Source organism: Dryas octopetala, chromosome 6 (genome assembly GCF_963921425.1).
Source record: "Dryas octopetala chromosome 6, drDryOcto1.1, whole genome shotgun sequence".
Taxonomy (NCBI): Eukaryota; Viridiplantae; Streptophyta; class Magnoliopsida; order Rosales; family Rosaceae; genus Dryas; species Dryas octopetala.
In genome coordinates, this window is record NC_141371.1 from 20,437,642 (window position 1) to 20,498,589 (window position 60,948).

Consider the following 60,948-nt stretch of genomic DNA (forward strand, 5'->3'; position numbering starts at 1 on the left):
TCTGAGAGGAACTTAGATATGAGAATTATCATGAATCAAAGGAATTTGTTGAATGTATTAAAACCTAAACTGGATTGCTTGTGGTTGATTTCGAATCCCTAGTTTTCTTCCAATTGATTGTTAAACCATAATCTTCTATTTTCATTAGTTTACTTATTGTTTTTTATCCTTGTTTTTAAATGTTGCGTTTTCATTTTTAAATTACTCTCATCACAATAATCTTCTCAAAGTCGTTTTTAATTTTCAAGTTGTGCTTATTGTTTATTTTTATTTTAGTTAGAACTAGATAGGGAATTTAAGTTCTTGAGTTAAATTAAAAATAAACAAAATGTTAGACTTTTGAAGAGCTTGAGCAACCACTTCATTACTGGGATGTCCAAGCCTTTGATGCCAAATATCACAATTGACTGTATGACCTAACAGTGCAGAAAAATGCTAGACTGAGAAGGAAGATCGACGAGATGGAAGAGAATAAGGAATGGGATATAAACCATGATTACTCAGACCTTTGAACAGTATCCTTCCTATGAGCTTGTCCTGCACATAAAAGAAATTCTCATCAAACACAAAACGACAATGATTATCTTTGCAAATTAAGTTGGTAAAAAGATAGCAAATTGGAAGACAAATTTGGAACATGAAAGACATGAGATAAATGAATGGTGTGATTATGAGGTGTGAGAGATGTATAACCAATATTCTGAACATTAAAAGCTTCACCACTGCCCGTTGTTACTGTCTCAGAACCTTGAAAAGGGGCAGCAGCTTGAAGATGACTGAGATATGAAGTCATGTGATTGGTAGCTCCAGTATCAGTGAGCCAAAATTCAGGAGCAGAGAGTTGAACTCAAGCAGTCATTGCAGCAAGAGAAGGAGATGGAGGTTGACCCTGATATGCAAATTTGGTTCGATGATAACAATCCAAAGCAACATGCCCTTTCCTGCCACATATTTGACATTGCTTAACAGAACCAGAAGAAGGTTGAGACACAGAAGGCTACCATTGCTCAGTATAAGGCTGCCGATGATAGCATGTGTGTGCTATATGACCTTTCTTACCACAAATATGACAAAAGGGAACACCATGAGAATGTGACACACAAGAAGATTAGGAGAATTGTATCATCCACCATTTCCATTAGCATTATAAAAACGACCATTACCATTACTATTCTCATTACCATGACTAGTAGAGTGAAAGCCATTAAAATTGCCTTTATAATTCCTACCACCATTCGCATGAAAATTTCTACCTCTCCCTTTAGGCCGAAAATTATATTGACCATTCCCAGAATTATATTTAGCACCAGAAGTATATTGACCACCTGAATTATATTGACCATCACTAGTAGACAAAAAACCAGTAGAACCAGAAGAAAAACCATGAGAAGTAACAAATCTAGGCAAGGAAAAAAAACCAGAGGGAGAATATCTTGGCAAACCACCCATAGAAGACACAAAAAAAGTAGGAGCAAATTGAGGAGAAATACCAGAGTTGGGAACAACACCATCAGATGGATTGGGAGCAGTAGAGCTAGAACCAATGTATGTACCAAAGAAACCACCAATGTTGGCAAAGTAGTCGACATTGATGAAGAACTGAACCAAAACCAGTAGGTTGTGAAATAGGCACAAAACCATGTGAAGAAGCCATACCAGGAGTCTGAACCATCATAGCAGTAGGAGAGGGATAAGCAAGATTATGAAAAGCCAAGATAAGATCTTCTTCCTTGGCAAGTAATTGAATACGAAACTCCTAAAGAGTAATTAAAGTCTCCCTAGCACGAACAACAGTCTTTAGAGTATTAAACTCTGGTGGTAGACCATTCAGAGTGTTAATCACGACATCTTCATCAGTAACATTCACTCCCACTGCAGCTAACTGATCTCGAGTAGTCTTGATACACCGAAGATACGCATCCAAAGAATCAAAACCTTTCTGAATCATCTGAAAATTGGTCTTCAATTGCATGATGTTGGAACGCGAAACAGTAGAGTATCGATCTTTGAGAGTAAGCCAAATTTCACGAGAAGACTTACTGCCAATAATAGCAGAAATAGCATCACTAGATAACGTTGCAGTAATCAAAGACATGAGAGCACAATCTTGCTTAATTGCGCCATTCTTTGTATTCATGAGTAACAATGGAGGTAAGACCTTCAAACTCAGTAATCAAAAACGGCGAAGGACACGAACAAGACCCATCAACAAAACCCAGTAAATCATGACCCTCTAACATCGATTCCAATTGAAAGAGCCAAGTAACGTAATTGGAATCATCCAAGCGCACAATGACCAAATTGCAAATATTGGATAAGAGAGAAATCGCAAGGGAAGACATGAAAGAAATCAAAGAACATGAAAGAAGAAGACGAAAAAATTGGTATAAGAATCAAGAAAGCAGAGAACAAGAAATAAGAAAAAGAACAGAGAACCTGAGCAAGCGAAGCGAAGACACAGAAGAATTCAAGATGTAGCCATGGATGGCTCTGATACCATGCTAGGATTTAGATTAGGGTTACAGTAACAGAAAAAGAAGAAGAAGTAGAGAGAATAAGAGAGAGAGAGAGAGAGTTTGATTAATTTTCACAATGTGTTCGTACAATAGAGATAACCAAAACTTGTGGTATTGTGAGCACCGTATTTTTTAAAGATTTATTTTAAATATTTTGAGAATTTATTTTGATCATTTTGGAAATTTATTTGGAAAATAAAAAGGTTTTGATTTAATTTCAATTTTTGTTTTAAAATTGGGCTTCACCCAAAAGTTGACTTTTAAAGTTAGTGGGCTTTCATCTTTGACTTTGGGCACACTGGATAAGTCTCGAGTCCACGAGTTCGTAGACATGAAGCACGCGTAAATCGGAGTTACTATTTGGGTTTTACGGACATTCAAAGTTGGGGGCATATTTGTAATTTTTACTTAAATGGTTTTAAAAACCCAAAATCAAGTCGATCTCTCTCTCCTCATTTATCTTTCTCCCCGCGTCTTTATCTCTCTCGCCTCTTACCCTCGCCGTGCCTATCACCGGCATGTCCAGCGGCGGCTGGACTCGGGTTTTGGCCTGCCGCCATTGCCTCCCTCTCCTCTCTCTCCCACTAGTCTAGATTTCTCTAGTCGATCACCCACGACAAAGAATCAACGCAGAACACCCGAGCCTCTCCACCGGTGTTCTCAAGTTTTCCAACCATGTCGCGACTCCAGACCACCTTGGTTGTCTTCCTCTCATCACGGAGTGTCTCCTCATGGCTACCCCATGCTCCGCTGACCTCAAACGGCGGCAGATAGATGAATTTCTGGCCGACGGCTTCTCCAGCCAGTTTCGGGTTTTTTCGGTAATAATTGGTCGTCGACTTAGGTAGAAGAGTTGATCCTCTCAATGTTTTCTTCGTACCTGTGTAATTCGTTTAGGTTGATTTTGAGTTTGAAAATCGTGCAGGTTGACCACCACGAACCACCGCGGGTCCCGCCGCGTTTGGCGTGTCGATGACTTGAATTGTTGGTTTTTGGCCTCTGGCTAGTCACCCGAAGCTTGTGGTGAGTTTTGTGGTGTTTTGTATGTTGTTTGGGGCGAGGCAGCCACCGTGTGTGGTGGCGGCCGCCCGTTTCAGTCGTTCAGCGGCCTTTGTGTTTCCGTTTGGTATTTAATTGGTTGTCTGGTATTAACAGGTACTCGGGCTCAGGAATTCTATTTCCAATGCCATTATGTTGCTTGATTGGGAATCCGAGCGTGTTGCCGTCCAAGGGAATTTCGGTCTCTGTGAGTGAAATTAGATAGTTTGATTTGTTGCTTTGCTTGCGTGTATGCATTTGTTTGCTAAGATTTGGTTTGGCTAGGACTTGGTAAAGTTTAGGCTTGAATCTTTGAGAATGGAAATAATGATGATTATGCTTTGGGGTTATTAATTAAGACGTGAATGATTTGAGATTAAGGTTAATAGTTGACGATTAGGCAATTGATTTGCCAGAATGATTATTATTATTATTGGTGAAATTTTATGTAAATTAAGGAATTATGATTATCTCGATGTTTTGATCATTGGTAGATGAAATTTTTATGTGATTGAGTAATATTGGATATTATTGTGGATTATTATTGAGTATGAAAATTGAAGAATTATTGAGGATAATTGTTTAAGTCATTTCACTCATACGAGCTCTAGTGAACTTACCGGGTTGTTTGTTTGAATGACCCGGTGTACCATGGATATGGTGCAGTGTGGTTGTTGTTGTTTTGCAGGTTAAGCAGACTGAAGAAGCAGTGGAGAGAAGACGAGGCAATGGGACCCACCAAAGATTTTATTAACTATTTTTACACAGTGTTGTGTTTAAATGTTTTTGGAAAAACTGTATTTACTTATGTTGTTGTGCATGGCTCAAAAGAAAGAGAAAAGAGGTTTAAAAGTTTGATGTTCAGTATTTTTATGGGCCCGAGATTCGGGGCGTTACAAGCTGTGAGTTGTGCTAACCATTTAACTGCATGACATCTAGACATATAACAAACCACAACAGACCTAACTAACTATGATGAACAATTGTGTAATAACTCACTGTTTCCCAAACAGTGATCCATTCGATCAATAACTATTTAAGAAACTATCAACGAAGAAGTATAGGCCTCATGGATAACAAACCTTTATCCATTTATACTCTCCTCTTAAATAGCTCTAAGGTGTCATTCGTCTTTATGGGTCTACTCGACAGACGACTACGCAAAATGTTGCCCTCAAAGTCAATTACGGTTGGCCTTAGGTGTCGAACTCCGAACCCAAGGCATGCCGCAGAGGCACCTTTCTTGAATTTCCCAAGAAATTAAAATCAATAATACAGTATTAATCCCCCAAGAAACTCAAGTCGGTTTAAGCCTTTTTAATTTAAATAGGCCAGGTTGGATCGAAGTACTCATTACACAACAGAATCTTTTAAGGAAATAATAAGATCAAAATAAAATAAATAAGTAGATAAAAATTAATCAACCCTCTATGGTGGAATAGTTAAATCCACACCCTAAAAAGGGAATTACCAAAATATAGTAAAACTAAAATAAGTTTACAAACTAATTAAAACATAAGTAAAATATTGTTTCGAACTCATCCTAAACGGAATAATGTATGAAAAGCCAATGGAAGGCATAACATCTTCAAGACAAAAGACATGAGCAATGAGACCTCAAGAAACTGGACAAGACTTCAATGTTGCACACCCCTCAATCGAGACCGTCTGCAAGAGGCAAATCTGCATAAGCAAGAGAAAAGAACACAAAACAAAGGAAGTAGGGAGTAAGCATCACATACGATCATTGTTTCCCCTCAGGGGATCCTACTAGGTTTGAAAACCTTTAAAACCTTTACTAGTGAAAGATGGTTTTCCAAAACATTAAAACATTTCCACAAAATCGTTTGAACACCTCAGTTGCAGCAGTATATAGTAATCATGCATAAAAACTCATAAATAACAATAACTCAGATGGTCAATACACAGTAGGTACAACTACGGTCAGTCGTAATCAACGAAACAACTACCACAGAGAGAGTGTCACGGTAAACAGAGTTAGGAACTCGCAATTGAATAACCGTACCACCTACCACCTGATCAGTTATGAGTATCTGCTTCGCATGAGCATACGTCGCAACGTAATTTCCTTGGCTAGGCCCTTCATAACTTTAATGATCATTTCTTCTAGAAGGTTTAGGCACTTGAACCCAAGGTCACAAGTTATGCTACCTTTACTCTCAAACCGATCATAATAATCATAGAAATAACATGTTATAACAGTTTAAAAACTATACATACACACAAAAGTCCGTAGTCAGGAATGTAGGATAAATCCCCCTATTTGGAATTCAATGCTCTTCAAGTATTCTCTTCCACAGCCTTCCACGTTCACGCACGGTCCTATCTTGACAATTCCTTGGTAACTAATCACAATGGCAACCTTAACCTCTTAATAACTCGACAACTAGGTAATTCAATAAGAGATAATTTCGACAAAAAGAAACAAATTCTAGGTTAGGGACGACAACTAACAATAAGGGAAGACGGTATGACTTTTCCTTTAGTCACACGTCGCTAGTCACTAGTTCTAGGTGAACTTTACTTTACTCTTTAGAAGTTACCTAAGGGTTTACAAGTTTCAAGTTTTATCTTAAAGTCAAACCACTTGACTATTTTCTTTAGCTTAAAGCAATTCCATAATTTTAATTTATTTTAATATAACTTAATCTTTAGAATATAAACTTGCTAATCCTAGCATGCTAATAACCTTTAATTAAACAATTAAATCTCCAAAATAAAGCTAGGTATGCATAATTAATAAATAAATCCTACTTAATTAACCTAAACATGCATCCTAAAATTAAAACCTAAAAATAATTAAATAAAGCATAAATATTAAAATATTTACCCAGTTGTAGACCTCCAAAGCTAGACTTCACTCCTAGGGACTCCTCCTCCTTGCTCTCTAAAACTTTTAAACTATGAGAATTTTCTTCCCTTTTAGTATATATGTCTCTTCTTAGAGAGACTCCCAAAGAACCAAAGAGTGAGTAACTCTAACTTCACTTGGTGTTGCAAGTGAAAATGAGGGACAAGGATCTCTATTTATAAGCACTAGAAGATTGGAAGAAGTTGTAAGTTTTTAATATGGGACAATTTGCATTAAAAATGCACAAACAAGGCTAAAAATCCGAACTAGGTCAAGAAAACCCGGTTGGATAACCCACTTACAGAGACTAAATGGGTGGGGCTGTCTCGTTTAGAAAACACGCAGGTCAAATTGACCCGGCTGGCTTGTGACTGGCCTCACACAGATCCTACGGCCTAGATTGGTTGGCTTTAATGAGCTTCAACATTCACGATTAAAACATCGGAGTAGGATCCGGTGCGGCACGCTCCATCGCGAGCTCATGAGCTCGCTCACCTCAGTGGCTGTGTGGCACCGCGTCAGCATACGTGACCAATGACAGCGCACCACGCGTCGCTATCAGTACTAGTCAACAACTCCAATTATTTGCCTATTTTCTAATTTCACCAAAAATAGCTCGGGACTCCAAATAACTCTCCGAAAAATCCTACGGACTCGTAATAATTAATCTTAATTTCCAATAGGCTAAAAACAATAATTTGTCTTCTTGAAAAATTAAGAAAAATTCAACTCCAATGAATTTAATTCTCAAAAATTAATTTCAACTTTATAATCACCAAATTTGTGTACAAGGGCACTAGAACTCAACTCTAAACCTCTAATGGTACAAGTTAGTAACACAAAAGACAATAGAAACTTCATTTTCTTTAAGAAACTTTAAGCTTCTAAGTACAAAAGAATTTTAAAAACACATATCAACACAAGATAGGATTGAGAAATCCAGAGTGTTAATTAGGGCACACATTTCCTACAAGACGACCCAAACAAATTCACTCTTTGTGATTATTGTTGTAGTTTGGACAATAACGTCTTGTCCCGCCACCCTAGTGCTCACCATTCTCAAAAAGACTACATGTCCTATACTGATAACAGAGTCATATGCACCTGCATCAAGGTAGGCCCTCCTAGTAAACATTTCTCAGATTGTGAAGTCAAAAAGCTGACCGAAGATTGGAGAAATGGTCTGTTGGCACCCAGTCGTCCAGGACATCCTAATTGAGCCTCACCTCATAAAAATCTATGATGAAGCTCATACGTGGATGGTTTTCACCAACAAAGTAAGATGTATATTTTTTTTCTTTGTTTATTGGTGTTGTTGTTGTTAATTTTATGTTGTTTTCATGGGGGTCTAGACGACCTAGCTATTGTACTTTATGTGTTGTCTAATATTATGAAATTTACCGTTTTAAGTCTTTCAAACATTGCAATATCATGAAACAAGTGCAAAGAAACATAATCAAATTAAAGACAAATAGAGAAAATTTAATATATATGGGTACTTAAAACAAATTTTAAATATATTTAATATTAGTCTTATATATATTTAAGATCTCATTAAAATATTAATAACGATATAATTTTCATAAAGATTAAAGTTTGTATATTATAAATTAACGATCACTTAATCAATTTTATGTATATTTTAAATGGGTATAAAAGTCTGATACTCAAATTTGGGGCTCACCATTGGTATTGCAAAAGCTGAAACCCAAAATTTGGACACTATTTAAGGCCTAAAACGAGTGTGGGTAGCTCTCACCAGAGTAGAAGGCATAAGAGTAATCATCCTAATCATTGTATGTATCTAATCGTGGTGATGCATCATGAGCATATCAATCATTATTATTGAAATTAAGTATATTCACATCATTTCATATTTTCATGATAATATCCATTCTCTCTCTCTCTCTCTCTCTCTCTCTCTCTCTCTCTCTCTCTCTCATTGGTTGTTCAACGATTATTGACTCATTGAAAATTGACATGGCTTTAATTAGATGGCCAACTCCTAACAAAACTCGAATTTGGCGAGAATAGCATGAAAGAGTTAATTCACGTCCAAAACATTTCTTGTGACAAAAGTAAATGGTGCATGAAGTATCTACTACTTGTTGACACATAATTTCTTTGTCAAACAGTCAAATATATAATATGTATATATATATATGTACGTATATATAATAAGTATATATATTGAGGAAAAAGATTGGATATATATAAGGTGATAGTGTTGGGTGCTTCAGAAAAGAAGCCGGCCGGTGAGAACCTTAAGAGGCTTCAGCCCTGAAACCATATATGCATTCATGGCTTCTCTACTGTTGTTACTGGGAGCAATTATGCAACCCCACCAAAATGATCTTCTGATCAACAATGAGGAAATGGAGGAGTCCAAGAACCCAAAACATGGGAATATTGTACTCTCAAGTGATCAGTGCTCGGCTACAGCTGACTATTCATGGAGTGCTTTTCTGAGCCATAAAGATTTCCAAACCTTCAGCAGCTGGAGATTAGCCGAGGATGGCATTTGGTCATGATTTCCAGGCCATGCATGATGCATCCAGTGATTAATTTGCAACTACAACTACACTAGTATTGTATAACAAGATACACATGCATACATATTTGTGCTTGATTCGGTACGACACAGTAAGTAGACGCGGAGAAAATAGCAAAAGAAAGAGATGCAAAATAACTCTCAATAATTAGTTGATGTTCATCTCCTTGATGTAACTACTGCATTAAGCAAGTAATTTAAATTATGTTACAGACACACTGACACACGATGAATGGGTTTCCATTGATTTTTAGTAAATTTTTGTTTGTTAAAAAGTATGTTCTTTTATTTTATTTAATTGTACCTTTATATTTTCATCTTAAAATCTTCATTTAATTCTTAGCTGCTATTTGAACACCCTTCCCCTTCTCACTTTATTTTTTAAACAACTTCTCATTACACACCCTAACATTCAAAACATACGTATTCTTGCCAAAAACAAAAAACAAAAACAAAAAAAAAAAAAAAAAAAAAAACCAGTTAAAATGAAAGAAAAAAAATACTGGAGCACCCAAGATGGAAAGAGAGAATGAAAGATAGAGAGGGGGAGGACAGGGCGCCGGCGGTGGGGTTCGATTGCCAGCGACAAGGGCTGTGGAATAGTGGCAGGGCTGTGATCGGGTCTGGGGTTTACTGCTTATGTGTTTTTTTCTTTTTAAAATTATGTGTGTAATTTTAAAATTACGGTAAGTTTGTCTTTTCACAAATTGACTAAACTGAATATGTAACGTGAGGGATGGGAGTGTTCTTTTTTGTAGAAATTGCTTTGATTTTTTTTATTAATGAGAGGAATCCTCATACAAAGCATGCTCGAGCCAAGAAGGTCCCGAGTTCACATCCAACCAAAAGGAACACCCTAGGTTAGACAAAGCAAAACGAGCTAATAAATGAGCGACATTATTAGATTCACGCCTACGAAATTGACACATGGAGTGATCAAAAGTCGCCAATAGAGTCTTGAGATCCTCGATAATAACCCCATCAGCTGCCATTGAGGGGAGTTGCCGGTTAACTCTTTGTACCACCTGTGAGGAATCCATCTCCAACATGACCTGAGAGAGCTGCAGATCTTGAGCCAGCTGTAGCCCGAAAATCCCAGCCATTATCTCTGTCTCCTCCGCCGAGTAGCCACCGAAAATAGATTTGGTGGCAGCAATCACAAGTTGCCCTGCACTATCCCTAATGACAGCACCAAGTCCACGCCCTCTGGTCTTTGGCTTCATCCCTCCGTCAGTGTTTATTTTGAACCAACCCTCCGTTGGCTTCTCCCATCGATTTTGAGGTGGTGCAGCCTGAGGGAATAGAACCTCAGTATTGTTTGCCACTGTGTAGTCCTCAACAAATTTCTGAATCCGATCATACTGCCCTACTGCATCTTCGTGGATTCCATTAATCACCCAGTCATTCCGTGCATTCCATGAGGCCCAGCATAAGAAAGCAAAAAGGTTCTTCTCATTGTCCGTCAACACCGTCATAGCATGCCGAAGGAATACGTCGAAGCGCCCCTCAAAGTCCAAGTCAATTAAATTGCCGAGAGCGGAGAGTTGCCAAAGTCTTTGAGCCAAAGGACACCTCCATATTGCATGTAATGTAGTCTCAATAGTCTCCCCGCACCGCATACACCTGGGATTAGGAATTAATGTGCGTCTGTAGAGGGCATAGTTGCATGGAATAGTTTCATGGCTGCATCTCCAGAGTAAATGTTGAATTTTTCCAGGCACTTTTAAAGCCCAAATGTCTTTCCAGATGTTTACATGAGCCGTCCTAGCCACTGTGTCGCTGCCCTGGCCCTCCTGCCTCATTGAAAGCGCCAGCCAGTATCCACTTTTAACACTATATAGCCCGTTCTTTGTGTAGTGCCATATTAGATGATCAGATCGTGCTGAGATACTTAGGGGGATGCTAGTGATCATATCGGCTTCCTCTAATCGAAAGTGATCATAAATGAGAGCAGCGTTCCATCGCCGTTCAGGGGTGATCAGCCGAGAAACCCGCATATTAGTGGGGAGGGAAGGGAGTGATTGTATCTGGAAGGTTGTGGGTTGTGGTAGCCATTTATCTTCGTAAATATTGACGGACATACCATCTCCAATTCTCCAACGAAGACCCCTCTCCAACAACTGTCTAGCCCAAATAAGAGACCTCCATATTAGTGAAGGGCGTGTACCAATAGTCGCCTCCATAAAGGATCCAGTCGGGTAGTATCTCCCTTTTAGTACCTGACTCATAAGTGAAGTTGGATTCTGAACTAGCCTCCATCCCTGCTTGGCAATCAAAGCTCTATTGAAGCATTCCAAATCACGAAAGCCTAACCCGCCCTCTTTCTTGGGCTTGCAGATCGCTTCCCACTTGAGCCAATAAATACCTTGTTTCATATGTCTCTTTCCCCACCAAAACCGCGATATGAGAGAAGTAATTTCCTTTCGGACTCCATTAGGCATGCGAAATAAACTCATATAATAAGTGGGCATTGCTTGTATTACGGACTTCACCATAATCTCTTTCCCAGCCTTGGAAAGTAATTTTTCCTTCCATCCCTGTAGCTTCTTCCAGATTCGGTCTTTTATAGGTTGGAACAATTTTTTCTTTTTTCGTCCAACCTTTGTTGGAAGTCCCAGGTATTTCTCATGACAGCCAGTGATCTTGATGCCAAGCACTTGGGAAGTAATAACTTTGATAAGGTGGTCAGTCCCAGGGCTATAACAGATAGCAGATTTTCGCAAGTTAACTTTTTGGCCCGAAACTTCTTCATAAACCCTTAGAATTTGTGAGACCGCCCAGCTGGCCTTAGGTGTCGCATGAAGGAAGATGATACAATCGTCCGCGTAAAAGAGGTGCGACACAGGAGGAGCTAGGGGAGCTGCACGAACGCCGATGATATCTCCACTACTCTCGGCATCGCATAAAAGGCTAGTGAGACCTTCTCCGCAAAAGAGAAACAAATAGGGTGACAGCGGGCAGCCTTGTCTGAGGCCACGCTTAGGGACAATGTGTCCCAGGGGCGCACCCCTCCACAATACAGAAAAGGATGCAGTCGTAACACAATCCATTACTTTGTTCACCCAGCTCGTGTGAAAACCCAGCCGGAGCATTATTGCCTCAAGGAAATTCCATTCGACCCGGTCATATGCTTTTTCCATATCCAATTTTATAGCCATCTTTGGAGGCTCCAGCTCCGAAGTGTGTTTAATGGTGTGGGTGGTTTCAAAAGCAACCATCACGTTATCCATAATATGTATGCCTGGAACAAAAGCGCTTTGCTTGTCTGAGATCACCTGTGGTAGAACTTGTTTCAGTCGATTTGCAAGGGATTTAGCGACAAGCTTGTATAGGGTGGTGCAGAGACTTATGGGCCGGAAATCGGTGACATATTGCGGCTGTTCTATCTTTGGAATAAGAGCAATAAGAGTGTGATTGACCCCTCTAACACTAGCAGTTCCGTTCAGAATATTCAGACAAAAATTACAGATATCATCTCCCACCACCGGCCAATATCGTTGATAAAAGAGAGCGGGCATACCATCATATCCAGGTGACTTTGTAGGGTACATTTGCGCTAGAGCCTCTTCTATATCCGCTCTTGTGAAAGGCACCATTAAACGGGCGTTCATAGCTGAAGTAACTCTCGGAGCAACAGTGTTCAAAATCCGTTGTATGTCTATACCACCAGTAATAGAGAAGAGGGAATTAAAATACTCACAGAACATCGAGCCAACCCTCTCTTCCTGTTCAATCCAATCATTGTGCTCATTAAAAAGCCCTTTTATGAAGTTTCGCCTTCCCCTTTCCTTTGCCTGTTCATGAAAAAATTATGTGTTTTTGTCTCCCTCCTTAAGCCAGGTAATTTTTGATCGCTGTCTCCAGTAATCCTCTTCTGTTGCAAGCAAATTGTGTAACTTTCGCTCCAAGTCTTTTTGTTGAGCAAAACTTGTAACGTTCTGGAGACCCATTTTAACTCTACCAAGTTCATCTTGCAGGGTCTTAATTTCCCGCTTCCGAGCACTATAAAAATCCCGACTCCAGGCCTGTAGTTTTTGTGCACAGAGTTGCACACCAGCCGGGGTTTGTTCCCCATTATTCACCCTCCCCTTCCAAGTATCAGTTATAAGTTGCTCACAGCTAGCTTCCCTGCACCACATTTTTTTGAAATAAAATCTTCGGCTTCGTCTGTTATTATATCTATTGGCCTCCTGTGTAAGAACTTCAGTAAGGATCGGTAAGTGATCAGAGCCAGGAACCTCCAAATGGTGCGTGAGGATGTGTGGGTAGTGTGCCCGAAGAGCATGATTTACTACGCATCGATCCAAACATTTGGGCAGGTTAATTAATCCATTACATTTGGGCCATTCTTTGTTTTTTGGTCCAACTCAGCTATTTCAATACACATGATTTGGGGTATGCAAAAATACGGAAAAATCGAGTTTTGAATCAAACCAAAGTCTGGTCTTATTTTTTTTTTTCAGATATCAAACCAAACCAATCTGAATTTTGTGGTTTGGTTTTGGTTTTCAATATGAAAATTTTCAGTTTTAACCACACCGAACCACCACTGATAATATATATTAATTTTTATATATTAATTGTTTTATATATGATTTTAATGCCTATTAATTCTAGAGTAAACCAAATTCCCCATTATACTTTATATATGTTTATAATTTTGTATATGTTTATCATATTTATTTAGTATATAGTTTATAGTTTATACTATATGATTTTAATACTTATTAATTATAGAGTAAACCAAATTATTCCCTATTATAGTTTATATATGTTTGTATATGTTTATTATAGTTATATAGTATAGTTAATTTATAGGTTTATAGTATATATATGTTTATAGGGTGCGGCTCTATTGCGGATGAAAAATATTAAGCATAGATGCGGACTCTATTTGTGGTCCGTTGGATGCAATAGATGGCTAAGATTAAAAATAGAATAGCAACCCACTTCTTAAAACAACCTATGTGCAACCCATATGGATCAGAAAAAGAACCCAAATGACGAACAACGAATGAGAGAAGAATGCATGATTTGAGGAAGGAACTGAATGATTCGAGAGAGGATCGAGTTGAACGATTTGAGAATCAACTAGGTTATCTCTCTCTCTCTCCCTCTCCCATTCCTTCTTCGTCTCTCTTTGTCTCTGTATAGGACTTGCGAAAAAACCCACTTACGGATTTAAGTTGTTCTATAGCTTTCTTGATTCCAAGCAAATGATTTAGGGTTAATATTATGTTCACACTCTTTTTTGCTTTTGAGATTGAATATGAATTAGTGAATTTGACTTTCATATATATAAATTTTTCTTCATGGTGGGTTCTTCATAGAAATTTTTTTTTTCCTCTGTAAATGAATGATAGAAACCTAAATTTATATAATTTTTCTTTATAAAATAATATGAATAGATTCCTTCACATAGCTGTGTGCGTGGGTTCCTTCACTGCTAATTAAAATTGAAAAAGATGGAAAGTCAATGAAAGAGATGTGTTGTAAATGTGGTGCTTCAAGATGGAAAGTCAATGAACGCACTGCTAATTAAAATTGAAAAATGGGTCCCAGCAAAATTATTGCGATACTTTCCAATAATACCAAGGTTGAAAAGGATGTTTACAATGGGTAAGACAACAGAACAATTAAGGTGGCATGAAAATAATAAAAGTCACGATCGTAAGATGAGACATCATGTTGATTAGGTGACATGGGATGTGATAAATAGAAAGTGGCCATCTTTTGGATCAGATCCTCGAAACATCATATTCAACCTTGCCACTGATGATTTTAATCCTTTTCATGATCTCAAGTGTCCATATAGTTGTTGGTCCGTGATTTTGACTACATACAACTTGCCTCCATGGTTATGCATGTCTAAGGAAAACTTAATGTTGACTTTACTGATCTCAGGTTCAAAGCAACCAAGTAATAACATAGATGTGTATTTGGCACAACTTATAGACGATTTAAAAGTGTTATGGACCTATGGAGTGGAGATGTATATGATGCATTTAGTAAGGAGAGTTTTTTCCCTCCATCCAAACACACCATAATGGTGTGTTTGGATGGAGGAAAAAAAACTTGGAATTTAAATGAAACTCAGCATTTAAGAAATTATATGCTCTAATTTTCTTGTTTAGGTTCATAAATACAAAATTTTGTAAATTCAATGTGGAAAAAAAACTTGGGATTTGAGAGCTGTAAATTCCAATTTTAAATTTCATCTAAATTGGTGTCATTTTCAAATTCCAATTTTACAAAGGCACCGATCACCTTGTCAATTAATCTCATGCCGCCGCTACCACAACCATCGCCACCGTGACCACTACTAACAACAACGCCACCACCGCCGCCACTATTCACTAGTTTTTAGCCAAGGTTGGCTAAAAATGAGTTTTGGTCCGTTTGGATGTGAGTGTGCGGGGCGTGCCACTATTGGGCCTCAAAGTAGGCAACAATAGAAATTGGGATGGTGATGTTAGGGTTTTGCGCCTAAATCTGAAATTTAATCTAAACGATTGCGCGGCCAAGTTAGGAACCACTCTTGGCCTAGATTCTTTTCTAGCCTCAGGGACAAGGCCTTTAGTCAGAATCGGAATCCGAGTCGCGTCTCAGCCTCCTTAGAATAGTGTTGTTAAACTCGTGAATGCAATGATGAAATTGACCAAAAAGATAAAAGTAGCTATGGGCGATGAAACTATGATGAAACTCAATGCTATCGTTGCCAACCAAATCAACCTCAATATTAAAAAGAATAATGAACAAAATAAACATCTATGTATTGAGCAAAGAACTTGAACAAGAATTGAAATAAAAACGATCCAATTGCATGAAACAAAAGTGCATAAAATAAATCGATACCACAATCCTTGTGAAGACAATGGTAGAGCTACAAACCTAATGATCTTGAGACTACAGTTATGAGAAATCTAAAAGCACCTCAAACGGTAGCAACTAAAAAGAAATTGAAAGCAAAAAAACTTTGAGAGATTCTTGAGACTTGAGAATTTGGGTGTGTGTTGGATGCTGAATGTGTGTCGATCTTTCTCTTCTCTTCGAATGCATCTATTTATAAGGGTGCTAGGATACAACCCTAGATAATGGGTCATTTCTTGGCCCAAAATCATCTTCATTCTCCTAGTAGGACTTAAACTTCTCAGATTTCTTCTTGGCGGCCAACTTTTGTCATTGATGAGGTTTGAAATTCTTTCCATAGTAGGAGTCCTTTCTTGATCGTATTGAGCCCTTGTCCATCTAGGTCACTTGTCAGCAAAACTTTCTGAATTCTTTCTCAAGGTCTAAGAGGATCTTGGATTGAATCTCATCATTAATGAGGATAGAATTCTTTTCCAAAGTTGAACTCATTGCTTGACTTAGCTTCCTTGTGATTTTGGACTCATTTTTTGGAGTTGGTTGCGTGAATGGGCCGCGGAAATTAATATCGGCCCCTTTATTGAGACAAGCTCATCCATTTTATAGTCCCGTTGTTCACCTTAAAAACTTTATTTGGGTTGTGGGCCATATTGGCTAGTAGTCCTAAACAATTATTGGCCCTTGAGCCACAATTTAAAGGGAAGTGGGTTAAAACACTCATTGGCCCCAAAGTGAGTTGGCCACCAAACAAGGGTATACGGGCCAAGAATATTTTCTCATATTCTTGGCCAAGCCAAGAATGAAGAAATGGCCAACATGAAAAATGGACAATATGAGAAATAGCCAATATAAGAAATGGCCAATATATAATATAAGAAATGGCCAACATAAGAAATGACCAATAACCTAAATGTTATTTAAGTGTTATTTTTTGGTACAAACAGCCACCACCACCACAACCACCATCGCCGCCACCACCGCTACCGTCACCACCACCACCACCAAACCTCACACTTTGTCCAAGAGAGAAAAGCAACTTTTTTGCAATAGGCTTGCAAATTTACAATTGCCTGATTGTTATGGGTTAAATCTTGGAAACTGTATATTCCTGGTGGTCTGCAAGGTATTTGGGCTGAAGTCCCATGATTGTCACCTTCTTATGCAACAACTATTATTAGTGGCATTGAGAGGTTTCTTCCCAAAGGGCCTAGAACTGCCATTTTCAGATTGTGTGCATTTTTTAATGAGTTGTGTCAGAAAGTTGTAGATAGAAATAAACTTGAAAAGTTGGAGGAAGATATCGTGGAGACTATGTGCATGCTAGAAAGGTTCTTCCCGCCTTCATTCTTTGGAGAAATTATTTTGTGTAACCGATATACCGTCACGGGTATAACCAATTCAACGTGTCATAATATAAGTGAATGTTATTAATATTATACCCTACTAATATAAATTTACCTTTTAATAATACCCTTACACGTTGGATTGGTTACACCACGTAGCGGTGTATAGGATACACCCAATAATTTTTTCATTATTTGATAGGTTTTTATCACAAATAGTCCTTCAACTTTTACCAAAACATCAATTTGGTCCCTAAAGTGCACTTTCACTCAATGTCATCCCTCATCTTTGCTACCGAACATCAATTTGGTCCTTAGACACACTTTGAAAATTCACCAAAAATAACTCGGGATACAAAAAACTTTTCCGAAAAAACTTCTTTGATATTATGGTCCATTTGACAATTCACTTAGGACGAGAAGCTCTGTTATTTGGACCAGTACAATACCATTAGATGTATCCATTTGAGAGGTAATTTTTTTTTATTACTTGTAAGTATAACTTGTTCTAAGCAATGTAAATTTTGATATAGAGATTTTAATATTATTTTAGGTATATGATCGAAAGTATTGAAAGGTTATGTTATGAATCATGCAGGGCCTGAAGGGTGTATTGTGCGTTGAATGTGTCTCACCTGAATTAATGACCATAAATCATCCTTCAACTTACTCCATTCATTCTTTGGTGTCATAGCATGCCAACATGTGCCTATTGTGATAACTTGGAAGGACCTTGAGAAGGAAGAATGGAGTAAGTTGAATGATGATTTATGATCTTTAATTTAGGTGAGACACATTCAGTTGATTATCATGTTTTCAGCAAAGTCTATTAAAAAAAAAAATTAATATCCAATACTTCTTTGTATTGCAGCAATACTTCTTTGTGACGGTTCATCAACCCATTGTTTTCCAAATGATGGCAAAGTATTGGAGGCAATATAGATGTAAAGTAACGAACTAGATTTTCCAAGCAAATCCAAATAGGAAACGTGCTATTGGCCTTTTGAAGCCACCAAATGTGACATCAAACGCAACATGGGACAAATTTTTCACCAAGAGACTTGGACCTCCATTTCGAGTAAGTTTTTTTATTTTAGTTTCATAGTATCCTTCAATCTTGCTTCCTCTCTCCATCTCTCTCTCTCTCTCTCTCTCTCTCTCTCTCTCTCTCTCTCTCTTTGTCTCTTTCTCTCTCCCTATCTCTTTGCCACTTTCTCTCTCTCTATCTCTTCATTGTAACCCACCACCGAAGCTGTGAGAGAGGTTGGCGAGGTCGATGCTCTCCAAATCAACCGATATGGGAAATTAATTTTTTTTCTTTCAACTACAAAATTGGATTTTTTATTTTTTATTTTTTTAGTTTTTGAGTGTTTCTTGCCCTAATTTGGGAAATTGGGGGTTTTTGAAAGGCATTTGGTTGTGGTTGTTCTGTAGGTTCTTGGCATGGAGAGAATCTCTCTATGGTTGTGGTTGTTTTGTAGGTTCTGTGAGTGTAATTCTTCATTTTTGTTTGTATAGGGAGCCAAAGAGAAGTTTTAGAAATTGCAAAAATTGATCTGAATTCTTGGGATAGTGATAGAAAGAGACAGAGAGGTGGAGAGAGAGAAAGAGATAGAGAGAAGGAAAGGAAGAGAGGGAGAGATGGAGAGAGTGGGGAGGGTGAGCCGTCACCGGAGGTGGGTTGGGGCTGGGTGCAGAGGGGGGGCGCTATATGCCTGCCTCCTCCTTCTTTCTTTTATTTTTTTAAGTTTTTATTTGTTTTTGAAATATAGAGGGTGAATTGTCAATTTTTCCCTCATGCACGTGGTCTATTTTTAACAGAATTATTAAGAGTTGACGGTGCGTCCCACAATAACACAAATTGTAAATATGTGTCATACACTAACACAAACCTAAACGCGTGTCCTAAAATAGAATTGACTCCAAAGTACGTGTCATTTTTGAAAAAATTTCCCAAAAATTAATATCCAATACTTCTTTGTATTGCAGCAATACTTCATTGTGAATGAGGTTCATCAACCCATCTTTTCCAAATGATGCCAAAGTTTTGGAGGTAATATAGATGTAAAGTAACAAACCAGATTTTCCGAGCAAGTGAAATGCCAAATAGGAAACGTGCTATTGGCCTTTTGTAGCCACCAAATGTGACATCAAACGCAACATGAGACAAGTTTTTTTATTTTAGTTTTCGTAGTATCCTTCAATCTTGCTTCCGTATAAATACATAGTCAGAGAAACAAAACAATCAAATTGGGAAGAAAACATAGAAAACTCGAAATCACAATCCTGAATTGATTTTTCTTGCAAATTTTTGCACAAATTTCTTGAACTGAACAGCTGGCACTAAACCATCATATCTCCCTCTAGAAAATTCGGAATCACAATCTGTAAAATTCTCTATAAATCTTACTTCCAAAGCTTTCCAACAATATAAGGCTCATTAGCTAATTCCTTCTGAGAAGGTGTGGTTTAATGCACAAAGTTGACTGTTATACAACGGCAGTTTCTGAGCTACAGATAGTTGTGATAAAAATTTAGAACTGAATTATATATGTACGTACTCTTTTTGGTTAAAATTTGAAATTATATTTCTATAGGTTGACAGGGAAGGTACCAAGCAATAGCTAAGAAGCAAAAAATCAAACATACAATGAGTCGAAGAGGCGTGAGTAATTGCCTATGTCTAATATGTCTAGTTTTGACTGGCCTTGGTCCAATCCGATTTGCCCCCAACCTAATCAGGCCTTGATAACTAAGTGTTATCCAACCAAAAAAAATACAGAGTTGTCAGAAAGACTAGAGCAACTACCACTAGTCCCTCCCATCTCTTAAGGATAAAGACTAGTTAATCAATATTCATAATAATAAATTAATTACCAATTACATGATACACAGAATCAACTTCAAATGAAATATAATTATTAGGAAATTCAAAATTAAAGATTGTTTAATATAAGGAATTAATTGACACAACATTAAAATTAGTCATTTGTCAACTAAAGAAAAAAAAAATGGGCATTTAAAATAAAGAAAAAAATACAGGAGAAATAGAAATCAAACGTATCAAGGTAAAATAAAGTCTAATTTGATAATCAAAAAACGGTGGGTTTAATGTCAACGATCGTATTTGAGTTTTTGTCCAATTATATGTTTTAAGTTCTAATTTGGTTGGCTCTATTAATTGGGTTAATTTTTAGAACTTTCTTGGTCCATTTGTTATATATAGAAATGTTTAAGGCCAACTCATGGCTCTATTCTTAGCCTGTCTCTTAGATCCATGCTTAGATGTACTTAAGTGGGCTATTTCTTTGTAGCCCTTTATTCAAAAATTTGGCAAACCTTAGGGCTTATACTTAGGTATTTTTCTTATATATACCTAATACGATTATACTCATTTAACTCAAGTCCAACAATAAAATCATAATTTATTAATATAATTTTCTTGATTGTTTTATTTAAGAGACATAAATTCATAGCCCCTACACGCCTTAAAGTTTTCTAATCACTTTCCATCATTTTCCTATTTTTTATGTCTCAGCTAGGCCCAAGGAGTGAAATTTCAAAAATTTTGCCGAAATTTTTCATTTTTTTGGGATCCCGAAATTTTATCACATATCCCTTAATTTTCGATAATATTTCGGTGAAATTTGAAATTCGCTAATATTTCGGCCGAAATTTCGACCCCCCTGCATGTGTGTTTCTGTGAAATTTCGTCAAAATTTGACGAAATTTCGCTGTGACTATTGATACAGTGATACACTGATACCTCACTGATTGACTCCTCACTCAATCACTCCCAGCCTCATTTTCATCCACAGACTCAGATTTCTCTCTTCTCTCTGTCTTCTCCCCTACGCAAAAGATTTCTCTCTCTTCTCTCTCTCTCTCTCTCTCTCTCTCTCTCTCTCTCTCTCTCTCTCTCTCTTCACTCTGTCTTCTTAGCTTGCGGCAGCCCCTTGCCTCTTTCTCCGGCGTGACTCGTTGCAAAGTTTGTAACTTTCTTCCCCGGCGAGACCCCTGCAAGGTTTGTAAATTGTAAGTGCATGAGCTTGATTGAATATTGATGCCTAATATTGCGATTTGAATCTCTGAATCTCTGATCAAGAAATGAGTAGATTATAATCATTATATTGGAAAGTCTATATATGGTTCAGAGCCTCAGTCCCTCAACTCCCTCCGATGATGGCTTCATATACAGCCTGCAATTATTAATATATATAATTAATAATATTAAACGTTATTATATATACAGGCATACAGCTAGCTTCAGTATATACTGAAGCTAGCACTATATATAATAGCTACGTAATCATCAGTATGTATCGATAGGCTATAGTGCTTGTTTTTCTCTGCAATTTTAACTATGCACTCTAATAATGTTGTTACACACATCTTGGTGGCTATAAGTGAAGTGCTATCATATACATATATATTAATATATGGTAATATAATAATATTAATTGATATAGACTAGTCAAATGGTAAAAGTCTGTGTTCTTTCACTTCTTGGTATGCCATGCTGCAGCAAGCCAGCAACTTAGCTTTTATTTGATATTGATTAGTTAATTAACTTAATTCTACATTGATAATTTGATATAGATATTATTCTTATTAATCGATTATTTATTTATTTATACTAAATTTGAGGCTCTTGATGCAAGATCAGTATTTGCTAATATTGATGGGATTTGAAACATCTCACATCTGATTATTTTTATCCACCAAGATCTGAGGCGCCTCTCTCACAGTCTCACTCTCTATTTTTCATTTTTTTTATTTGCTTATTTGTAAAAGCTTATGAAGTTATGAAATTAACTAGTTTACTTCTAATTTTGCTGCTAATTATGCTCATATTATTCTAGGTACCCAAATAAATTTGGGTTCAAATTTGAAAATAGTTATTGACTGTGATTGTGTATATTTGGAAATAGGTACCCAAATACTTATTGTGATTGTGTATTTGTGTATATTTGGGGAAGGTTTAAATGTTTAATATGATTTTGGGTTTAAATTTGGGTTGATTTTGCATATTTGATTGTGATTGTATATATTTGATTGTGATTTTTCATATTTGATTGTGATTGTGTATTTCTGTATATTTGATTGTGATTTTGCATATTTGATTGTTATTATGATGATTGTGAATTTATTGATTGTGTATGTCTTTTGTTATTAGGTACTAATATGGATAGTGGAGGAAGAGTACGTGATTCAGCTTGGGAGCATGTACTTCCAAATCCGGCTAGTAAACAAGGTTCAATATCCAAATATTGTGGCCTTGTAATGAAGGGTGGTGGAGTGACAAGATTGAAATACCACCTTGCAGGTATGGATCCTAGAAGCAATGTGAAACGTTGCACTAGTGTCCCACCAGAGGTGTAACAATACATTGCAAACACCTTGGGATATAAACAACAACAAAGGAACAAGAAAGCAACACAAATAGAAGAGATTCAAGCAGAACTTCGCGAAGAAGGTCATATAAACTTGAGTGACAGTGACGACGACGACGATGATGATTATGATGATGATATGGGGCCTGAAGAGTGAAGAAATTTTCGAGCTGCAATTCGACAATCCAAAGCAGCACAATGGGATAAGGAACACCTACATAAAGTCCCGAATAGGGGACAAGGTTCTGGGTCTAGTAGTGGTTCACAGTTGAGAAGATGATCAAGCATGAGGGAATCACAACCAATATCCCCAGTAGCACCAAGCCTCTACAAGTCATCTAAAGCACGCCAAAAGAGTGCTAAAAATCTCTTCTGGAGGGTCAATCAAAGAGAAGATGCAGGGCTTGATAGCCAAGTTCTTCATCTACAAAAATGTTCCTCCTTCAAAAGCAGCATCTCATCATTTCAAAAACTTGGTTATAGGATGTCAGCAAGCAGGAGAAAAAGTGGAACCTCCATCACCCTATTAGATACAGAACGTATATTTGGAAAAGGAATTTAATGAAATGCAAGAGCATGTCAACAACTTGAAGAAGGATTGGGCAACTTATGGTTGCACAATCATGTCCGATGGTTGGACAGGTCCAACCAAGTTGTATATTATAAACTTCATCGCATACTTAAGAGGTAAGACTATAGTCCTTAAATCCGTTGATTCTTCAAATCGCATAAAGGATGCAAGATATATATATATATGGGCTACTGAAGGATGTAATGGAGGAGGTTGGACCGGACAATGTTGTTCAAGTTGTCACTGACAATGGTTCCGCATATGTCGCCGCAGGGAAGAAGTTAATGAAAAAATATAATGTGTGCTGGACGTCGTGTGCGGCACATTGCATTGATCTCATGTTCGAAGAGATTGGGAAGAACCAGTCGGTTGCTAAGGTGATAAAAAAGGCTCAAAAGATCACAAATTTTATTTACAACCATAACTAGTTGTTAGCAAAGATGCGTGAGATTTGTGGTGGAGATATTATTCGTCCTGGTCCCACCCGATTTCCTACCCACTATCTTGCATTGGATAGTTTGTATCGAAAGATGATTGGGTTGAAGCAATTGTTCACTTGTACTGATTGGGGCAATAGCAACTTCCGGCGAGGAGAAGCAAGACAACAGGTGGAATCTATAGTACTTGATCACTCATTTTGGCAACAGGTGCTTAAGATTTGCGGTTTGTTACAACCTCTATACCTAGTTTTACGTGTTGTTGATACAGAGGTGTATCCTACTATGAGATCCGTTTATGAGTTGATGCGTCGTGTAAAGGAAAAATTAGTACTTAAACACGGTGCATGGTGGGTGGTAAAAATCATTGATGATCGATGGTTTAAAACATTACAACACGATTTGCATGCCACAGGTAACCTAAATATGTTTAAATTAAATTAGTTCCGCATATTTTTTCATTGATCTAAGTTATTTAACTTTATATTATTGTTACTAAATATGTATTTTAATATTTACTTGATGCAGCCCACTATTTGAATCCTTGCTACCAATATAAAGAAGGCGTGGCAAATGATGGTGAACTTATTCGAGCTGTACACAATGTATATAAAACATTGGATCCTTATTCAACGGAAGTTGCCCAATTTGGAAATGAGATGAAAATAACTTGCCATAACACTTTAGTTTACTTTGTGAAAATAACTTGCCATAACACTTTGAAGAATTTGATTGTCTTAAGTTTTATATTTTGATGGATATTGTATGATTTGTATCTAGCTAACTTATTTCAAAGATAAGAAGAGAATGTTCGGAGAGCGAGCTGCAATTGCCGCTAGATCAAAAATGTCTCCTAATGAGTATACACCGTACTTTTATTAGTTGGATCAATTGAATGGTTGAACTTACACTCATAATTTTGTACAATTCAGGTGAATAGTGGATCATGTATGGGACTGATGCGCCTACTGTAAGAAAATTAGCCATCAAAGTTCTTTCACAAACGGTGTCATCATCCGCTTGTGAAAGAAACTGGAGCACTTTCGCTCTCATACGCACCAAGCAAAGAAATAGGCTTTCATATAGTAGGTTAGAAAAGATGGTCTATTGCTACTATAATATGAAGCTTGCAATTCGAGACAAACAAGCTGAGGAAGATCGTGTCGACAACTATGATCCACTGGATATGTTTGAAAATTGTTTGGGGGATGATGATGCAGAGGAAAACCAACTTTATCAGTGGATCAGGCCCATCCATATAGATGATGACGCAGGCAATCCAAATCCTGATGTTGCAGCTCAAGCACGCCAAGAAGGTATCAATGTGGAAAGAGTTCTTAATAAGGAGATGGGCCCTACTGAGAGTTTTGAGGAACTTATGCGAGGTCCAATAAATCACAACGAAAATGTTCCCACTAATCCTTCTCGATCAGGCAACTTTGACACAGGATTAGACACACCTACCAACAATGGAAGTAGAGGTGGTGGTGAGGGTGGTGGTAGAAATGAAGATAATAATGGAGATGATCAATACGATATCATTCGATTTACTGGCCAAGAAAACTACACCCATGCAACACAAGATGAGGATCATAAGAGTAGGCGTACAGAACGGGAAATTGGTGCCATTGGAAAGGACTACATTAATCGCAGGAAAAGAGGTAATGTGGGTATGATACTAGAAGAAGATGATTCGTTATCCACCACTTTTGGTTCTATGGGGGTAGGAGATGATAATTACAATTATGGGCAAAACTCTCTAATAGTCTACCCACCATATCCCTTTTACTTAGGTGAGTCTGGCAGTAGCTCTTCAAATGAGTATGGCTATGGGCAAATCCCACCACAAATCCCACCACAAATACCACCACAAATACCACCTCCTGATTCATACGGTTGGCATGTTGGGAATTATATGCAAAGTTATGCTAAAGATGTATCTTGGGGTGATTATTCTTCGCAGTTCACCTACTCTGGACATGATGATACTGAAGACAGCGAAAATTTTGAACCTACTAAAAACTCTATGTGGTATTGAATACTTATTTAATTCATGATTTAAAATTGTAATATAAATAAATTTGAGGTGTTATTTATATAATTATTAATTAGTGACCCATTTTTTTAACAGTATTTACCACCAGTGCGCATTATATCCACCTTATATCACATAAAACCTACTATATAATTTGGTTTCTTCAATGTTTTTTATCAATGTAGTAGATAATATGTTAAATAAGCATATGGTCAAGTTTCATTCAAAATTTTCATATTTTGATAGTAATTTCTGTCGTTTTTATCTAATTTTGTCGAAATCAAAATTTCCATGAAAATTTTAATCGAAACCGAAATTTTACTCCTTTTATCGAACACAGTTATATTGATCGATAGAAAAAAGGCAGATAAAATAAACGAAAGAAAATGTATGAATGGAAAGAAAATGATTACAATATTGAAAGTGATTAGAAAACTCTAAACCACCGTGTACTCCTAAAATTTTCTATCATAACATTGTCATTTGTCATATCGCACAGAAAAATCAGCTGCTCATCATTGAATATACTTAATTCAAGAACAAAAAGTAATTCCTTCGAAGACTATATATATTTGACTGATGGCGTCTGTGTTTAATTTCTTCTAGCAAATCTTCATATCTGGAACCCTTATATATCTTTATTCTTTACACGTCAAAATGAATTTAATAGGAAACAATATTTTGGCCAAGAGCAGTGAATCAATGAAGAACACGAGTGATAATGATATTATTGATTGCCTAGTTGTCCAACTATATTTTGCAATTAATTAAGAATAAAAATTCAAAATATGCAATGGATTACGACCATTTAAATGATTAATTAATTTGTTTGGTCTTTGACCAAAAACTTGCTTCAAGTGTTGCGGCCGTTAGTGCTTCTATTAAGGAAGCCGTACGTTGAATTAATCACAAAAACAAAAAAAAAATATGGCTGCTGCCAAATTTCAGTTTTCTTTCTTTCTACATTTATTCTAACGTCAAAGCATTGTCACGTTTACAATAATTCTGTATAATGTGCACTTATTATTGTCGCAGGCAAAGCGGCCCCACCCTCTGGTTCTAGAGGGGGGCAACTCACAAATTAAACACGCACAAATAAAAATGGAAATTTAACAACAAAAAAAGTAAATATTAACATCACCATCCAATCTTTATAAGACATAAATCTTCTTCTACCATAGAATTTTTTTAATTCTACATAAATGAAGATCTTTGGTTGAATAATTAATCTGATATGCAACCAAAAGCATATAAGTTATTAGAGAATCAACCAAATCAAATTTTTTATACTAAATTTTTAATTCTTAACTTCGATTTTTCTTGTCTTTCTCGTTAATTATATAAGGTTGTTAACTTATGGTTTTACATTGTTATATAATAATTTGGGGTCTTTTAGTGTATGTATTTGACATGTACTATACTATGTATTTGTGGTGATTCTTATAAACTTATCAAAGAAATATTAAAAAAATATAATAAATTACTCTCAATAACAAAAAATCCAAGATTAATTGGAAATTCACCTAAAAAATTAAGCTAAAGGCCATTCTATTTGTGTGCGTGTGTCCAGAGTGAGAAAAAGGTACCGAGTACTCGGCAAATGCAAATACATGCATATGCAGATTTTAGGTTGCAGATACAACTTGTAGGTTGCAGATGTAGTCTATGGATGCATATTTTAGGTTGCATATGTAGAGTTTAGGTTACAAATGCACATATTTTAAGTTCTAGATGCAGGTTTTAAGTTGCAGATACAAGCTGCATCAACATCTATTGAACGCTCGCTCGACGCTATTTTTGTCCAGCGAGGTAAGTTTTGGGCCGGGTGGACTATGGGTTAAAGTTCTTTATCAGTTTGGCCTTTTAAATAAAGTGCCCTAAAAAATAGTATTGGGTAATTGCATACCTAATGGGGTCCTCGTTTAATTGATAGAGCTATATTACTTTGGGGGAGCTTAATAAATTAGAGTAGATAACCAAAAATCAATTTGCAATAGGAGGAAAAGCCCAAGACCCTTATAAGCACTTATACAAGGTTACTCCAAATAAGTGAACAATTCATATTGAGTGAGCTCTAATCCATGTATGGTTGAAATTAGAGAATTTAACCCAAAACCAATTGATAATAGAAGGAGAAGCCCAAAACCCTTATAAGCACTTATACGTACAAAGTTATAATTTTTCAATGTAAAACAACACACTCTACATTGTTAAACAATTAACATAATTTTTCAATATGTAGGCCAATTAATAGATCACATTCACTCTAATATACACATACATCAAGCTAGCTAATACTGATTCACAAACTATTCATCTCCCTCGATCTCACTCTCTTAGATTGTGAAAAAAAAAAAAAAAAAAAAAAAAAAAGCTAACACTAATCAGTTGAATAACATGATACACATCAAAAAGCCAAAAGGTATAGATCTTTGTTGTGTGCACGAAATTAAGTTTGTCACATTTTGGAAGATTTACTAGTACATTAAGTACGTCACGCAAGGAAACTTATATGAATAGACCTCCATCCATTAACTCAGTACGACGTGCATATCGATCAGTCATCGCTAAGCTGTTGCTGCAAGAACCAAATGTTCTCTTCAATCCACAAGCTCTCCACTACCGAGTCCCCACCACTTGACCAATTCATATTGCTTTCTATTTGTTCAAAACCTTGGTAAAAACCCGACCCGTTTTCTGAACAATATTGACCGGTACCGCCCGGTGGATAACTAGTAATAGGGTCCAGAAATGAGCTAGCTTGGAGCTCCGATGAGTCCGAGGAAGCGGCTGCAGATATCTCGGGCACGAAATTCGGGTCAACCCAATACTGAGGGCCAGGTGCAGTAGTGACACCAGCTGGTGTATCAATGTTAGTAGTATATGTAGTTTGGGTGGGTTGACCCGATGGGGATTCGGGTGATGCCCGGATCCGTTCAATTAAGCGGGGTATCCAGACGTAATGCATGGCGTGTTGAAATTGCTTGCTGTTGACGTCACATTTGAGTTGCTTGGCGTGCTTTTGGACTCGGGTTCTCCAATAGTTCTTTATCTCATTGTCTGTTCTGCCAGGCAAGAATTCTGCTATCTTCGACCACCTAATTAATCGACTTCATTCATTAATTTCAAATAATTATAAAAGCATGCTTAAAAAAAAAGAAACAAAAAAAAAAATTTAAAAAGAAATAAATATAGCAGTCGTTGAGTAACCCAATTCGAAAGGCTGTGAATTTGCCACTTTGTACCATAGTTCAATCTCTCCTCCTCGAAATTCAAAAATAATAATAATAATAATAATAACAAAATTAAGGACTATAGACATGTATATCTGATGTATATAGTACCTGTTGCCCCAGCGAGAATGAAGTTGAAGAATCAAAAGCTGTTCTTCGAGGGTTATGTTTCCACGTCGAACATTTGGCCTCAAGTAGTTTAACCATCTTAATCTGCAGCTTTTACCACTTCGTTTCAGACCTGTATGAATTATATATACATATATAAGACTTTGTTAGTTAAAATTGATCATAACTAAGCCAACGGCATAGACTCAAATTAAAGAATTCTCTATTGTCAGAAAGAGAAATTCGGGATCAATGCAAGGTCTGAGATCGAGTTTATGACTTTCGAAACGTTGTCTCATATTTCGCATTCTTTCATCAGAAAAGCCCTATTACCCAATACCCAGCTAAATATTTTAGTTATATATATAAATAGTAATTAATGATATTCATTAAGGAATTAATAAAAGGAAGAAATTAACTTAATTATGCATGCATGGTAGAGGAATTAATGACCGACCTGCATGGCGAGCGAGGGAATTCCAGCGGCCTTCGCCGTGGATGTTGATGTGATGGATGAGAAGGGAGTCTTCCTCAACTGTCCATGGCCCTTTTCTTAAGCCCAGTACTTGATGATCTTCTTCTTCTAATTCACAGCTTGGTTGAATATCATCATATTGATCATAATCATCAGTTGCTGATGATGACCCATAACCTGTTTTCACGTACTGATCATCAACATTAATATCCATATGGGCTTTATATATATATATATAGCTTGGGAGAGAGAGAGAGCTACAAAGAATTCGGATTAGAATGGGATTATAGTGTGGAGGATAGAGAAACTGGATTTGTTGGGAGTTGGGATTACTTTAGCCTTATGAGATATGTGTTTAGATGAGAGGGCTTTATATAGGAATAGAGATTAGAGAGATAGAGGTAAGACTTAAGCTAGATTAGGAATGAGGACCGACAAGATTAGTACTATTCACTAAAGTAGAGACAGTGGCATTTGTTTTTTAAAAAACGAGGTCAGGTCAAGTAATTAATAAACAATTCATATTTGTAATTCTACAGAGACTGAAGCACCAAAGACACAAACTGCATGATGATCCAATTCTTTTTTAACGCTTTCGAGTTTGACCCTTTGACCCTTTCACCCATCAATTTTTCTCACGCGTACACACTACACACTGCATTTATACAATTAACTTGAATATTAAACTACAAACAACACCCTGCAACATGTTATTATATATATCTATAATTCTATATTAAACTACATGTTCCAGAATTAACTCATTTTATTATATATATGTTACACTGACACCATGTTAATATATATATGTTTTGTACCATGTGGAGAGAATGTGAAAGACATGCAATTCAAAGGTTCAATTTACAAATTTTGACCTACCAATTAATTAGCGCACTGATCTTCTCTCAAAACTATGATACATTAATGGTTTGGCTAGACAATAGGCATGCACCATAAACCCATAGCATTGGCGATTGGTCCATAGCTTGCCAACACTACGTACTAGGTATTGACTATTTTGTATTTATAAAGACTAATCCACAAACCCAGAAAGATTGTATATTGTGGTTTCAAATATCTTAGCATACAGTATGATCTGTTGCTGGATTTAGAGACCCTGCACCAAATTATACTACCGGCCACTTAATACTGCTTTATAAGATATTTTATTTTCGATCATAATATATCATTGGGTTGTTTTCAGTTTATAATTCAACATTTGTGTTCGGTGAGTTAGATAAGTGCTTAGAATTTTAGTGCACAAAGATGGTAATTAAGTCAATGGGGTGGCTGACGGGTTTCTAGACTCTTGCCAACTTCGTGAGAGTCAATGCATTCCTATTACCATGTTGACAAAATTAAGGAATATATATAATAGTCAACCCCAGTTCAGAAATTAATTTGGCGTCAACTGATCGATGAGACCCACGTACTCCTTACTGACTTAACCCATCAAATGATGATCAAAGCTAGCTAGCTAGGTTGGTTGAAGATAAATGTCACAATCCAATTAGAACCAACCTTAACCTTTACAAATTTTTTGTTTAAAAGAGAGAAAAAAACAAAAAAAACTAGAACGAAATGGGTAATTTATTGTTAGCTATAGCCTAGATTTTTTTTTTTTGGCTATTAGCAAAAAAATTTTTTTTTTTAAATTACATATTCCTCAATGAACTTTTCCATAATTTCAAGATAGTCACTATCCATCAAAATTGAAGAAAAAAAATTAAAGTAAGAGAAAAGAATCATTGCTACAAAGGAACAGTCACTAATTTTCCTCAAAGCGACAGAGAGCATTTTTCACACCAAGTAAGATATTTTTGTCAATAAGTCAACTTAGTTCCACCATTTTAGGAATAGAATATATAGAAAGTTTTATTATACTCTTTTATGTATATATTTACTTTCCTTATTTGTAAATATTGAACTTGATTCTAGAAAGCTGATTAGCAGGATAGCTTTTATATAAGTTACACTGAATGTGGAATAGAAAAGTATTCTGGCAAATTATATTTCTCTTTCTAATTTGACATGGTATCAGAGCAGGGACTGAAAATCCTCCTAGCTCTTTCCTTTTTCTTCTGCTAAGTTCATCTTTTTTCTTCATCGATCTCCACCATGGTCAATGAACATAGCTCGATTGGGGGTTCATCTGATGCCTCCAATCCATTTTTTATTCATCATTCTGATCACCCCGTAATGGTCCTTGTCTCCAAACCTCTTAACAAAGACAATTACGCTACCTGGTGCCAATCCATAAGGATCTCTTTGAGTGCCAAACACAAACTCGGTTTTGTCAACGACACTGTGAAAGCTTCTTCTGGAAAATCCAAGGCAGATGATCATGCTTCATGGAAACGTTGCAATGATTTGATCCTTTCCTAGATCCTGAATCCCTTGAGCCAGATATTACTGACAGTGTCATCTACTCAACAACGGCTCATGAGATTTGGCAGGACCTTCGAGAACGTCTTTCTCAAAGTAACGCTCCACGAATTTTTCAGATTCAACGCACCCTCGTTGCTTTTACACAAGACCAATTATCTGTGGCTGCCTATTATACAAAATTGAAGGGCTTGTGGGATGCGTTGGCCTCCTACAATGATCTTCCATCCTGTACTTGTGGTGCCGCAAAATGACATGTTGACCATGACGAGAGCAACAAACTGATGTAGTTTCTAATGAGATTGAATGAATCCTACAGTGCCGTGTGCGGTCAAGTCCTTATGATGAATTCATTGCCAACTTTGCAACAAGCTTATTCCTTGATCTCTCAAGAGGAGAAGCAGTGTGAATTGGGTGCTTCTCGTGAGACTTCAGAATCGGCATCCATGGTTGTTCGCCAAGGCTCATAGCCGAAATCAGATTTTTCTTCTTCTGGTCCCAAGCTGCTGCATTGTTCCCATTACGATCGAGATCACCACACAATTGAGACGTGTTATAAATTGCACGGGATCCCACCTGGACACCGTCTCCATAAGCCCACCAAGTCACATCGTGGTGGTGGTCGTAGCAATCGCAGTGGTGGATCTTCCTCTGCTAATAATGTGATTGATGGCCCTTATGTCCAGGAATTAAAATCAGCCATGCCCGGACTTTCTGATACTCAGTTTCAACAAATACTTTCTATTATGAATACTAAAGAAACTGAGCAATCAGCTGCTCCTCAGGCCAATGCCGCAGGGACTTCCACAGGTTTGTTTCAATCATCACCACACCTTCGTCAATGGATAATCGACAGCGGTGCGACGGACCATATTACATCTTCATCGCATATATTCACTCACAATTTCAAGAATAATACATTGCCGCCAGTTATCATGCCTAGTGGAGAACAAGCTTCGATTATTTCCACAGGCAGTTTATCATTAAATTCATCCATATCTATGCAAGATGTATTATGTGTACCAACTTTCAAAGTTGATTTGATGTCCGTGAGTAGAATTACTAGAGGATTGAATTGTTTAGTAACCTTTTTTCTTTCTTGGTGTCTTCTGCAGGACTTGGCTACGAAGAAGACGATTGGTTTGGGTAGGCAACATGAAAGGCTTTATTACATGGTGGCGTTGGCATCTTCCAGACCAAAACCCGTCATCACACCTTCTTGCAATGTTGTTCGATCACTTACTAAGCTCTGGCATCGTCGTTTGGGTCATCCATCTTCTTCTAGATTAGAGTTTATGCCAAAAATTTATTACATTTTCCTTTTAAATTGAATAATGCTTGTGATGTTTGTTCTCTCGCCAAGCAGAGTCGTCTTCCTTTCAGTAGTAGTTCTATTTCAACAACTAAACCTTTTAGTCTTATTCACTGTGATATTTGGGGGCCTTGTAAAACAGCCTCTTTTTCTAGAGCAAGATATTTCTTAACAATTGTTGATGATTATTCTAGGTTTACTTGAATCTTCCTTATGCATCATAAACATGAGACACAACATCTTCTTAAAACTTTTTTCTCCCTTGTTCAAACACAATTTCATTCCCAGGTTCAAACACTTCGAGTGGACAATGGGGGATAATTTTTTTCTTTGCGCAATTTCTTCAACGAAAATGGCATTGTTTATCAGCATTCTTGTGTCTACACGCCTCAACAAAATGGCGTTGTCGAACGAAAGCACTGCCATATACTTGAGATGGCAAGGGCTTTATGTTTTCAGGCACATTTGCCTTTATCCTTTTGGGGGGACTGTGTGCTTACTGCTGTACACCTCATCAATCGGCTTACAACACCAATCTTTTCCAAACAAACATCTTTTGAACTTCTTTTTGCCAAGCCACCCACTTTCTCTCATTTTTGGGTTTTTGGGTGTCTTGTCTATGCTACTGAAGTTCATGTGTCTCACAAATTTGATTCTCGTGCCAAGAAATGTATTTTTATTGGTTATCCTTTGGGTCAAAAGGCCTATAAACTTTATGATCTTGCCACTCATAAAATCTTTAAAAGTCGTGACATTGTTTTCCACGAAACAATTTTTCCCTTCCAGCCCGTCTCACCCATTCCCTCTTCTCGTCCACATTTTGTTTTGCCCAACACCACAACTGAATCCCTTCTCCATGCATCATCTCATTCTCCTCTTGAAAACCCAGAACCGGCCAGTCCTTCCTCTCTTGTTTCTTCTTCTCTACTCGCTCCACCAAGCCCGGCCTCCACTCATGTCCGACATATTTCCCCAGCTTCTCCCATTGCTTCACCACCTGCGCCTGATCTCCGCCGCTCTCAACGTCCACATAATCCTCCGACTCATCTTCAGGACTTTGTTTGCTCGCAATTCATGTTGCCTCCTCCAACCTAGTCGTCGTCTTTGTCAGCAGGTCCTACTAAAGGTACTCGGTTTCCTCTTTGTAATTATTTGTCTTATCATCGCTACTCATCGTCGCATTTTTCCTTTATTGGTACCATTAGCAAGGCTATGGAGCTCCGTTCTTATGCTGAGGCCGCTTCTCATTCTCACTGGCAAGAGGCTATGCGTTCAAAGTTGCAAGCCTTGGAACATAATCACACTTGGACCCTTACATCTCTTCCTCCTGGCAAGGTTCCTATTGGTTGTCGTTGGGTTTTACAAAATCAAACATCGTTCTGATGGCACCATTGAGCGTTATAAAGCTCGTTTGGTCGCTAAGGGATATATTCAGCTGGAAGGTATTGATTATCATGATACTTTTTCTCCAACTGCAAAGATGATTATTGTCCGTTGTTTACTCACTCTTGCAGCTTCTAGGCATTGGTCTCTTCATCAGTTGGATGTTAACAATGCTTTTCTTCATGGTGATCTCCATGAGGAAATCTACATGTCTCCTCCTCCTGGTCTTCAGCGACAGAGGGAACATTTAGTATGTCGCTTCAACAAATTGTTGTATGGTTTGAAGCAGGTCTCGCCAATGGTTTGCGAAATTTTCTGAGGCTATTCAGGCTGCTGGTTATGTTCAGTACAAGGCTAATTATTCTCTCTTCACATGTCACCAAGGGAAATCTTTTACAGCTCTCTTGATATATATTGATGACATTGTGATTACAGGGAATGATGATACTGCTATTTTATCTCTTAAAAAGTTCTTACACAGTCGTTTTCGTATCAAAGACCTTGGTGACTTAAAATATTTTTTGGGTATTGAGGTGTCCCGATCAAAGAAAGGTATCTCTATTTCACAACAGAAATATACCCTTGAAATTTTAAAAGATGGTGGTTTTCTGGGCGTACGTCCAGTCAATTTTCCAATGGAGCAAAATTCTAAACTTTCGGACACAGGTGACCTTCTCAAAGATCCTTCCAAATTCAGAAGACTAGTAGGGCGATTAATTTATCTCACAATTACCAGGCCTGATATCACTTATTCAGTTCATATGTTGAGTAGGTTCATGCATGAGCCACGTAAACCTCATATGGAGGCAGCCCTGCGAGTCTTGAGATACCTCAAAAACACACTAGGACAAGGTCTTTTCTTTTCATCTCACAACGAATTGGTTTTGCGCGCTTATTCTGATTCTGATTGGGCAAAATGTCCAACCACTCGACGGTCTACAACCGGTTACTATGTGTTTTTAGGGTCTTCTCTAATTTCTTGGAGGACAAAGAGACAAAAGACAATCTCTCTTTCTTCAGCTAAAGCAGAGTACAGGGCCATGACAAGTGCTTGTTGTGAATTGACATGGCTTCGTTCTTTACTGAAAGATTTATTCTTGCAGCATTCTAGTCCTGCTTTAATGCATTGTGATAATAAGGCAGCTTTGCACATAGCTGCTAATCCTGTTTTTCATGAGAGAACCAGACATATTGAAATGGGCTGCCATTTCATCAGGGACAAGGTACAAGATGGTTCAACAGTTACAAAACATGTTTCCTCATCACACCAACTAGCTGATGTGTTTACAAAGCCATTGGGAAAAGATGTTTTCTCAACTATGCTGTGCAAGTTGGGAGTTTTGACATCCACTCTCCAACTTGAGGGGGAGTGTCGATAAGTCAACTTAGTTCCACCATTTTAGGAATAGAATATAGGAAGTTTTATTATATATACTCTTTTATGTATATATTTACTTTCCTTGTTTGTAAATATTGAACTTGATTCTAGAAAGCTGATTAGTAGGATAGCTTTTGTATAAGTTACATTGAACGTGGAATAGAAAAGTATTCTGGCAATATTATATTTCTCTTTCTAATTTGACAATTTTGAAGCTCAAAAGGCAAGTATGAAACTCATTTTTTATGTTTTAAATCCATAATTTGATTCTAAATGACAAATATCATTCATTAAGATTACAATTAATCATTTTTCCAAATTAGTAACTTTATGATAGTGTGCAAAACCAACAAAACAACACACAAAATCAAAAACATTAAACCGTGATTGTCTAAAAAACCAAAACATTGACTGTATAAGAGTATACAAAAACAACAAAAATGCAAAAAATGCAAAGATTGAACTTGATTCTAGAAAGCTGATTAGCAGGATAGCTTTTGTATAAGTTACATTGAACGTGGAATAGAAAAGTATTCTGCCAATATTATATTTCTTTTTCTAATTTGACAATTTTGAAGCTCAAAAGGCAAGTATGAAACTCATTTTTTATGTTTTAAATCCATAATTTGATTCTAAATGACAAATATCATTCATTAAGCTTACAATTAATCATTTTTCCAAATTAGTAACTTTATGATAGTGTGCAAAACCAACAAAACAACACACAAAATCAAAAACATTAAACCGTGATTGTCTAAAAAACCAAAACTTTGACTGTATAAGAGTATACAAAAACAACAAAAATGCAAAAAATGGAGACAAGTATGAAAAACATAAGAAACAAACATCTGGAAACACCAAAATAGTACTGGAGAATTTTATGTAAATTAAGCAGTGAAAAAACCTGGAAAAGAATCATTTTCAAATATAAACTCAATCAGTCATTGTACAACAGAATCTAAAAATATATAAATATAAAATCAGTTCAAAACAACAATAAAAACATCTAGATAGACTTTGCAAACATCTATATATCAAACTTCAATAGTGCAAAAAATTGAAAACCCTGACTCAAATATACCTAAGTCTTCTAAGGCATCTCAAACTCGCGTACGTGCAGTGAGCTTCTAGTGGAGTTAGGGTTCAAATCAAGATCAAGAGTCATCTTTTTGTAGGATTTAGGTACAGATTGAGAGAGCTAAGAAGAAGATGATGTCGATGCACAGAGAGGGTTGTGTTAGTGAATTAAATGATCTTCTCTCTATGACAAAACCTAGGATATGTTGTTTGAGTGTCTAAAATTTAGTGACACTTAATGAAATGCTCGGGCTGATCGATCTACCAGTTTTTTTAAATTGTTCCCTACAATAGTATTAGCAAATAACCATTGTGTGGTAATTTAATTACATGATAAACCAACAAGCCCAAAACCATTGGATTATATGCATGCATACGACGTAATAACCGTTGTGTGGCAAAACTATGAGGTCCTAGGATTCTCCCATAATTGATTTTGAGCTTACAATATTTTTCTGAAATTTAGTTAATTAAGGTCAATATGATTTTATTTATTATTTTTACAAAATTGGGAAATACAATTCTAGATGTTCCCAGATTTATTCGGTTAGACTTTTGTCGTTGGGTAATTGAAGTGAGACCTTGATTTCACAGTACTCGAAGATATGGATCCAACGAGATTGAGATCATAATTATCCAACACCCAGATTAATTATAGTCAATTTTGGAAGCACCCGGATTGAAGAAAAATAGGTAAACAAGCACTTTTTCAAATATAAACAATTATTCGGAGAAAACATGTAAATGGTTGGAAAAACCAAGATCAATAGGAAAACAGTATCGAACGTCACATACGTCACCGTACTACAGATTTTGCATTGAGAGAATGGATAATTTTAGGTGAATTTCAAAAATAATTAGAGAAAACATGAAAATTAAGTAGAAAAGAAAAAGGAAAATGGGGATCATGATCTCCACCGTCCATTTGATATGATCGGACGGTGGGGTGCACCCCAAGAATCTCCCAGCCAGGTGAAGGGAGAGCCCGGCAAGACACGTGCCAACCACCCTAGCCCTGCCGAGCGCTCGACAAGAACCACCAAGGGCTCGATGGAGCACTTCCTTTCCTATAAACACCTAGACCCTCCCTCTCATTTTTCACACCTCATTCCGGATTTGAGACTCTCTCTCTCTAAATCGGCTCTCTCTCTAGGGTTTTAATGCTTAAATCTCTTTCTTGAGAGATACCACTAGTTGGCAATCTCTTAGTTTCAAAATTTGTTCTTCCCTTGAAACAAGCTTCATTTCGAAGTAGTTCATAGTTTAATTTTTAGTCGGGTTGTCCTATAAGTGCTTATTAAGGTTTTGCACTAAGGACATACCAATCAAATTAACATTAGACACACTATGCCTCATCGGTTTTATAATTAAAGAACGAATATATGATATTTTTTTTTTAATCTTCTTTACACTTTTTTTTCCTAGTCTTGAAAGAATTTAATATTTTAAAGTATATATCTTTAATTAATTGATCAACGATGATACCTTAAAGTATATATTGAGACCCATGCTTCAATTATAACTCTCAAGTTTTGGGCTCCTGCTTCTTGGTATTTTAGGTTTCAACTCTTGAGGGTAGCCCAAAACTCGATGGATAAAACTTAAAAGGAAAAAAAACATTTTTAGTCCCTGTGTTTTACTTAGAATACATATTTGGTCCATGTGGTTTCAAAACTCCACATTTGATCCTTGTATTTTATGTTATTTGCAATATGAGGACAATTTTAACAAAATCAAATTTTCAGTTTTTATTTGAAAATCAAATTGAGTTACATGCATGATTTTTTGTCATTTTTGGGTAAAACTGACGAGTTTATACAAGTCATTTTTTAATTTCAGAAAAATTTTCATGTTGATTATAAAATGTCATAAACTTGCAAACAATATAAAACACAGTGACCAAATACGGAGTTTTGGAACCACGTGGACCAAATATGTTTTGGAGATAAAACAGGGACTAAAAGTTATTTTTTCCTAAACTTAAAATATAATCTCGAGCAATGATTCTATACCAAAAAATATTGAATCCTACCAAGAATGGAAATACAAAATGACAAAAAGTCATGAAAAAATCCTTATATATATATATATATAATTATCAACTATATATACTTTTTGATAATCAGTAAAATTCCTATTTCTTCGGTCGTGCATAGAAAAAAATTAGGCTCAAGTACATGCAAATACATCTACAAATTATATGAGGTATTTCCAGTTGGTCCACGAATAAAAAAATTTCAAATTCATATATTAACTAACGAAAACTTACAATATAACACGTTCGTCAAGGTTTATGTCCAAAAAATTGTTAAATGACACTCTGGACATGGTTGATGTGGCATTTTTAACGACATGGACACCAAATTATGCCTTATGGCCAAAAAACAATAAAAAGTATCAAAACTTATAAAAATGAAAAATAGAAATAAAACTTAAAAACTAAAAAAATTTGAAATCACCCCGTAAATCCCTCACCCACCCACCATCCTCCCACTATATCATTAAAAATGCCACATCAGCTATGTCCAGTGTGACATTTAATGTTTTTTTGGACGGAAATCTTAACGGATATGCTATATTATAAGTTTTCATTAGTTAATGTATAGCATGAAGATCATATAATATTTCAATTGAACTACCAAATTTAAATTTAGTTTTTTAGATTAGGTCACAAATATGTTAGCTTCTTTGATTTAAGCCTTTCCATTTGACATTTTTGTCATTTGGCCCACATATGATGGGTGTTAGTTAAAAATTAAAATTTATAAAGTTTTGACAAAATTGCCCTTGAGGCTTTTATATTATCTTGAAAATTTGCTAATGTAGTCTCAACTTCATATTAGTTGTGACTGTACGACACTTAGTACTTCAAATTTAGTTGTGACTGAACAACAGTCACATCTAAGTTGTGAGACAGTCACAGTTAAGTTGTGACTTAATTGAAATTTTTTTTAGAGAAATTATACTACAATATAGTATAAACAAATGTCAAAACAATACTTTTACTCAAAATATTACATAGTATAGTGGTGTGAGTTGTCTCTTTCAATTTACCAAGACAGTCACAGTTAAGTTGTGACTGGATTGATTTTTTTTTTTTAATACAATATAGTATAAATTAATGTAATATTTGTGATGTAATATTATTTTTATTTTTTTATTGTAGTGGCATATGATGTAATATTTGTAAATTCTAATACCTTTTACTTTATTATTTTGTTTAACTTTTCAACTAACACCTAATCTAAAATGCTATTTAGTTTTAGTACCTAAACTAAAAATTTATTGAAATTTAATAGTTAAAATCAAGAATTAATTAATCTGGGCTACACTTTACTTATTGTTTGTAACATGTAATACACATATTTATAATATTTAACAATTTGGTCACTTTATTGTAGCATCTTGGTTAGTTGGCTTCACTCCACTCTCTCTCATCCTCCAAAGCCGAAAAACATGTCAAGTTCCTCATTATAACAATGCCCAGAGAGTTATCAGGGAAGCCAGCTCCACCCCCATGCCTTCCTTATCAGTAGCAAGTTTTTGATTTTTTTTTGTTTAGCACAGTTTCTGAAACTGCAATTTCAGTGGTGTAGAACACTTGATATGGATTCTTGATTTTTGTTTGTTTAGCTCAGTTTCTGAAACTGCAATTGCAAAACTGCAATTTCAGTGGTGTAGAATACTTTATATGAGTATTTTCTGAAACTCTAGATCCAGTTATGTTAAGTGACTCAAAAGAATGTTAGAAAAGAAAATAAAGAAAAAAAAAACTTGAAACAAATGCTTTTTTGTTTAGGATTTAGACATTTTAGCTGAAATTGTAGAGGTTGACAAAAAAAAAAGAAAAGAAAAAGCTGAAAGTGTAAATATATGAACCAGTTCAATTAATTAGAGTGACCACTAGTACCCAGTTTCTTTGATGAAGATTTCGCCCTCTGCAACATAGCAGAGAGATGGACAGAGGAGAGAAGAGAGATAAAGGGAGAGGGAGGGAGGGAGGGAAGAAGAGAGGGGGAGAGAGAAAGGGTTTGATACAAACTGAGAACAAGAACACCCAGATCTAGAGAATGTGGCCCGCAAAGGAATTATGAGGCTTTGAGTGTGTTTGAGTAATAAAAAAATGTGTCAATACCTAATAATTAATGGACTATAAAATCAATGGACCTTTTTGGTATTTGGTAAAATTCGGTTTTTATCAAAAGAGGTCAACTTTTTTGCAGTATTTTATTTTGGCCGCATTTTTGGTTTTCGGATTGGAAAAAATATTAACTAAAACAAAAAAAGCAAAAAGTCGGCAAAATATCGGCCAATTCGATAAAAACGATAAAAAAAAGGTTAATTACAAAAATATACATCAACTCTATACCACTTTCACTTTAGTACCTCATGTTTAAAAAGTTGCATTAGAGTACCTCAACTACGAAATCTCATCAACTAAGTACGTACGTTCGTTACTCTAGCCGTCAAGAAATTTGTTAACTGCTGACATGGCATATGCAGACCCCATTACTAACGGTTGACTTAGCTTTTAAAAATTTACATGTGAAAAAAATAATAAAAAAAGAATTAAATATTAAAAAAATTTATATAAAATATAAAAATAAATAATTGATTTTTATTTTTTTAAGAAAAAGAAGAAACAGAAAAAAAAAAACAAAAACAAAAACAAAAAAAATTTAGAACCCAACAACCCGCAGCCCACACCGTCCTCCCTCTCCCTCCCCCTCACCCAACATATTGATCACTAAAACAAAAAAGAAGAAAGTTGACTAAAAATGGGTCGATTCCGTAAAAATGGTATATATAAAAAAATAAAAATAAAAAAAAATAAAAAAAAGACGACGCACGAGAGGGAGCCCTTAATTACTTTTCAACTTTCTAGAATGTTTAATTCGTTTTTTACATTTTTTTTTTTTTTCCAAACCCCGTCCCATTCTTTTTGTTTCATGGTCTTTCCATTCTACATTTCTACTCACCACGCTTCTGTTGCCCAGCAACGGTCATAATTAATCTACAAATAAATAAGGTTTGGCTCCTGCTTTCGAGGTTGTAGAGTGAGTATTTACAGTCAATATTCTGATTAGGTTCTAATTATGACGACTTCATGTGTACGTATGATTGTGTAGTTGTGGTATATGATTCTATTTCATATACTTTAGCTTAATTGATTAATTAGTGTTATCCACTAAGTTAAAGATACAGACCAACTATACACCTTCATTGACAAAGAAGTCATTGATTTCTAATCTAAACCAACAGAATGCAATGAGAAGATTCTGGGCATTTTTGTTAGAGCATTCACAAATTTCCTCCTCTAAGGAGAGACAGCTAGCTAGGATTAAAGAATAATAATATTATTATTCTTTAACAAGAGCTATTAAAGTTTAGCAAAATAGGGTCAAAAGAAGTCCATTGAGACATGATTCCTTGTGCAGTTATATTCGTACTTCCTCAAAGGAGACTAGAAGGAAGAAAGGCCGACAAGGACCACCACACATTTCTTGCCTCTTTCTAAACACTAGCTAATTTTTTTTGTAAGGAACCGTATTCCTAATTGAACTTGTTTGTCATTTTATGGCCTAAGAGGTCGAGAGCAAAATCTAGGTCATTCGTTTGCTTAAATTGTGAAGGAACTCATGCATGACCTAATTAATTAAGCTGATCTACGTACGTTAACATAGAAAGTAAAATATTGAAATGAAGTGTTTTTTGCACCTCAAATCAAATTTTAATCAAACAATATGGGTTCGAGTAAGGAATCTCTTCTCAGCCTGAGTTGTTTCTTTTTTTTAATTTGGGAACAAGACTTTTCAATAATCAAACAAAAATATAAAGAAAACTTAAAATAATATCATGCAAAAAATTAAAGAACTCGAAAATAACAGTAGAAAAAGTGAATGAGACTTGTATTGAAATTGAAAATGAAATAGCAAAACACATAAAGGAGATTGAAAGTGTATACATTGAACATAATTTTTTATTGAAATGAAATTGGAAGACAAAAACATGAATTAAAATTGTGTAGGAATGAGATAATTGCATAAAGTAAAATTAACTAACAAGAGTAGTACGTGAAGATTAAGAACCAAGAACAATGAGACAATTGCATAATATATTAGCTTCTAATATAATATATTAGTGTAAAATTATTCCAATTGAGTAAAAAAGAGTCAATTAACTTAATGCATGTTAGTGTAAAATTATTCCAGTTGAGTAAAAAAGAGTCAAATTATTCCATACACAGGAAAACCCATAAGAGAAAAGCGTAGTCAAAAGTTTGATTAGATAAATACTTGCAATGGATTAGATGGAATTTTACCAATGGAAACGAATGGTGTAGGTGGAATAATCCACAAAAGCCCACATACTTTGGTTGACGAAATCTAATACTTGTAGTGAAAACTGAGTGGAAGTGTTTGTGGCTTCCGGCTTTTTCATGACAAATGATTCACACACAAATGAGTCCAAGTTAATTACGCTCCCCAAGGCTTGAACCTAGTAATCGATCATATTGCACTACCATTAATATTCAAATTTCTTTCACTAACTTTGTAATTCCCTAAATGAAATGTCGATACACATGTACGTGTTTTATGTATCTTATCTTTTAACAATAATGAGAAGGAAAAATATTTTGTGCCCTATTATGACACAAGATCTATATGCCATAATCTAATATGCCAAAATTATTTTGCACATCATTATTTATTTGACACATTAAAATAATACCATTACTGATAAAAGACCATATTACCCAATTCAAATATAATTCAACTTTATTAATAAAGAGATATGTATTGCTTATCTTATTTATTCTTAAGTCAATTTAACTCCTCTCTTGTGATTTGGACCGTGAATTTCCGAAGCGCCATTAGACCATGTTCACCAACAATTTTCTTCTTGTTTTCTCTGTTCAATAAAATTTTATCTGTACTCATAGTATTGCTTGATAATTTCAAATTAATTGAGTGCAATTTATTTAGCCGAAAAACAGGTAGGCCAAATGATCTATCGATGGCTTCTTTCTCTTTTGTTGGATCTGCATCAAGATAGTCAAAAGGAGATAATACAACAACCAAATATGACAACTGCAGCACACTAAAACACTCATTGATCAAGAATTTTTAAACAATTTTCTTTCTCTTTTGTTGGATTCTTCTGATTAAATATTGTTTACTGATTCCTTTGAGTTGAGTGCAAAGATATGAAAGAAGAAAAAAACACTCATTGGTCAAAAATCCATTGTTGGACATAATTGGAGAGTTATGCTTGCAGGAGGAAATAACTTTGAATTATGGAGAAGATGCAATACAGATATATATGTTATTAATTAAGTAATAATTTTAACAATTAGAATTTTTTTGGGTAATATAGTCTTTTAAAAATAATTATATTAATATGATATGCTATATAAATAGCGATGTGGCAAAATTATTTTGTCACATCAGATTAGGGCACTCTAGCACTCCCATAATGAGAATTAGAGTGAGGTTATATTTGATTAAGTGAAATACTGCCATGAGTTGAATTTGTAAACTTAATTTGATAAACAAATTTAATGAGTATAATAGTATTCATTCGATAGATGTTTTGTTTTATTTCCACCCTACATTAGCTCAGAGTGCAACTACTATGTCGAATGATACAAAGTCTTACATGAATAAGACTGAGGAACAGTTGAGTGCTACAACAAGAGCTATCTCTAGTTTGGAAGCCCAATTGGAACAAGTGACTTCAACTTTGGATAAAGTGGTGACGGGTACATAAGTTCCTAATAAAGCTGAAGCAATCAAAACTATGAGAAGTGGAAGAGTTATTGATAATAGACTGGGCATTACTTGTCGCACCTCAAACCCCTGGTATACCACAGGGGCACCTTTCTTGAATTTCCCAAAAAATCAACACCTAAGAATCCGACATTAATCCCCCAGGAAACTCAAGGCGGGTAAAACCTTTTATATTTAAATGAACCGAGTTAGATCAGAGTATTCATTACACAACAGGATCTTTTAAGAAAATAATAAGATAAAAATAAATAAGTAAATAAAAATTAACCAACCCGATGGGGGTGAAATAGTTAAATCACCACTCAAGGAGGGAATTACCAAAGTATAGTATAACCTAAATAAGTTTACTAACTAATTAAGATGTAAGTAAAACATTGTTCGAACTCATCCCAAACGAGAATAATATAAGGAAAACCATTGGAAGACAAACAACTGCAAGACAAAAGACATGAGCAATGAGACCTTAGGACACAAGACAAGAGATTCCAAAGCTGCGCACCTCTCAATCAAGATCGTCACCAAGAGGCAAATTTGCATAAGCAAGAGAAAGGAACACAAAACAAAAAAAAGTAAGGGATAAGTATCACATATGATCATTGCTTTCCCTCAGGAAACCTTGCTAGGTTTGAAAACCTTTAAACCTTTACCAATGAAAGATGGTTTTCCAAAACATTAAAACATTTTCACAAAATCGTTTGAACACCTCAGCTATTTTCATGTTTTGAATGTAAACCATGAATCATTTCTATTTTCATTTTCTCAACTCAAGATACTTATCGCCCCCAACTCCCCACCCAGGGGGTGGACATCCCAACTCCCAAGGCCTAAAATTGGACCATTAGCTAAGGCCTTTTAAGGACTCTGTGGTGGGTTAAGTGGACTGAGCATTACAGTTTGTTTCAACTGTTTATTGGGCTTTCCTATCGCAAAATTCTGGATTTGGGATTGTTAGTAGAAATAAGACATGAATCAGGCCCACAGCCAATTGTGGAGAGGTGGACAAATCTGACTGGTGGCTCTGAGACCGTCATATTTTGTGGTCATGAGACTCTTGCTTGACTCGTTAGTTGCATTTCGGTTTTGTATACCTTTTGCTGCTTTCTTTCTGCTTTATAATTCTTCTTTTCTGTGTTTTTTGTTGTTTGACCATGTCTTCTGCTTCTGCAACGGCTGTAGCAGCCTATATTTCAAGCCCGAACTGTCCCAGTCTCAGCCACATACCCATTTGGAGAAGCTCTTCCCTAAGACCCCAACCATCTCTAGGTGACAACTTCTTTAAGATCCCATGTGGGTCATCCAAGCGAAGCTCGGTCCTCACTGGATTCAGACCCCTTTCTCCTGTTATGCAATGGCAGGACTGCACGTAATTCCACCTCTTCTTGCTTTGATAGTATTGCTAAATTTTTATTTAATTATCTCATTCTTCTTGATTTTCTTGTTGATCAATGAATGGTAATGGCTATCAGAAAGTAGTTAATAAGTAACATGGAAATTTTGTCTCTGAATGAGGACCTTATTTTATACTGACTTGGGCTGAATTTTAATTATGAGGACTATTATAAATCGACTTCTTCAATGTAGTTAAAAATTTCAAATAATATTATTCTCAGTCTTCTTAGGCTTCTCTAATCAAATGCACATGATAAGTGTTGCTCATTCAGTTTATACTTTAGCTGCACAATGCCCGACCTTTTTATTATGTTGGTGCTTCTTTTGATGCTTAGTCTGTTATCAGAATATTTTATAGTGCAATGGAACCTTAAATAATGTAAAGTGAGTTCTAGCATGTATGTGTTCTAAATTTGGGCTGCCAATCAAAGATTTACCACTAATTACTGGACAATGTGACCGAATGCAGAGTAAAGATGGATATGGATGTGCCAATTTCAGTCGCCTATGATTGCTACTCTGATCGTGAGGCAATTCCCCGTTGGATGCCCTTTATTTCAACTGTGAAGGTGCTAAACAACTCTCCCAACACTCTTTTAATGACCTCTGACTTTATTTGAAGCAAACTTGTGTTTCTTTTTTATTCTACTCAAGAAATAACTTCTAGTATCGATCCTTTTTTTGTTTTTGCTTACAATTGGATTTGAACCCTAGGATCTATGACTTTCACACCCACCCCAATGCCACTTGAGCTAGAGATGGTGGCTACTTGTATCAATACTTCTCCCAACCCTTTATGTTCAAGCCTATATTTTATTAGTCAAGAACGAAATATTGTTAAGTATGCTAATTGTGAAAGGGAAAAGTGATTTTCCTATAATCTGATTCCTTAAGAGTAAAATGTTGTACCTGATATGATTTCAACTTGGCTGATAATAGATCCAGTTTTTCAAATTTTCAAGAGATTGGTATTTGATAGAGATTTTTTTTTTTTTTTCCCCAAATTAAAAAAAAAAAAATCCAGATACTAGAAGACAAGCCTGACCTATCACGATGGTCACTTAAGTATAAAGCTTTTGGTCGTGATATTGAATTCTCATGGCTTGCTCGAAATATGCAGGTAAGAATCATACACCTTACCTTTTACTTAAAATCTTTTTTTTCCTTCCTTATTTCCTCCATCTACGGTCAAAGGTCAGGAGTTAAATAATGTGTCCTAAACAATTTCCCCTTTATAATTGTTGTGTAAATACGTTCATGCAGCCCATCCCAAATCAGAAAATCCATTGGAGATCTCTGGAAGGTCTTCCTAACAGGTAAGGAGAACAGAGAAATTAGCAAAAACGGTTTACTTTAGTAGCCTTTTTGTTCAATAGTATAAGTGTGTGCCTTCAAAAGCTTTATATAAAGAATTTGAAAGAATGCGTTTTAAGCACTTAAGCGTTGGTACGTGTATACTGTGTTATCCTAAAGCTTATGGCAAAACACCAGCAATTGTCTTTAGTTATTTGGTTAGAAAGCTGTTAAGTATAACTTGATTGAAAACAAGTGCATATGGAATTTTATTCTTGAATGGAGTTTCTTCATTGGTGCAATAGAAGCTTACGGGTTCCATCCCTAGCCAGCTCAATGACAACATCTTAGGTTCATGTTAAGTGGAAGATTTACATTTAATAGGATGCAGATAAGTACCTGAATCTCAAAACAGTTCACAATGTTGAATTTCTTATTTTCAATGTATTGGGAACTCACTGTTTAGCCTATCATAGTGTTCTGTTTCAGATATTGCGCAAATACCTTCATGCAGTCTTTTCCAAATCAGAGAATCCACTGGAGATCTCTGCATGGTCTTCCTAACAGTGAGAAGAAGGAAAGTATTGGCAAAAACTGTGTTTCAGTAACCTTTTCGCCCAATCTAATAAGTGTGCCTTCTAAGGTTTTATATGAAGCATTTGAAAAAGAATGCATTTGAAGTCATTTCGTATAATAGGCTATGGTTTATATAGTGTTGGTACTTGTATACAGTGTCATCCTAGAATTTATGACAAAATACCAATAATCCTCATTAGCTATTTGGGTAGAAAACTACTAAGGAATAGGAACTCAATTATTGAAAATGAGTGCATATAGAATTTGTCTTCAATAAAATTTCTTGCTCAGTGCACTAGAAGCTTGCAGGTTCAAAAGCTCAATGAAAACATCTTAGGTTCATCTTAAGTGGAAGTTTACATTCCATATTATGGAGAAAAGTACTTGAATCTTAAAATAGTTTTCTCTTTTGGATAGAATCCTAAAAGCTTTTAAGGTATTTGATTTCTAACTTCTGAATTATCTGGAATTCACTGTTTAATGTATCACAGACAAAGTGGTGCTCATGTTATTGAGGTTACAACATTGGGAAATTATATTGAACAGTGAATGTTAAATATTACTTTTGTATATTGTATTATGTTGATATCAGAATCTTGATAAACTGATTTACTTGCATGGCAGAGGTGCTGTTCGGTTTTATCCAAAAGGTCCTTCATCATGCATAGTAGAAGTGAGACTGCTTTGTTCAATATTGAATTTGAATTTTTGCAATTATTATTTCTTTGGTGTTATGAATCCTCTTTATGCACCTGTTCTGATCAATGACAGATTGGCAGTGTTTAGTACATTTTATAGGCATAGGAAGGCCATTCAATTGATGCCTCAGTTGGGAGATCAAATTTTTTTAATTTGGCTATTTTAAAAAATTTCTGTGTCCTTGGCCATCAGTTGAACGTCCTGGAGGGACATTCATTGGATTGGTATAAAGTAAAATCATTATTTTGAAGTCACATAAGAATTCCCATATCCATGGTTTCCTGTTCTAGGCTTTTCGGAGTAATGAGAACTTGGAAAAGTGGATTTTCATTTCTCATTTTCCTTGTTGGGTAGTTCACATTGCTCTTATCAGTATATCAATTTTCCTTTTCAGCTAACCGTCTCTTATGAAGTTCCTCCAATTCTGGCTCCAGTGGCATCAGTAAGTATTCTAACTATGGTTTAGATATTATGTCATTCTCCAGTGAAGAGACCGTTTACAGGCTGAAATCCCCTGAACATAAAGATATTGTTTGATTGCATTACTTAAAGAAACATAACAAAATGTTGTTTACTTCAAGTGGGATGAAACAATCTATCATTCTGTTCTCTGATTTGGCATCATCCAGGCACTGCAACCTTTTCTTCAAAGTTTACTTCTACGTGGCTTGGAAAGGTTTACAACATTTGCAAAAAGCTACAAATCAGACTCAACCGTCTAAAGATTTAAGTGGGTAACCAATCTTATGTTCAATGAATGCCACTGTTTCATTTTATGTGGCAAATGTTTTCTGATGAAATCTGGCTCTACCATCCAATTCATTGCTGAGTAGGAACACCAAGGACTTCCTCGTCGATGCGGAGAAATTAGTACAATGAAGATGTTTCTAATATCATTTGGGTCATTGGTTTTCTCCTCCAAGGCTGGATTCCTCTGTATGTCACTTCCAAAGAATGTGAACGAAGAAATGATCATATCTTTTCTTTGGGGTCTATATCAATTTTTCTTTGCTTCAATTGTTTATCAATGTATTAGCATTTATCATACTCAACTCAAAAAGAAAATGTATTATCATACCGTACCATCAACATACTTTCTTTGGACTGCAAGGATAAAGTTAATGTTACATTTTGTGAGAGAATTGGTATCTCTAAAATCTCATCCACAATGTTTATGATAATATATCATGATTTGAGATGTATTTTATTTTAGTTTTCATCATAGGCATTTTCTTATAGATTTTATCTGCAAATTAGTTCATAATTGTTTATCTAGTTGTAATGGCTGGCCTCTTTGTTCATACTTTGTTTTTAGTGAATCGTAATTTATTTCTCTATCTTCCTTTATTCCTCTTTTCTTGCTTTCTCCATATCATTGCTACAGCATTTCCATTTTGGTGCTACATCAAATAGCTTTTCCGTACTCAGAAAGGTGTCTTCCTCCTACTGTCTATAATTTGTTAAGAATTTCAGAAAAGTCTCTTAAAACTCACCCTCAGACACATAACATTAATGTTGGAAGAGTCATTACTTGCTATGTTTAATCAAACTACTCAGGAGTATTGAAATTCACTTAATAGCTTTCTACATAATAAACATATTTAAGGGCCAAGGGGTTAGCTTCGTTGAGAGCCAAGTGCTAAAAAGAAAAGACGTGTAAGGAGAAAAAGAAGAGCCAAGTAGAAATGAAGATTGGGATCATATACAAAAACACACGAGTAGATTACAAATGGACTACATCAGATGGACAGTCACTCTGGACTGTTTGACTAAAAGAATGTATCAACATACATCTTATACAACACAACCACCTTCCTCCCCTTTCTTATGTATGTACATCAATCCTGAGCTCTCCGAGGTATAGATGAGAAGCCCAAACACCTACAAAACTGCTGCTGCTTTTTTATCTCATGACCGTAGCAGCCAGAACGAATGTATGGCCTTTTATGAGGAAGAAATTTATTTGAAAAATTGTATATACAATCAACCGCTGGCACTGCTGTCCAGCAAGCTCCTCAAGCTACAGAGAGCCTCGGCAGAGAGGCTGCAGCACCTAAATCTCCGTTCACGTGGCGATGATGGTTCCCGGTGATCAAGAGGAGAGAAGCATACAATAATCACAGTGAGATTATCAAAAGTGTTGAGACGAAGAGCCTCCATGACAAGGTCCTTGGCACACTGCTCCGGGTCATCATGCCGCCGCAGTCCACGGCGAACAAGGCTAACTGCATGCTGACTTGACATTACGTCCCAAATGCCATCACACCCTATAATGAGAAACTCATCATCCTCTGTTAAAACCACCTGCTGGAACTCTGGCTCGGCAATAAGGGGTGAAGAAGAACCACGGGGAAACTTCATGTCCCAGTCGCCTAATGCTCGAGTAACTGATAAGACACCATTCAGATACCCATCATCAACATATCCACCCAATTCTTCAACCCGCCTCCTTTCCGAGGGATATATTGGCCTGTGGTCTTGAGACATATCGATTGCCTCTCCTTTCTGGCAGAGAACTGCTCGGCAATCACCAGCATTGGCTACCAATAGAAGCCTGGAAAGAAAGAAAACAAGGTCAATCGCCATGTAAGAGAATACAAAGTATGGAATGGACAAAAATATATAAACACCAACACTACGCAGGTCAGTAACTGCTGAAATAAATGTCTCTTGCTCCATGTAACTTAAATCAATATGAAAGGTTGACCAATGACCAATCATACATGACATACTGGCTTCAATAAAAAATTAACTCGGTAGAGTAGGTCAAGGAAACAGGTTTCTTTCTAGCATGATGGGAAGGGAGGGAAAAGAGTTCTAAGGCATAGATATACCTTCCAAATATCATAGCAGTTAATGCTGTTGTCCCAGAAGAACTGCTTACACTGCAGTCATCCGCCAAAGCAAGGTCAACCAGATGAAATGCCTTACGGAGGGAGTTCTCAAGCTCCTCTGAGAAAATCTTATCAACTTCTGACGTTTGGGGAAAATTGACATCTTCAAAAAGGAGTCTGATCACATTCCTTTTCACATAAGCTGCTGCTTCAGGTCCTCCATGTCCATCAAATACCTGTACGACATTTTCAACCTCAATAAGCTTCAAAACTAACAAACCACCACCTACCAATTCAAAGTCATTGCAATTACAAGTCCAAAGTTATATTATTACCCCATAAAAAGCACTTGGCTTGGGAAAATTAAAGAGCGCTCCCAAGTGTGAGGATAGATCGTCTATTAGTATATGTTCATCTTCCATGTATCTACGGGGTCCAATGTCAGCAAAGCTACCAGAACGGAGCCTGGGGAAGAATTGCAGGTCAGTTGATTCAGGAGCCAAATCGGGAATTTTATCTGCAGGTTTAACATCCTAAAAAGTAAAAAAAAAAAAACAAAAAAAGGAATTAAATGCCAAGAATTTCAATTGACTCTTATAAATTACTAAGATTCTGCTCTGACAAATTGTTTCTAATGAGCAGCAACTTTTAGAAATTCAATGCATATGACATGAAGAGAATGTATGACGTGCATTGCACTCCTAAGGTTTTGCAAGCCTCTATGGATACAGGTGAAATTTTTCGATCTACTATGCAATTCATAATGGTTACGTTTTACAACAATGGGTAATGTTCAGAATTATAATTCAGCAGTGAAAAGATCATCACATAAACCAAACGTCCAGACTTGCAACTACCCAAAACTCACACAAAATCACCATAATCATGATTACAGTTTTGTCCACTTTTCAGACAAAAAAGATTAAACAGATAACTTGATGCAACAGATGCTCTGAAAGGAATTAAAAATCCACAAACTGTAAGCTTCAACTGTTCAACATCATGCATGAGTAAAACACCAACATAAAATTGAATTTACATCAAACCCAACAAATGTTTTGATGTATCATGGTAACATGGTACAATCCCAGGGGGGGAAATTTGATCACATCAACCGAAGTACTAGATTAATTACCTAACAAGAAACAACAATTACCATTATCTTGTAATAACTATAAGAGTAATTGTTATTGTATTTTACGAAAAGCTATTTCAATCTAAATTCTTATATTTAATATAAAACTCCCAACAAAATTCAACTACTCAGAAAAGACAAAACCCTATTATAAACAGTCGGAAAACTTATCAAATTCAACACCAAGAGCACTGAATTCAAGGTCCAAAACTATAACAAACAAAACCCAGATCACTATTTTCTAAGAAGAAGAAAACCCACATGGAAACTACCAACTAGAAGATCAAATCATCCGAAAAACGAAGCTTCATCGAGATCAGAAAACTCACCACATGAGAGCTCGGTAAAGTAGCGGAGACCGATTCCGCAGCTCGATTTCGGTCAAAACTCTTGGGCGAAATCGATTGATTAACGGCCACTACATCTTCAACCTCATGAACATTGGTCCCTTTAGCAAAGTACTGGACCTCCAACACAGGCACGCTCTGCTGGCACACAACCTTAGCTTCGGCCACCATTTTCTCGCGCAATCATACCACACAAACACCCCCCAAGAAAATTATCCCAAAAAGTTGGTTTAAGCTCAAAGCAAACTTCCTCAACAACAAGACAAAAACAACTACGAGGGGAAGCAGATAACTTTGATTTTCTCGCGGTTTCTTGAGACCTTTCTCGCACTTTCTGTTGGATTTTCTTTTCGCTCAATCAGCAAAAAATTTGTGAGAGTTTGGGTTGAACGGGTTTTTATAAGGTCGGGCTTCATTGGGTGAGACCGGTTACCGGTGGCTAGCTGCTGTAGAGAAGTAAGACGATGGACACGTGTCAGTTTATAGGAGTTTCACTGTTTGAGTACACGCGCTAACGAGTAACGAGGGCTGGAGGGGTTGACGGACACGTGACGAATTTTAGGTTGACGCGTGACGCTTGGACCTATTGGAAGGGCTGTTGCTTTGAAATTACATAAACGCCCTTCTTCGCCCTGCCTTCCATGAACAAGAATGAGTCACTAGACTAGTTGATTTTTGATAGAGGGAAGCGATAAATTATTGGGTATAATAAATATATAATTATGTAGTATAATTAATTTAATATATAAAAATTTATTAGACGATGTATTTATATTTATAAAATATAATATTAATAACACTCTCATATTAAAATAATTAAATTAATTATATCTAATATATTGATTATATATAATAATTTCTTAAATTATAAATATACCTTACATTATGAGCTTTTAGAGAGGATAATTTGGGTAACTTGAACAAACTTTGAAGTGGCATTTTCACCGTTCAGACTCGACGCTTTTTCGCCGAATGCGTGGTGACGTTTAAAAGGGGTGATGCATGACGGCATGATTCGTGAATGAGAGACCTCAGTTTAAATGGACGGAAATGCCCCTCATCTGAAAAGTAAATGGAATACTTGAGCAGTTCTCAAACGCGCTGAGACGATGGGTCCCACCTGTTTGGACTGTCATATACACCCATATTATGATTTTTCGAATCTTTTACTGGTCTTTTCAGATGTTGATGCTTTATGAATTATGGTCAATCTTTTTTGGTTTTCCACTTCAGCAGATCAATCTAAAAATATTGGTCTATAATTCATGTAATCAAAGATCAAATGTCAATGCATGTAGGTGTCATTCTGATAGAAATGTGAATGTATTTGCAATTGCACTTGGTAGAGAGAAAAAAAAGAATAAGGTTTGGTCAAAAAAAAGAATCTACCATGTTTAAAGTATGTATATATATCTTGGTTTCGTAGAGGACTTGGTTTTTCAGATGAAGCGTATATGCATATAATAGTTGGTGTAGTTGGTGCTTATTATTGTTTGCACTTTGCCAATTATGGGTGGGCATTAAGACCGAAAATACCGAAACTATACCATTCTGTGTCATTCTGTATGGTTTGGTCTCATCCCGTTTTTTTTTTTTTTTATCCCGTACTGTACCGATCTCAAACGGGATGGGATCGGTTCTGAAGGTTCAATACCGAGATGGTCCCATCCTATATCGATTAATTAAAATTTAATTAAAAATTTATTTATTTAATTTAATATGCCCAAATATTACTAAGCCCAATTCATTTTTTAACTTGGATTTAGAAGATGAACTTTGTCTTGAAGAACTTAAATTTTATGAAAGTGTTGAAGCATGTAATATTTTGTTTATTATCTTAAACTTTACTTGGTTTGCTTTGTAAGTTTGTATTTGTTTTGTAAGTTTTATGAACTAAGTTTACAAGGTCATTTGTTATATTTACAGGTTATTATTTGAGGATGAATCTTGAATAAAAAATCAATAATTAAATTTTTATTATTTTTTAATTTGGGATCGGGATGGTACCAAACTAATTTAGTAAGGGACGAGATGGAACCATAATCCCAAAACCCTCATCCCGTCTCGTATCGATCCCGAACTCAAATCATGAGATGGGAACGAGATGAGGAGGACGGGTTTGGTACGAGACGAGATGGTACTATAATTTCAAAACCCTCATCCTGTCTCGTTCCGATCTCGAACTCAAATCATGAGATGGAAACGAGATGAGGTAAGTCTCGTCCCCCCATCTCGTGCCCACCCCTATCGCCAACAAACAAGGAGTATAATTCGTCGACGCGCGTACGTACGTTGACGCTTGAAGACCTTGCATGATTGCCAGATAGCATTAGCAATTAGCATCCCAATAATATTGGATTGTTTGCAAGTTGAGCTGTAAGCAGGGTAGGTGCGTTCTTATCCTCATCAATCAGGTACCCAATTATTTGCCTTGTATGTAGTGATTGAAAAGTAGGTAGTGCGAGAATGTTGATATCCACGTTCAAAAATTAATTATAATCCTCTCTGGTTCATGTCCCTAGTGATTTTGAGGCATAAAATAGCCACATTATTGGGGCCAAAAGGGCATCGGTGTCCAATGATCAAGTTAATAAGGTGGTTGAATAAAATCTAAATTTTGGAGTTATAAATGACTCCACATATATAAGAACCTGTGAAAATATAAAATATTATTTTATATTAAAAAATTACAACATTAATTTATAAGAGTTTAAATGACTTGAATCTCATCACTTGTTGTGATAAATTGCTCATTTTTTTCAAATAAGTAGATATATATTCCTTGTATGTGTGTGTGTAAGAGATTAGGTCGCTTTTGTCATTTGGTGGTCCGACTGCCTCCGATGCCCACACCAGTCACCATTTATTTTATATTATGGTAAAGGGAGTTTGGTGGTTCGACTTATCAGCCCACTAACCACATAAGATGTCCCAAATGGTCCTAATTATTGGTTAATCCATCTAAGCCTTGCTTCCAAGCACTAACAGGTGGAATCCCTTGTGGACCGCAACCCAAGTCTTACATATCAAATATATGTATATGGTTCATGCATGGTTACCATCCATTAATGATTAATTTCGTTTTCTATTAAAAATTTCAAAGTGTACGTAATTAGAAAAAAGAAGTTTTTGTGGGAAAACCCACATCGATCCAAACAGCCAATCATGGCTCGACACGTGGCTGGTCAAAACCAACCCTGAAGTTGACTTTCAGTGGTCAGACTTTGACCTCCACATCATCACTGCTCAGCACTTCCTCCGCCAGCTCAGCTCGGGTCCCCATGCCGAGTCCTCCATGCCCGGTCCGAGCCGAACCGATGACCTTCCAGGGGATTGAGTGTTCATCTTTCCATGGTCATCCCAGCTCGGCTCGGCTCGGCGCAGAGATAATCTCCTTTCGAGTTCTGGCGCCGACCAGTTAGGGCTCGGAGGGACCTCTATCTACTGGACCGGCTCGGTCTGGAATCCCATGTCCGATCCGACCACGCATGGGCTTCTTGTATACGCATAAGAACATGTGTTCGGGTCGGCTCGGCTCTCCGCCGCCATTCCCAGGAAGATCATGTTGGGATGAACCGCCACGCTTAAATGCACCTGACACAAATCCTCTGACAGATGGAATATCCAGCCTGCATCCATGACTATTGGGGCAGTTTGCCTGAACCTTCCAACCTTGCATTTAATGGAGCATTCAATGCAGCATTAAGTACTGAGGAGGTGAGCAGCTGTGCATGCAACTAGTTCTGACCAGGCGCGTGGGTCTCTGGCAACCATTCATTCACATGCAGGTAACTTACTCATCAAATCTTCCTTTGCCTATATAAGGCACCATATATGCACAAATGGGGGGATCAATCCAAAAAATCTAGCTATCAACTCCTCACCAGACAAACACTTACCAAAATTTACACTCACCCAAGAACATACCCAACTTGCTGAGAATAAACCCAGAACATTTGCCTTGTTCTTCCTATTCTCCCAAATTCATCTTTTGTTCTTCCTCACCTATCATCAAACACCATCACTGACTTCATCATCGGAGCGTGTTTGGCTGGTACCACACCGGTCCATCTCCTTTGATCTTGTTTCTCTTGCAGGAAGATCCCAATCAACATCCACGTCATCATCCGGCAAGGCTTCTGATCAGCCAGGTCACTATCTCTAAGTTGTTGCATCTACCTTACGAGAATTTGCATCAACAGATTGGCGCCGTCTGTGGGAAGATCGACTTCAGCCTTTGTGTTCATCACTGCAAGTGCTAAGCTCTTCCTCCAAACAAGTCATCATGGCCACCATCTTTCGGGACAGCAGTTCTTCTTCGGGAGCGTCTCAGAATGATGAACAACATCAGCCTGAGACACCTGAGAAGACGAGGGGAGCACAACTCCCCAGGACATCAAAGTCCAAAGGTCCCTCAAAAATCAGGGCTGCTCACAAACTTCTTAAGGAGAGCCAGCGACATCTGGCCGCTGAGAACGCACTTCTCAAGCAGAATAATGAGCTGCTTGCAAAACAGGCCGAGCTGGCCGGGGAACTTGCACGCCATCGCGCTCAGCTCGAGAACAGTGGGGGATCAGGCTTCCGATCCCGTCAGACCCGAGCCGAGCAGGAGGTCTTTTCACCGTCTCCTTCTCGGCAGAGCACTCCAGCCGACTTGAACGACCGGTCGGCTCGGGAGAGCGCGGATCACACGTTTTCGGGTTTCGAGGACATGCCCCCGGCCGAACAGGCCGAATTCTTGAAAGCCCACCGCCTCCTCCAGCAGAAGCAGGCGACCTTCAGGAAATCTTCTCCCGAGGGCCTGGAGGGAAACCGTGCCGAGCCGACTACGGATCAACGACCTCCCATCCGATCCAGGTTGGGGGATGTCAACCCAACTGGTTCGGCTGAACCCAGGGTGCCAGTCAGAAGCAGACTTGGTCCCGCCACCAGTCAAGATCCTCCCCCATCAGGAGCTCATTCGGGGAGGCGATCTGTGAGTGACCGGCTGGGATCTACCATGGTCATGTCCGATCGACGATCAGTAGACGAGAGGATCACCCGCCAGCCGGTGAGCGAGAGACTCGGTGATCGAACCGAGCGCTCGGGGGAGAATCAGGCCGAGCCGACCACTCCCGACGTGGAAAATTTGGTCCGGACTTTGGTACAAAACCAAATCCGGAGCGTCCACGATCGGCTCGGCCAGGTCGAGGTCTCTAGGGGATATCTCGGCAGGACCGACCACGGAGAGGAACTCCCCCTCCCGTATACCAGCAGGATCATGGACGCTGAGGTCTCCCGCGACACCAAGCCTCCCAAGATGGATCAGTACGACGGGACTAAGGATCCCTACGACCATCTTGACAGCTTCAGATATGCCATGGAAGCCCGCCAGGCGTCTGAAGCTACTAAGTGCCGAATCTTCCCTTCAACCTTGAAAGGATCGGCTCGGGGTTGGTTCCGGACCCTCCAGCCCAACTCCATCGACTCATTCTTCGACCTCCGGAGGGCCTTCCTAGCGAGGTATCGGGTTGTATCCGAACGACTATACAACTTGAACGATATGTCGCTTATTAAACAACAGGAAGGGGAGAGCCTCAAGGCCTATCTGATCCGCTTCAACATCGAGTATACGAAGTGCGACGATTGCGACGACAGATCGGCTAAGAACGCCCTTATGCAAGGTCTGCTCGCCGGGGGACTCCGCTCCCACCTGATGAGGAACCCTCCCTCTACTTATGATGAGCTTTCTGCTGAAGCCACTAAGTGGGCGCGGGCTGAGGAGTGGGATGCTCAGGTGGAGGCCCTGAATCCCAGGCCGACCTCAGCCAAAAGGAAGGAGGGAGAGGTTGCAAGTCCCAAACCCCAGGTCCAATCCAAGAAGACCAGGACCGAAGAACCGCGCCAACTTCTGGGCAAGGGGCCCAAGTTTGTTCAGTATACGGAGTATACCCCCCTCAACGCCGGTCTGGAGACAATCTTCTCCAAAGTCAAGGACCAACTCCCAGCTGCAAGGGAGATCAAGGGACCACCCCCAGACAAAATCAGGGAGGGTGTCTTCTGCAAATACCACTCCAATCACGGCCACGTCACGGGTTATTGCTACGCCCTCCGCGATGAGATTGAGACTCTTGCCCGGGCGGGTAAGATCAACCAATTCTTGGCCGGCGGGCCTAGAGTACCCAAGTCCGTGCAGAAGAAGCCCACCAACACCATCGACGTCCAGGATGCTGTCATCGGATCGATCGGCGGGGGGCCAACCTTCGTGGGAAGCTCGAACCGATCCCAGAAGGAGTATGTCAGACAGGCGGCTCAAGCTCATGAGTCCCTGTCAATCCAAGCGGGTCAACCCAGCACTTCCAAAAGACAACGGAAAGACTGGGCACCGGTCACCTTTGAGCCTAACGAGGCAAATGAGATCATCTTCCCCCACTATGATCCGGTCGTCATAGTGGCTTAGGTGGCCGGGACTACCATTGCACGCTCCTTCGTCAATGGAGGGAGCTCAGTCAACATCCTCTACCACTTTGCGTTCGCGCAGATGGGCATCGGCGAGGATAAGCTGGAGACCGACACTCCCGCCTTGGTCGGGTTCGGGGGAGAAGTGGTTCAGCCCCTCGGACACATCTACCTTCCCCTTTCGCTCGGGAAGGGACCGATCAAGAAGACTTGCATGACGTACTTCATCGTCGTCAAGCGGCCATCGGCTTACAACATCATCCTGGGCAGACCAGCTCTGGTCGACCTCGACTGTATCGTCCACTACGCCAACCTCCTTATCAAGTGTCCGGTGGGCGACGAGTGCATTGTCATTCAGGGAGACCAGTGCTCGGCTCGGTCTTGCTACGCCGCTTCGATCAAGCAAAAGGGTCAGCTGCCGAACTCACAGGAACTTGACTCCATCGCCGATTTGGGCAGGTGGCTGAGGGCGGAAACATTCGACTTCACTTCCGAGCCGAACCCAGACTCTCGGCCCCTTCCCGCCGAGGCTTGGGAGGAAGTGCCGATCTCGGACGGTACCCCGGATCGGCTCGTCCTAGTGGGGACTCAGATCAGTCCCGAACAGCGTTCTGCCATAGTTGACTTCCTCCGTGCCAATGCGGAAGTGTTCGCCTGGTCTTACGATGACATGCCAGGCATATCGTCTGACGTGATCACCCACAGGCTGAACACCGACCCGGGATGCAAACCGGTCCGTCAGAAGAGGAGGTCATACGATCCGGTCCGATACGCCGCCATGGTTGAAGAGGTAACCAAGTTGCAAAATAACGGGTTCATCTGGGAGGTCAACTATCCCGACTGGCTTGCCAACGTGGTCATGGTAAAAAAGAACAACGGGAAGTGGAGGATGTGCGTAGACTTCACCGATCTGAACAAGGCTTGTCCCAAGGACAGCTTTCCCTTGCCCATAATAGATCAGCTCGTCGATGCAACAGCAGGACATCAGCTCCTCAGCTTCATGGACGCCTACTCTGGGTATAATCAGATCCTCATGCACAAATCCGACCAGGAAGGCACATCTTTCATAACGGATCGCGGCATGTACTGCTACAAGGTCATGCCCTTCGGTCTCAAGAACGCCGGAGCCACCTACCAAAGGCTGGTCAACCACATGTTCAGATCTTCCATAGGCAAATCCGTAGAGGTTTACGTGGATGACATGCTGGTTAAGAGCATAAGGGCGGACGATCACGTCAAGGACCTCTCAGACATGTTCGGAGTCCTAAAAGAATATCAGATGCGGCTGAACCCTGCCAAGTGTGTCTTTGGAGTTCGGTAGGCAAGTTCCTTGGCTATCTGGTCAGCCAACGGAGGATCGAGGCCAATCCGGAGAAGATCCAGGCCTTGATCAACATGAAGTCCCCAAGGACACGCAAGTAAATCCAGAGTCTGACTGGAAGAGTCGCCGTCCTGAACCGGTTCATCTCGAAG

General features: G+C 37.6%; 3 protein-coding genes and 1 pseudogene across 3 annotated transcripts; 2 read left to right on the forward strand and 2 right to left on the reverse strand.

Annotated features, from left to right (window-relative positions):
* Window positions 1-28,011: 28,011 nt before the first annotated feature.
* Window positions 28,012-29,766, reverse strand: LOC147283158 (transcription factor JAMYB-like). The gene is made up of 3 exons (XM_086246561.1): window positions 29,422-29,766; window positions 28,968-29,097; window positions 28,012-28,721 (listed from the first exon to the last, which is right to left on the reverse strand). The coding sequence occupies exons 1-3, from the start codon at window positions 29,651-29,653 to the stop codon at window positions 28,181-28,183; spliced, it is 903 nt and encodes a 300-aa protein (XP_086102687.1). The 5' UTR covers window positions 29,654-29,766; the 3' UTR covers window positions 28,012-28,180.
* Window positions 29,767-31,638: 1,872 nt separating this feature from the next.
* Window positions 31,639-40,592, forward strand: LOC147283159 (uncharacterized; annotated as a pseudogene).
* A 5,227-nt stretch (window positions 40,593-45,819) lies between these two features.
* LOC147283160 (uncharacterized) lies at window positions 45,820-49,883 on the forward strand. The gene is made up of 8 exons (XM_086249231.1): window positions 45,820-46,127; window positions 46,623-46,722; window positions 47,178-47,273; window positions 47,417-47,469; window positions 48,647-48,695; window positions 49,116-49,163; window positions 49,351-49,451; window positions 49,555-49,883. The coding sequence occupies exons 1-7, from the start codon at window positions 45,913-45,915 to the stop codon at window positions 49,441-49,443; spliced, it is 654 nt and encodes a 217-aa protein (XP_086105357.1). The 5' UTR covers window positions 45,820-45,912; the 3' UTR covers window positions 49,444-49,451; window positions 49,555-49,883.
* Window positions 49,884-50,401: 518 nt separating this feature from the next.
* LOC147283161 (Protein phosphatase 2C family protein) lies at window positions 50,402-53,386 on the reverse strand. The gene is made up of 4 exons (XM_086247346.1): window positions 53,020-53,386; window positions 51,891-52,088; window positions 51,556-51,791; window positions 50,402-51,275 (listed from the first exon to the last, which is right to left on the reverse strand). Exons 1-4 carry the CDS (start codon window positions 53,206-53,208, stop codon window positions 50,705-50,707), a joined length of 1,194 nt encoding a protein of 397 aa, XP_086103472.1. The 5' UTR covers window positions 53,209-53,386; the 3' UTR covers window positions 50,402-50,704.
* Window positions 53,387-60,948: the final 7,562 nt, after the last annotated feature.

Coding starts and splice junctions, on each gene's coding strand:
- LOC147283160 (XM_086249231.1), top strand. CDS start 45,913: ATGTCTTCTGCTTCTGCAACGGCTGTAGCAGCCTATATTTCAAGCCCG. Junction 46,723..47,177: donor CCTTTATTTCAACTGTGAAG/GTGCTAAACAAC, acceptor AAAAAAATCCAG/ATACTAGAAGACAAGCCTGA. Junction 48,696..49,115: donor CTTCATCATGCATAGTAGAA/GTGAGACTGCTT, acceptor TTTCCTTTTCAG/CTAACCGTCTCTTATGAAGT.
- LOC147283158 (XM_086246561.1), bottom strand. CDS start 29,653: ATGGATATTAATGTTGATGATCAGTACGTGAAAACAGGTTATGGGTCA. Junction 29,098..29,421: donor TTCCCTCGCTCGCCATGCAG/GTCGGTCATTAA, acceptor TAATTCATACAG/GTCTGAAACGAAGTGGTAAA. Junction 28,722..28,967: donor CATTCTCGCTGGGGCAACAG/GTACTATATACA, acceptor TCGATTAATTAG/GTGGTCGAAGATAGCAGAAT.
- LOC147283161 (XM_086247346.1), bottom strand. CDS start 53,208: ATGGTGGCCGAAGCTAAGGTTGTGTGCCAGCAGAGCGTGCCTGTGTTG. Junction 52,089..53,019: donor CTTTACCGAGCTCTCATGTG/GTGAGTTTTCTG, acceptor TTTACTTTTTAG/GATGTTAAACCTGCAGATAA. Junction 51,792..51,890: donor AGCCAAGTGCTTTTTATGGG/GTAATAATATAA, acceptor AATGTCGTACAG/GTATTTGATGGACATGGAGG.